Raw genomic sequence first — 61,652 nt, 5'->3', positions numbered from 1 at the left:
CGGCTTCCCATTAAATTAGGGGTGAGGAAAAAAAACCAGATCTAAGCCGGAAGCCACCCCAACCGAACCGGTTCTGATAAGCGATTTCTACGGGACAATTTATAAATTTATCTGCGAATTTATTCTGATATTTTCTTTTGGATTGATATCACGAAAAATCCTAAACCGGTACACTCATGACAAATTTACCATAAACTAATTTTTTTATCACGAAAAAATACTAAATTGGTATACTTGTGATAAATATACCCCAAACTAATTTTTTTATCATCAAAAACTCCAAACTGGTACATTTGTGACAAATTTACCATCCGTTAAATTGGACTAATACTACAAAAAATTATAAATTGGTAAATCTACAACAAACAGATGGCTAAAACCCTAAATTGGAACACTTGTCAACTGCCAAGAGTCATCCAACTCAATAATTTGGTAGTAAAATTAAACGGAAATTGATGAAGAATAACTTTGTGTACTAGTTTGAGATTTTTGATAGTCAAAGAATTAATTTGGGTAAATTTATCACGACTACACCAGTTTAGGATTTTTTGTGGTATTAACTCTTTTTCTTTTTGAAGCATCTTAATATGTGCATCGCAATGCAGTTGAAATTTCTCACACAATGCATGTGCCAATGCTAGCATAGCAAATATAGTCATGAAGACATCATAAGCAACTTTGTTTGAGGTGATATTTCACGTCATTTAATACAATGAGCCAATTTGTAGTTCCACGAACTAGGAATCGCCTCTTCTGGTCCGGTTTCAAATTCCAAGGTGGTAACCTCGGAACCGATCACCATTACATTAAATGTGAACATAGATATAGAGACCCTTTATCCTTGTCCTGGCTTTTTTTTAAAAATAATTTTTACTTCCCCCCCAAATTTTAAAAGCAAAAGGAAATTTCTTTAACAATTGCAATCTCCTAAAATTATATATATATTTAATATTTGGAATAAATGCACTGAACTTCCTAAATCTTGTCAATTGAGTGCCGAAACTTTCAAAAATGCAATTAAGTCCTAAAACTTTTCAAAAAGTACAATCAAGTCCTCAAACTTGTCAGATTGATCCAACCTAGTCCTTCCGTTGATTGCACTTTTTGAAAGTTTTAAGACTTAATTGCACTTTTTTTAAAATTTTAGAACTTGATTAAACTTTCATGATAAATTTTAAGACTCGATTGCGCTTTTTGAAAGTTTTAGGACTCAATTGCATTTTCGCGACAAGTTTAGGACTTCCAATACACTTATCTCTTAATATTTATATGTTCTAAAATGATCACAGTTCAATGGTAAATAACAATTAAATTTCAAATGCTATGAAAATAAAAGGTAAAAAAAATCACTCCCCACACTTAAACTCTCAAACATGGTTACAGGTTATTTTCAGTGAATCTGTTAATACTTTGCAATGCATAAAAAACTTGGATAATGCAGATATAGTAAGATTGAAGGAGAACTGAATGCCGAAAAATTAATTATTAAATATTAATTGATGAAGTCTTCGAGTACTGTAAATGAAATTGGAGAGTTGTTTGACGGCGGATTACAATCAATCGTTTTTCTACCAAACATGAAACAGTGAGCATTATTGGAATGTTTTGACAATATAATTAGTAAGATTTTACTTTTTTTTTGGTCGAAATTAGGATTTTACTTTATATTGTACATAACTTAACGAATCAAGGATGCCATTCTTACTTACCACATTAAGTGATTTTTTACTTTAAAAAAATCAATTGAGTTGTGTGTAATTAGTGGTTATCCAATGCACTTAATGACATAAAGTACTGAAAAGTTTGATCTTCAGCACCACTCAAAGCATAGGAGGCCGGATGACAAAGTAAAAAAAAGAATTTTATCTTGATTTGGGAATACAAAAGAAAAAATTTATGACAGAGAAAATTGGTTTCTTCTGCCAACACTTTTTATAAAACTTTTGTTTTGATCCATTGACTTTTGGTACGTGTTCAATTTAGTCTCTGAACTATATAAAAATGTTTATTGTTGTCACTAAACTTAAATTAATGGAAAAATAATAATAACTATTTTCATACGGTTCAAAGACTAAAATTGAAAAACAAAACCAAAAGTTCATGAATCACATTGAACAAATTAAAAGTTCAGAGACCGCATTACACATCGGGTTAAGGTTCATGAACCACATCGAACAAATCAAAAGTTCATGAACCACATTACGCATTGTGTTAAAATTCATGGATTATTTATGTCATTATCCCTTTTTAATTCCTTAAGAAAAATTATCAATTCTATTCTCTAATAGAAAGCATAGAAAATTATCAATTTTATTCATCAAGCAAGTTTTCAAAAATTAAATAAAGCATGGAAGAAATATTTCCACTTTCATATTTTATTGAACACGAAAACCAAATAGTTTTCTCAACTCAAGTGGCGAACTTTTGTGGTTGGGCTTTTTGGGGAGGGGACTTACTTTTGCTTTGTGCGTGTAAAATCAAGACGAGACCGCTTTATTCTGGAATAAGCGGAGTGCGTACTACGCATTCCCATGCTTTTCGCAGCGCAAGAAAGCATCGCTTTGTAAAATTTCCTTAATAATTAAGGAAATTACATAAATTATGTTGCAAAGAAGCAGTACTAAACAAGACTAATGCCACAGTCGACTTTTTTTTAAAAAAAAATTCCCTCTTTCCTTCTTGCTTAGGCTTTTTTTTTGTGTGGCTTTTTTAGCAAATTACTGCGCTTTAAGGATTGCTTCCGCAAGTTCTTCTCGATAGTATAATGGTTTTTGCTTAGCCAAAAAAAAAAAAAAAGAAATTAACATGACGGCTTTTACTTTGACTCAATACCACAAAAAACTCCCCAAATTGATATACCTGTAACAATTTTACCTTTAATTAGTTTCCGTTAAATTTTAACAGTCAAATTTATGAGTTGGATAACACGTAGCAGTTAACGAGTATACCAGTTTGGAGTTTTATCCTCCGTTTGTCACAACTGACCAGTTTTTGATTTTTCACGATATTAATCCAATTTAATGAAGGATAAATTTATCACAAATGTACCTGTTTGGAGTTTTTGTGATAAAAAAATTAGTTTGGGGTAAATTTGTGATAAGTGTACTAATTTGAGATTTTTCGTGATATTAATCATTTTACTTTTTAACATTGTACCATTGCAACTATTCCAATTTGACTTTTATTTAATGCAAAGCACGCAAAACATCTAAAACATTAAAAGATTGGCGTCAATTCACATGTGACTGCTTCGTATTTTTCTTTAAACCAAATAATAGGCTCAAAGTTTTGGCGGAAAAATAGTGACTATTTTCCTCCCAAAGGATTCGCCAAAAAAAAAAAGCAATTAGAATTTTTTTCAAAAGATTATTGATTTGGATGGACGAAAATGCCCTGCTTTGGGAGTAATTAAAAATCCGCGATCACGGGTGATTATAAGGTATTAAAAGGCGATACGATATAAGTAGTTGCGTACTTGATAATAATTGGTTATTCAAAACTCTTGATTTAACTATTTTTTTTTTCCGATTATAGCATCCACTCATTCCTAAGCATGCCAAAGTACTCACCAAAGTACCTTAGGCCACTAGATCTAACTTGTATCACTATTTTGATAGATTTTAATTATATTTTTTTCCTTTTGTTATGTTGGATAAAAGTTACTTTGTCAACCGAAGACACATCTTTTTTTGTGGTGGGGGAATAAGGATAAGATTGCTTAATGTAAAAAAAAGGGATTGCGAATATTGGAAAAAGCTTATTCTTTGGCTACGCCTTTTCGCTACCTACCTTTATCTTTTTTATCTTTATTGAGATATAAAGGAAGGTTAACCATCTATCGCTATTGCGGTGACGCGGCCGATTGTTCATTAATCCACCACCCGAGGCGGAGGCAGAGGTTGGCAGTTGAAGTACCATCCTTCGAGAAAGGAAAACAATTTTCTTTTTAGATTACAAACCGCATCGGAAGCGATTACACGATTTCTTCAAGTTTTGAAAGCTCTCGTCTCCTAATCTAGATTTAGATCTGGGAGCTATTCCCTCATGTTCTAGATTTAGATTTTGGAGTTTTTTAGAGGCCTTTTTGTGTTCGTTCAATTTCTCTCAATTTAGATATAGATTTGGGAGCCTGTTCAAATTGTTTTTGGTATCTTCGGACGGTGACGGTGTTGAGAATACTGAACTTTAAGTGTGCGCCGCCCACTAGGCAACCCATAACTATTGGAGAAGGAGATTACTGTGTGTGCTCATCATTTATGATAGCGCAATATTCGATTATTGATCGCCGTTCATTTTGTTTTGATGTTGATATAGATTTGTTCTTATGAGATGAGAATGTGCTTATCCTAACAGTTTGCGCTTTAACGTACTACTTTGCCGTTTGGGATTTGCTTTATTTTGAATCTCTGATGTATTATATCGAGATATGAATGAAATATTTATTTTTGACCACCGACCGGCCCATTTCAACTCAGGCTCCATCTCACCACCCCTCAAAAATTAAAATTATTCAATTTAATAAATAGTGTCACCCTCCGGTTGAGGGTAACAGTAATGATGAATTTCTCAAGTGGGAAGCAACTTTTATTCCTGGAAATCTTGTAGCTCGACGCCCTCTAATTGATAGCCCGGTTTACCAAAAAATTCAAAGAAGACAAGCAAAAAATTCAAAACAAAATCATTCTTTTCGGGGGAAAAATTCGACCTCTATTGTTGACTCAACAGTTGCCTAATTTTGACCAAACCTAAATTTGTAGGTGGGCTCTCTCTCCCCATTTCTCTGACTTTAATGAATTTTTTTGGGTCAAAATCTTGAAAAATCTCCTTTTCATTCCCATTATTAGTGTTTTTTTTTCTCATCAACCCTTTGTTTTACCAGCTAGAGTACGCTTTCGTTAGGTGGCGAGCGTTGGAGGGCGCATCATAATTATACGAATAGAAATTAAAGAATTTCGTTTCCTTAGCAAATAAAAATCCCCAAAAATAATGGAAGGAGAAAATTAGTTCTTTTCGAAAAAGAAATTAGAGTTATGCTATTTAAGAGTAGAAATTAAATAATTTCGTTTCCTTAGCTAATAAAATATAACCCCAAAAATAGGAGGGGGCAAACTATTTATTTTGAAAAAAGAAACTAGAGTTATGCTATCAGTTAATACCATGAAAAACCCTAAACTGGTAAACACGTGACAAATTTACCCTAAATTAATTTTTTGATCACAAAAAATCCCAAATTGGTACACATGTAATAAATTTATTAAAAACTAATTTTTTGACCACAAAAACTCAATAACTGGTACATTTGTAACAAATTTATTCTACGTTAATTTCTGTTAAATTGGATTAATACTACGAAAAATAACAAACTAGTACACCTGTAAACTCCAAATCGGTGCACCCGTCAACTGTCATGTGTCATCTAACTCGGTAATTTGATGGTAAAATTTAATGCAAACTAACGGAGGGTAAATTTGTCACATGTGTACCGGTTTTGGGTCTTGGGTGATCAAAAAATTAGTTTGGAATAAATTTGTCATGTATATATCAGTTTAGAGTTTTTCGTGATATCATCAACCCTTATGTAATTGAAGAGTCGAAACTAAAGAATTTCGTTTCCTAATCCAAAAAAAAAACAAACCCCAAAAATCGTATGATGTAAAATTGTTTATTTTGAAAAAACAAGAAGAAGAAATTAGAGTCATGCTTGTGCACGCAAAATCGATTGCGTTTCTCAACCCCCAAGCTGTGGTTGACGCGGAGGTTCAACTTCCCTCAACGCGTGTTAGCGGGTGCGGCTCATGAGAGGGTTGACGTCGTGCCAAGGAGGCCCGAAATCCCACTCATACCCCCCGCGCTCCCCACCCCCCCGCTCGGCTTAGGCGGCTTTTGGGGAGGAGGATGGAGGGGCAAAATCGTCCTTTCGAGAGAGCGTTGGATTTTCTGGTTGCGTGCGATGCTAGTTAGTTAGAGGCCCCTCCTCTCAATCATTTTTAGGTTTGATGGGGTCGGATTAGATGTCTCGATCGAGTTTGGGGGATTTGGGTGGGATCAATGGGGATGTAACATGAAAGCTTATGAGAAAAGAAGGGGTTTCCTCTTTTGCGTTTATTGTGTACAAGTGCAAGTCATCCGTTTACATTCTTACAAGTGTTATTAAAACTAACATGACACGTCTCATTGACGGGACATTGTATATGTTTGCGTCGTTTTCTAAAATCGAGTCGAATACATATATGCATTGTCCTGCATCTGTCGTGTTAATACTGACTCGGTTCCCAACTTTTCGGTCTTGTCGGTATAGTCTTGAACCTCCGCGCGGAATTGCAACCTGGTCCTTTCGGCCAGTTGTCGCCGGGAAATCGCCGACGTGGCTTCTAGTCATCGCCGGCGCTCTTACGTGACGAGTTGGCGTGGATAATCTTGCGGTTCGTCATGTCAGCGATTTCTGATGGCAATTGGACTGAAAGGACTACATTGCAATTTCGCGCAAAGATTTGAGATTACATTGGCAAAATTAAAATGTTTAGAATTGAATTGACAGCATTGGTACGATAGGTTTAGATATTCACCGGGTAATATAAGTGGGTAAGACAGATTTAAGAGCTTCAAAATTAGAGTTCCACGGGTTTATTTCTTCTTTGAGTAGAAAAGTGCAACCAACAAATTTGGACGTTATTATGTTTTTTCCTCCCTTTTATTTGGAAATTGTTAAGTGGCCACACGCTAAATAGATAATATGCATTTGCGATTTATGTCGAACTTAAGAGAGTCCTGCTCTGATATTATTTGTAATTGCCCGATCCTTTACACGTGAGCCACGATCTTAAAGGGAGTACTTTGAATAACCACACAATGTGGTGACTATGACTATTTGAGATGGGTTTTTCTTAGTAACGACAATACATCGCATTCGATGTGAGATTTGAGACGTCAAATATCTTCTTTGAATCTTTTCCTTCTTACATTAAACATATCATTCATATTTAATATGAATTTTGGCTGAACATTTTAGAACTCTCGATTAATCTTATTGGATCATAACGATCCTCCAGCCATATATAACCGAGTAATTACTCATGCAACATACATGTTACGTGAACAACGCGGAAGCTAAGAATCTTGCTATTCAATATCAAGCATGAGATAAGGATATTACTAGAGAAATCAACAGGAAATGATAAGGTCACTAAAAATTTATGTGATTTGGTTTGAGTGTTGATATCTATTCTAAAAAGAGAGCTAACCGCGAAAAATTACATTATAAAGCGCTCAAACGAGCCTTAGATTATGCCCAAAGTAAGCTCATAAGTGTCATCTCACAATTTCTCACAAAGAACTCATTTAGAAGACTTACAAAAAGAAAACCCACTTGTTTGCTCGAATGTATAACTTAAGAAACTAAGTCAAAACAAGCTTTAAATTTTGTCTTTTCAAGATCAATACGACACCCGGGCACCTGCTTGACATGCAAAATCGAGAGACAAAACCAGGCCTCTAGCCGAGCTCCTACCTCGTCGCACCACGGGCACCACCAAACACATCTCGAACTTATCTCGATTTCTAGGCTCAATTTGAAACTCCACGTTGGCAAGAACTTTGAGATGATAACGCTAACACGGGTTAAGAATGAAAATAGTTTGGTAAATGCAAATGCTTCTATTTAACAGATGATTCAAGAGTTGAAAAGATAGAAGGATTCGTAAACACACACATATATATAGAGTGGTTCGGTCAATCCCTTTGGCCGAAGTTCACTCCTTCAAACTAACGGCCGCAAATTAGGTTAGAATCCACTAGTAATCTCGAGAGATTACAATTCGTAGAAGGTGCTGCTTCTAATCAAATTATAGTGCACAATTCTACGACAAACAAACACTTATAACACTATAAGCGCTCTCTGTTCACCAACGTCCACAACCTTACATAGAGTACAAATCAGAGAACAAGCAGAATTTCACAAGTACAAGACCTAGAGTGTTCAAAGACAGAGAGAATAGCAGTTTCCGATTTCCGCCGAAGTCCTTAAAATCCTTGGACCCTAGATAGCCTTCCAATGTTTAATCCAAGATGGACACACTTCCCTGCTCAGCAGACCAATAAACTACGTCTTCCGTCCGTTGAATCAAATTAGAAGAAAATCTGGGTCTTCTTAGCCTGGAACGTAGAGGCACTCAACCATGCTTCTACTTCGTTTAATGATAGGAGCTGCTTCTGCTCATAGTCTCTCCAGTCTTTTCACGCTGATTGACTGTTCGTCTTCTACTCTCCGGTCTTCTAAGCATATTGATGTCTTCTGGTTCTATTCAGCCGTTCACCTTCCACTGGTCCAACCAAGCTTCAACGATACCCTCGTTTTATACCTTGTTCACATTCGACTTAGTTTTATCCATCTTTAGACACTTTCTACGTCCATCACCTTGTTCACCCTTAGTAAAGATAGAGCACTTCCAGCTTTTAATTAGAAGTTCCTGTTAGGACTCTATCTGCATATTGGTCCATGCATATATATTTTCCGGTTATACACAATCAATGTATGCATTAGTAGCTATTGATTATTTTGTCATCTTTAAAATAACATAGAGGTTTTTTTAAAGATCTCCCAATTTTTTTATGATGAAAGAAATTCATTATGGAGATGTGTTCACGCAATAAAAGATCTAAAGTCAAGTGCGTGTAAAGTAAAATGAGATATAGGAGTATAAAACAGCTCTCTCTTCTACACAAGTTATCTAGTACATGAGAGTCAAATACGAATGTTATATCATCATGTGCATCAGATCTTCAAGTGTAATTTTTAGATTTTGATCAGAGCTCAAACTTTATATTTAATGAATTCTTTGCAGATATAATAAGAATTACCACTTCTTGTGGATCAAATTTCAAGTTCTATCTGCTTCCTTAACTATCTATTTTCCTATCTCTTTGTTTTCTCCTTTCCTTCCTAACACAGATAAAATATAATAAGAATTTCCATTACCACTTTCTTTACATTTTATGAATTTTCTGCAAATATAATAAGAATCACCACTTCTTCAATTATCAGGTCCTATACAACGCCTCTTGCAAAGTAGCAATTATGATCCTACACACTTTGGCACCTTCTGCAAATGAATTATCCGGCATCTACTGATAAATATCTTCTTCCTTTATCTGTTTCTATCTACTTTCTTAAATATGTTCCCCCGTCTGTTTCTATTTACTTTTCTTTCTAATGCATATACATATTTGGCTTCTCGTCCTTTTTGTCATATCAAAAAAAGCAATGAGAACGATTAAGAGAGGAAAACAATGCACATCGCAACGTCCATGCATTCACATCATCTGGTCAGTCAAAAAGAAATACGTGCATGCTCCTGTGTTACTTTTTCATCCTCAAAGCGTGCTACTTTCCATCCTTTCTCTTGTATGGCATGATTAAGATAGCAACTTTGCTAAAGCTGGAACAAATACTTTTGCGATATAGGAATCTTTGAAATGATATCTTATTCAAGAAATATGCCATTTACATCATACTGCCCCAGAGACTCATAGCCGAACTCAAAGGATTCAGAGGGTTGTTGCTACTGATAATATTGCTATACTAGTAGGAATGCAGGTGTGAATAATGCCTAGGCTGTAAGCTAGATAAAGACTCTCGGGTTCGCATCATCCTCGAACGCAAAAATCAAGGTTCCTTCATTAATAAAGTTCTGCACTTGGCGGTTCAGATTCGGACAGTCTTACACTAAATGACCTACCTCATCTCCATTGTATATGCAGCTTACTCTTGGATCGTACTTAGGGAACCTCTCTGGGTTGGCACGGGCACATACAGGAGTCCACAAGCTCTTTTGAAGAGTCTTGGGAGCAATTTGTTCATTGGGATTAAAATAGCTGAAAACTATCTTTTGGAAGTCGTTAATAGTGCCCTCCTCTCATGAATTGGTCTGCCCTTAGTATCAGGCTGAACGTTCTCTTGTTGGTTTAAATTAGCTGGACTATCTTCATGCAAGGGCCGGGCTTTACATCCTCATCAATCCATCCCCATGGTTGGACAGGACCTTGCTCTTCTTGCTTGGGCTTGGTGAAGTCACGTAATAGTTGAACCTCCAAGGTGGTCCTAAAGTTCCTACTTCGGATTCTCCCCCTTCATACCTCTGCTTCAGAGATTTCTCCACCACTGGTTTTGGTTCTATGATCAAATCCATTACTGCCCCTTTGCCTTGTGGGTCGTTCTCGTCCGTGTACAAGTCCATAACCTTTTCCTTGGCTGAACAATATATTTGCCTTTTGAACTCGGAGTTTCCTTAATTTTTTCCTTGAAGGCCTCCTCTATCTTTAGGGCCTCCATCTCCTCCTTGGCCAGTTGGCTCGCCGAGCCTGGGTAATTTGAGATGATGTGGATTATCATCAGCTAAAAGTGCGAAGAATTCACTGCATAGACGAATGCACTTGCCTGTTCTTCCTCAGTTAATGGCGGGATTGACTGTTCTGGATGTTTCTTCCACCTTCACCCAGACATCGTGAAGCTTTAGTCATTCTGAGTTTCCAGCTTGTCCAAGTCCTCCTTGGTAACTGCTAATCAAGAGTCTGATCAAATTGGACATTCAACAAATTGGTATCAGAGCTTATGGTTTGTGATCATGGCCTCAACAAACAATCAGCTTCATCTTCAATTCCCTCGTTTTACCAAAGAAAATTATGGTAATTCGGCTGCTAGAATGAAAGCTCTACTCAGCGCCTATAGTGTGCAGGAAGTTGTCAACACCGGCTATGATGAGCCAGAGGACAACACCACCTTGAATCAAAATGAGAGGAATGCTTTGGAGAAAGTTCAAGCAAGAGATCAATATGCCTTGTCAATCATCTATCAAGTTTTAGATGATTTTATGCTCGAGAAGGTTTTGAACGGTACTACGTCTAAGTAGACATGTGATATTCTTCACAACACATATCAAAGAGTACAAAAAGCAAATGAGAAAGTCAAAGGGAAAATCTTGTTCAGAGAAAAGTCCAAAAATCCCGCTGAAGACAAAGGTACTAAATCGTGTCATGATTTTGATTTCCATGACAACGGATATGCAACATTGGATTGGAACTATTGTTTGCAATATGATTATCTAGAGGGCCTTTTTGAAGCTTCTTCTCTATACACAAGCTTCTCACCTGATCCTTTGTGCTCACAAACTCTTGATTTTGAGCACAACTCCGATGATGCTATTTAAGATGTTGCAGAAGATCTTGATATTCAATATGATTATGCAAATGAGACCGTGATATTCGAGGAGATGAGTGCAAATAATGAGCCCAAGAAATGTGTTTTGCCACTCCATAACAGTGACCAAGAAAATGGACACAGTGAAGTGGGTGTTGGTGACAAGAGATGCCCAAAAGACGAGTGATAGCCACGACATTAGCAAAATGATATCGGATGAGCATATATCGCAGTACTTTTACATGTCGATAACTCATGCAGCAAAGGAGGTCAACATCGAGATGACCCTCTTCAAAAAAAAGGTGTCGATAGTTAGGCATTTATATCCGGTGGCCCCACAGAAAGTTGATGAGCCTCCAAACTCGAATTAAGAATATTCAGGAAATGGGCGGAGACTCAGAGAACGAAGAGCAGCTCAGAAAGGAGGTAAATTTGCTTGAGCTAGAAAAGAAGCTAATGGAGGAATTCCTTGATATATAGCTAGAGGATAAGAGAAAGAGGTTGAGACATGATTGTTTCAAAGCAAATTATAAAAAGAGGAAAATAATTTGGTTTAAGGGGGAGTGTGAGAAATTAAACTAAATTCATACTTGATGTTGAGACTATTGATCAACTACTGAGTTGTCGATTCAATGGAAAGGTTGTCGATGACTATTCGGTGCACAAATTAAGAAGAGTTTTTATTGTAGCATTGTTTTCAAGAGTCTGTTCATATTTCTATGTCTTGACTATTCGTGTTTATAGAGCTAATCAATGTTTTATAAATTCCCAAGAATCTATCTCCTTGGAATGGTAGAATTTATTTATGAGCCAGTTAAGAGCAAGTCTAAGAGTCATGTAACAAGCCTATAAAAGGCGAGTCTTGTAATTGTTTCCGATAATGTGAAATAAGGTGAAACCGACAAGGTGAATAAAATTAACAAAGAAGTCTGTCCATCTCCTTTTCTTCCTTGAGATTGTGCGAATTGTGAGTGTTTCACCTTCAAATTTATCCCAACAAATTTGGTATTAGAGCTGCGCCTCTTACGTTCAACAGTCATGTCTTCTAGTTCCAGTTTGGCAAGCCAATCCAAAGCTGTAGCATCTAAACTTCTCGGAAAGGCTTGGATCAAAATTTCTTCATTACTCGGGTGTTTGCCCGTTTGCAAACAAAGCCTTCTAAGATGAAACTTTTAACCTGCCCCATCGTACTTTATTAGTTCTGGAAGCTTATCCAGATGGACGCTAATTCTTTTTCTCTTCAGTATCTCGTCAATGAACCTGCCCTTGTGATCTGGCGGTATGTTTGTCAAGGTCTGCTCCAGAAACTTTACCAAGCTGTCTTCTGGTCATTGTTGGGAGGACCCTTTTGTGCCGAATTAGACGTCGACTGAACTGGACTCATGATCATGGAAAGGAATGATTTAGTCTACATCTATCAAAAGGAATATGTCAACTTTTTGTATGTACAATAAGAAATGCAGAGTATTAACGGGGTGTCATCCCGAGGGACCGTTTACAAGGCTTTTCCTAAATACCCCCTCTACACGAATACCTATCTTGTTTGAATTGTTACAAGGAAATTTCCTAGATAACAATAAAAAGTTAAAGGGGAAATGGTAAAGTACATCTTTTTAAAAGGGGGGTTTACAATTTTAAGAGACGGTCCCCATGAGAGACTATGGGATGGCTAATAACATCACCTAAAGGGGGTGAATAAGTGATTTTAATAAATTTTGGCAAGATAGTGTGGAATTAATAGCGCCAAGTTTGATAGTAGAGTAATCGAGTAAAACAAAATATGAATATGAGCAGATTCTGGTGATATTCAAGTTGTGCTTTGCATTGTATCTATCAAGCAGTGATTGAGTTTGAACAGAGAGATAGAAGACAATGCATGTCACGCCCCGAACCCCAATGGACTCGCGACACCCCTTGAAGGTCGTATTGAACGTGACGTCCTAGGACGCGTCGCCGACCCAAACGAAACACGTGAAGACAAACGCAAGCGGAAGCGGAAATAAAACAACCCAGACAAAAGATAATGACAGAGGGATAGTGCAAAACAATAATTTCATTTACGCCATAACAACCTAGGCTACTAACGAATAACCCACGTTTAGCAAAAGGGGACGGTGGTTGGATAGTCTACTATACTATATAAAAGGGGGCATACAAGAAGGGAAGCAACATCGATGTCCACTACCACTTCCGATCTCCGAACCGCATATGACGACTGTTCGCCACTTCAAGCCTGAAAATGTTTAACAACGGGAATGAGATAAATCTCAATAAGCAGACAACCTAAACCCCACCTAGGCCAATACATACCCAGACAAGTCTCAACATGCAATCTAACCATCGACGTACTAGAAATCACATAAACATACTTACCTTGCTTCTAATCATGCGTCAACTCTACATATTAGTCAAATCACTATAAGCAATAATATTCCAAGAACACATCACAATCACTCGAGCGCCATACACACTTGCATTCATCCACTTCAATCAAGTATATTCCACATGCATGTCCATCCAACTAACCACGACCCGTGTAAACACGCCTCAGGTCCTTTTCCACAGCCCGCGTCAACACTCCTCAGGCTCATTCTCACAGCCCGCGTCAACACGCCTTAGGCCCATTCTCACAGCCCGCGTCAACACGCCTTAGGCTCAACTTTCTTTCCAATGGCCCGCGTAAACACGCCTCAGGCCCAACTTTCCTTCCACTGACCTGCGTAAACACGCTTCAGGCCATTCAGACAAGCACATACGCCACATTATTCAATCAATTATCACGTCTTTCACATAACCAAATATCACGCAACCATTTCCAAACGACCACAACATAATTCGCCATACTTACGCCAAAGAAGCCACAGTTCCACCAATTCACGATCCATTTCAACAAGCACCTACGATCACCGTTGAGCGATCACAACCAACCGTCAACTCAACTTGTGCAACCCATAATTTAGCATCAAAACAGCCCACTAGGGGAGATGACAACCATCCACAACTTAGCACACCATTCCGACACAAAACTTGCCCGACATCAACCCATCGGACTCGCCATTAACCCGGTTCGTAGCAGTCCCCAATTCAGCACATACGAATCACGTTCAAGCACCCAAACCACTCACAATGACAACAACAAAACAGCCCCCAACCCAACACAAACAACTCATCTTTAGTAGCAATTTCATGCAAAAGATCACAACAAATCAGCCATTACATGGCTACTAATCAACCTCATTTTGATCTACATTTCAAGCTATAAATTCATCAATGTCAGCCCATAATTCCAGCATTCTGCCCCGCCATGATTAGTCCCTAAATTAACCTCTAAACCACCACAAAGCACCCACAAATTCCAACCATGAACAGTCCATATGATCAGCCACCAAATCAGCCCTTAATCCACACTAATTAACCCATAAACGAGTCTAATAATACCCGAAGTCCTAGACGGAGTTTAGGGAGTCGCTTACCTTGGGCCTAAGCGAGAATAAGCTGAGCAAGGGCAGCGAGGGAGACCGGAACAGCAGCGGCAGAAGCCTCGGTATAGCCGCGACTCCGGCAGACTCGTGGCGGCTCACGGTGGCGACGGACGAGCGGTTGCTACATGGGAGAGGAAGCGGACAGGGGGCTGAAGCAGGGGCGGCGGCTGGGTTCACGGCCGGTGGGCGGCCAGGCAACGGCGACGACGACGGCGGCTGGGCGGCGGAGGCTCTGCCACGGCCGGGACAGTTTGGCCAAGGCCGAATGTAAGCGGCATTGGCCAGGCCTGTATGAAGTAGCACGGCGGCCGCAAGTGGTCAAGCAAGGTGGTTGCTTTGAGCTGGGTGGTGGCGGACGGAGCAGCGGCGGCGGCCGGAACGGTGGCGCGCGGCGGCTGGACGAGGCGGAGTCGGGGAGAGCTCAAACCAGGGAAGGAGTCGGGGAAGAGGAAAAACAGGGGAATGGGAGGTGGTGGCGGCCAAGGGGGGGCAGCTGGGCGGCGGAGGTGGCTGAGGGGAGAGGCCGGGTGGTGGAGGTGGTGAAGTCGGGAAGCCGAAACAGGGGAGAGGCCGGGGAAGAGAGAAACAAGGGGAGGGGAGGTCGCGCGGCGGCTGGAGGCGACATGGCGGCGTCGCCGGTGGCAGGGCAACGGAGGGCGGACCGGCGGCGGCTGGGCAGCGCCGGACCGCGTCGGACGCGACGGCGACCTGCTGCTGTGCGCGACGCGAAGGAGAAGAGGAGCCGGGTCAGGGGAAGGTGGCCGGACGGACATGTGTGGCGGCTGGGAGAGCGGTGGCGCAAGGCGGACGGCGGGCGGTGGTCGGGCTGGTCCTGTCGAGCGGCGGGTGGCATTGAACAGCAAGAATAGGGAAGCAGGAGTAGCGGCAGAAAGGAAGAAGAAGAAGAGAAGAAAAGAAGAAAGAAAAGAAAAGAGAGAGAGAGAGAGAGAGAGAGAGAGAGAGAGAGAGAGAGAGAGAGAGAGAGAGAGAGAGAAGGACAGTCTGCATGGGGCAAAAGGGGGGGGGGGGGAAGGGATGTGCGCAAGGGGGAGGTGACCGGTGTGAGAGAGAGAGAGAGAGGGGGGGACAAAAGTCAAATTTTGTCATCGAGTGCGATCCAACGGCCACAATTCGATCTCGCGAGCTTAATCCAACGGTCCACAAAGAACCGTAATTAAAAATTAGAAAAAAGGGCCAAAAGATAATAACTAAAACACACTATGAGGGAGGTCTACCAGTCCAAATCCGCACCCGATCCAAATTTCACTTTTCACTTATCTCGGGCAATATTGACGCTGGCCACAATAATATCGACACCGTCCAATTAAATTCGTCACGAAACTCCCAGAAATTCGACACCAAGGTTCGGGCTCTAAATAACGGCCAAATTCGATCGAGTGCAATTCTAGCGAAATATCTAATTTAAAAATAACCCAAGAGTGATCAGTTCCGAGCGAGATTTTATTATAAGCGCACTGACGAAATACACGTTTTATAAATCCAAAAAATGGGTCGAAATTCGGAATGTCACAATGCACATAGAGTTTATATTAGTTTGGCTTTAGTGTAAGCCTACATCCATTCTCCCATTCTAACAACCTACTGGCTAGATTTCATTAGTCAATCATCGAGAAATTACAGTCGCATGTGCCTACTTATATCCAAGCGCTTCTTTACAAAGTAGGTGCTGCTTATACTTAAGCTATCTCAACCTAAGCACACACTTAAAACAATATCAACACCTCTCAAAAGATTACAATTGTATGGTCATCATAGACAAATGAAAATATGTGAAGCTTTCTTGAAATTTGGAGTTGTGAACTCTTGATCTCGTTTCCTCTTTGACACCTTGGTCTTTCTTTAATACTCCTTGGCTTCAAAATTTCACATTGAACAATCTTCAAGAGATCAATCTCCAATCTAGCTTTTGGACAATTGTGGAGAAGATTGGGTAGTTGTTGAGGTTAATCAATCAGAATTCCTGTAAATTTGGTCGTCCGTACAATCAAACATTGGTTCCCAAAAATGGAGTGTTTCATCTAAGGAGAGAATCTTGCCTTTGAGATGATTGTCAATTAATTAAAATATCTCGTACAATTTAATATTCCGTGAAGATAATAGTTAAGATTGATAAACAATCAAGATTTTCTAAAGAGGGAATCCATATCAAATCATAATCCGTCGAGAATGAGATAAAATATCTCAAAGTATTAATCTTGAAAATTGTGACATGAACTTCGTTGCAGGTAGTATAGGTATATTGCTAATATTAAGCTATCGCAACATTTTGGTGATATCCAGCGTTTGTCGATATCCAGCATTTGCCATGCTAATAGCCAGCGTTTACCTTGCTGATATCCACACAGTTCATTGTTTCAGACTTCTTGAGTATGATTAACTGTTCTTGTTGTCGGCTATGTTCGCATACTAGAAATTAAAATCAAATGTCAAGGAAACTAACCCGAAAGCAGTGCAAACAAATAAGCAAAATGTTGATCCGAGCCCAACGAAATAACGTCGTGTCCTTAAGACGAATTTGGCCCCTCAATCAGTACCCGAGGATATTGGACAATCGTCTCCCAGGATAGAACGGATCTCGTTCCTCCGAAGCGGTACGTATTCGGAGGACTCCTTCGAACGCAATTTTTGCAGAACAATCGCACAAAAATGACAATGATGAAGTGAATATGCGTAGAGTACGTCGGGAAAAATGAATGCCACGAAGTGATGTCTATTCCGAATTAAACTGTTCGGTCTTATTCAAGTGGCGAAAAATGAAGAGTTGCGAGTTTTCGTGAACAGTAGCGAAGATTCACTTGAACCGGTTCGGTTCGTGAACAGTCGCGAAGGGCTTCGATTTTCCGTTCGGGCGAACCTCACCTCACGAACAGACATGTTTATTTGTCCGAAATAAATAAATAAATAAATAAATTCTAAACAACGTGTCTGTTCGGAAAAAATAAAAAACCGATAGAGAGTGGATCCGGAACCGAACCGAACCGAGGCGGACGGACGGCGGCGGCGCGCACACGGGGGGTGGACCGACCTAGCTTGACGTAGGTCCTCTCTCTTCCACAAAAGTGGGGTACCCCTTGGGGCCCAAACCCATTTGTGAGGCTCAACTATTTGAACCCATCTCCCATCTCTCTTCTATCCTATGTGGGACACTTTCACCCACACACTTCTCATTCAATTCTATGGGATTTTGGTGCCAAAATCCCAACAATCCCCCACATGAATGAGAAGTTCAGATATCATGACTCTTCGTGTATGCATGAGATGCAATGTGCGATTATTCCATGAGAAAACGTTGCATCAGGATAAGTAGTCTGAGACCTTGAACTTTCCTTAGTGAAACCTATCGGACTTACTCAGTCAATCAGTAGACTTGATGTCTTTGAACTGTCGACCTTTGGTGTAAGCCTAGATAATAGAAATCACACAACTGTTTCTCGAACAAAATTGGTTCTCACTGTTGTGTTCGTTTTGGCCATGAACACTTTGCTTGGTCTCATGAGTGTTTTAGAGAATTCGGCCTTTTCAATTCTCACAGAAGCGGCCCTCACTTCACACTCACATAGGTGATTTCTGAACATATAGTATATCACATACTCAATTCAGAATCATTAAAAGCTTTTTGCTTAACCTTCACATATTAGTACTGTCTTCATCCGGGAATGAGTAAAAATTTGACAGTACTCTACACTGTCTTCATAACTTAGTTGTCCCTTTGAACCTAGATCTTGGGATCTCCAGTCAACTAGGTAGGGTTTCCGCTATGATGACTTGTTTATAGGCCTTAAACCCATTCCCCTTGATGTTTTTGCAACCATCTCTCTAGTTAGGCCTTTTGTCAATGGATCCGCAATATTATCTTTTGACTTCACATAGTCAACGGTGATAATTCCACTAGAAAGAAGTTGTCTTACTGTGTCATGTCTTCGACGTATGTGTCGAGACTTACCGTTATACATGACATTCCTTGCCCTTCCTATTGCCGCTTGACTGTCACAATGTATACAAATAGCGGGCATTGATTTAGGCCAATTAGGAATATCTTCCAAGAAATTTCGAAGCCACTCTGCTTCTTCACCGGCTTTATCCAAAGCAATAAATTCTGATTCCATAGTGGATCTAGCAATACAAGTTTGTTTGGATGATTTCCAAGACATTGCCGCTCCCCAAGTGTGAATACATATCCACTTGTCGATTTTGTGTCTTTAGTGCCGGTTATCCAATTTGCATCACAGTATCCTTCAAGTACCGCTGGATATTCTGTGTAATGCAAAGCGTAATCTTGAGTATGCTTTAAGTAGGCCAATAAACGTTTCATTGCTTTCCAATGATTTTCATTTGGACTAATCAGTAAATCGACTTAGCTTGCTAACCGCACAAGCTATGTCCGGCCTAGTACAGTTCATGACATACATTAAACCGCCCAAGATACTAGCATACTCATTTTGAGCCTTACTTTCACCAGTATTCTTCGAAAGATGTAAATTAACATCTATCGGAGTCTTTACCGGTACAATATCTAGATTCTTGCACTTTCCAAGAATTGTCTCAATATAATGGGATTGTGATAGAGCTAATCCTCCATATGTTTTATGGATTTTAACTCCTAAAATAACATCTGCAACCCCCATATCTTTCGTATCAAATTTACTTGTGAGCATGCGTTTGGTCGCCTTAACAACCTCACTATCGCTGCCCATTATAAGCATGTCGTCTACATATAAGCACAAAATGGTAAAACCATTATGAGTGTTCTTAACATATACACATTTATCACACTCATTGATCTTGAAACCATTAAACAACATGACTTGGTCGAATTTAGCATGCCATTGTTTCGGTGCTTGTTTCAATCCATAGAGTGACTTGATAAGCCGACATACTTTCTTCTCTTGTCTTGGAACTATGAACCCTTCGGGTTGTTCCAAATATATTTCTTCTTCCAAATACCCATTTAAGAAGGCCGTTTTAACATCCATTTGATGGATTTCAAGCTTATACACCACTGCTATGGCAATTAGCATCCTTATAGATGTAATTCTAGTAACAGGTGAATAAGTATCAAAATAATCAAGACCTTCTCGTTGCTTGTACCCTTTTACTACAAGCCTAGCCTTATATTTATCAATAGTACCATCCGCTTTCATTTTCCTCTTGAAAATCCACTTACATTGTAGTGGTTTATTACCAGGAGGAAGGTCAACCAATTCCCATGTATGGTTTGACAAGATGGATTCAACTTTACTATTGATAGCTTCTTTCCAGAACGGGGCTTCTGGCGAAGTCACAGCTTTTTTTGAATGTCTGAGGCTCATTCTCTAACAGATACGTTAAGAAATCAGGTCCAAAAGACGTGGAAGTCCTTTGTCTTTTACTACGTCTAGGTTCATCATTTATTGGATCACTTCTAGATATAGTATCTCGAGGCCTCTTATTATTATCAATTGGCTCATATTCTATGTTATACGGAAATATATTTTCAAAGAACGAAGCGTCTATTGATTCAATTATCGTATTAACATGTATATCTGGGATCTCTGACTTGTGAACAAGAAAACGATATGCATTGCTATTCTGAGTATATCCGATAAAAACACAGTCAATAGTCTTTGGTCCTATCTTAACCTTTTTAGGCTTAGGAACCGCAACCTTAGCCAAACACCCCCACACTTTGAGATAATTCAAGTTAGGCATTCTGCCTTTCCATTTCTCATAGGGAGTTTGTTGTGTTTTTCTGTGGGGCACTCTATTTAAAATAAAATTCGCCGTCAAAACAGCTTCCCCCCACAAATTCTGTGGTAAACCGGAACTATTCAACAATGCATTCATTGTTTCCTTTAAAGACCGATTTTTCCTTTCCGCCACTCCATTAGATTGTGGTGCATAAGGAGCAGTCATTTGGTGAACGATACCAAAATCAGTACAAATTTCCTCAAAAGGAAATTCATATTCACCTCCTCTGTCACTCCTTATTATTTTAATTTTCTTATTCAACTGAGTTTCAACTTCGGACTTATAGGTTTTAAAAGCATTCACAGCTTCATCTTTGCTACTAAGCAAATAAACATAACAATACCTCGAGCAGTCATCTATAAATGTGATAAAATACTTATTACCACCTCTTGACGGTATTGATTTCATATCGCATACATCCGTGTGTATTAAATCTAAAGGTTCTGAGACTCTATTGTCTATAGAATGAAACGGAGGCTTAGAAAATTTAGATTCAACACACACTTGGCATTTCTCACTTGAACAATCGAATTTTGGCAATAAACCCATGTTCATTAACTTCTTTATCGACTTATAGTTAACGTGTCCTAATCTAGCATGCCATAAATTAGGAGACTCAAGCACATAAGCAGAAACAACTTTATTCATAACATCATTGGGTACAACAGTCATTACATTCAACTTGAAAAGACCATCACTAAGGTAACCCTTTCCTACATACATCTCATTCTTGGATAGTACAAACTTATCAGATACAAAAACCAACTTGAAGCCATTCTTGCTAAGAAGAGATCCGGACACTAAATTCTTGCGTATGTCTGGCACATGTAGCACATTATTTAGTGTCACAACTTTCCCAGATGTCATCTTTAGAGCAACCTTTCCAACACCTTCAACCTTAGAGGTCGATGAATTACCCATGTAGAGTTTTTCATCACCTTCCATAGGCATGTAAGATGAGAACATTGATTTATTGGCGCAAATATGACGAGTTGCTCCGGTATCAATCCACCACTCCTTGGGGTTTCCCACCATGTTACACTCGGATATCATAGCAGTTAGATTGATATCATCAACACCATTGAAAATTTGTTCCACCACATTCGCCTGAGTCACCTTCCTTTTCTTGGCTCTACATTCTTTGGCATGATGTCCAGACTTTCCACAATTGTAGCATTTGCCAATGAATTTTTTCAAGCCTTGGGTGGATCCTTGTCCATAGGTTTTCCTCTTCTTGTTGGGTTTTGATCCTTCTTCAACAACATTGGCTCTTGAGACCGCCAGATTGCTGCCAACTTTCTTCTCGGAATTCCTATTGTCTTCCTCTATCCTCAACCGAACAATCAAGTCTTCAAGTGACAACTCCTTTCTCTTGTGTTTGAGATAATTTTTGAAATCTCTCCAGGATGGTGGCAGTTTTTCAATGAAGGCAGCCACTTGAAATGACTCACTTAGAGTCATTCCTTCAGCATGAATATCATGCATAATCACTTGAAGCTCTTGAACCTGACTTAAGACGGTCCTTGAATCAACCATCTTGAAGTCCAGAAATTTACTGACAATGAATTTCTTCAATCCGGCATCTTCGGTTTTGTATTTCTTGTCCAGACTATCCCATAACTCCTTAGCCGTTTTCAGCGGACCATAGACGTTATAGAGAGTATTGTCCATACCGTTGAGGACATAGTTGTGACACAGGAAGTCAGAATGATTCCATGCATCCACAGCAGCCAACTTTTCTTTATTTGTCTCTCCAATGTCCAATTTAGGACCATCCTCATTGAGGAATCTTGCCAAGTTCAAGGTCGTGAGATAGAACAACATCTTTTGTTGCCATCTCTTGAAATCCGTACCATTGAACTTTTCTGGCTTTTCTCCATGATTCGGAATAGGGTTAACCGGAGTCGAAGCCGAAGCCATTTCTGAAATATAAAAACAGAACATATTCACAAGTAGAATCGGAATTATATGACTACGAATAGAATCATTTGTTCATGAACAGAAATGAAAATTATATGAACCGGAACGAAAATTTTTTAACAAGAACAGAATGTGTGACCAGAATGTACAAACAGAATCGTATTCTATACGACTATGACAAGGAACATACGAACTATACAAAAGTTCGAATAAAAGAAATGGTAATCCGAAATTTGATAGAAAAACTCAATGAACAAAGCATAAGAATATACGAACAAAACCGAAGTAAATTCGTCTTAAGATTGTTGTCGGCTATGTTCGCATACTAGAAATTAAAATCAAATGTCAAGGAAACTAACCCGAAAGCAGTGCAAACAAATAAGCAAAATGTTGATCCGAGCCCAACGAAATAACGTCGTGTCCTTAAGACGAATTTGGCCCCTCAATCAGTACCCGAGGATATTGGACAATCGTCTCCCAGGATAGAACGGATCTCGTTCCTTCGAAGCGGTACGTATTCGGAGGACTCCTTCGAACGCAATTTTTGCAGAACAATCGCACAAAAATGACAATGATGAAGTGAATATGCGTAGAGTACGTCGGGAAAATGAATGCCACGAAGTGATGTCTATTCCGAACTAAACTATTCGGTCTTATTCAAGTGGCGAAAAATGAAGAGTTGCGAGTTTTCGTGAACAGTAGCGAAGATAAATAAATAAATAAATTCTAAACAACGTGTCTGTTCGGAAAAAAATAAAAAACCGATAGAGAGTGGATCCGGAACCGAACCGACGGCGGCAGCGCGCGCGCGGGGGGTGGACCGACCTAGCTTGACATAGGTCCTCTCTCTTCCACAAAAGTGGGGTACCCCTTGGGACCCAAACCCATTTGTGAGGCTCAACTATTTGAACCCATCTTCCATCTCTCTTCTACCCTATGTGGGACACTTTCACCCACACACTTCTCATTCAATTCTATGGGATTTTGGTGCCAAAATCCCAACAGTTCTAACTAGTAAATTTTGACAACGATAGTTATGTAGATATTGTAAATATAAAACCTTGATCCTTCCGAGTCAATATGAACTCTCTGTTCTTCTAGACTTGTCTATGTTGGTTTTTCAATCATAATGAATCCTTTCAACGTGTGAATATTACCTGAAACATAAACACTCCTTACATTTATCAATATCGATATGAAACATGGATAGTTTTGTCAACCTCAAAATATATATGAAAGTTCTCTCAACAGTGGATACACAAGAATGGAACTTTGAACACAATTTCTGATTGCATGGTCAGATTTGAGGGGCAAGGATCCACACAAAAAAGTCAGTCCAGTGCACATTCCATGGTGTACTGCAACATACGGCGATGTATCTGAGGTTTGACCCTAACCTAATTGAGAAAAGGTCCCTGACTGATCATCCTGCCCAATTCTTGGTTCGTGGGATGAGCGGAGTTGAGTGGATAGTTCGCGCGTACGAATCCGGCGACGCTTGCCACAATGGTCATAGGTTAATCACCATCCTTTCTATGCTCAATGGTTCCTGGATGGTCTCCCTCCGGAGCCATAGGTTCCGTGTGCAATGCGGTGCAATGCACGTGATCGTTTTCATGCGTGTTGGTCAAACACTTCATATAAAAACAGAAAATAAATGCAGCAAATGGAATCTATTCTATTCACCCACACTTTGGAAATCAAATGATACAACAATAAAACTTAAAACCAAGTAATTTCAACGATGGCCTAAACTGTGACATCCCGATTTTTCATAATAATTTTTATGTGGCATTAGGAATTTTCGGTGTCCGAATCTAAGTATTATTTAGCTTAGAATTCGGGTGGACACGTAGAAATCTTAGTTGGATCGTAAATTTTGCGAGGTATGAGAAGCGCGGAGGATGATTTTCCATGAATGTAATCGTTCCGAGTCCGACTTGTTGAAATTCAATTAATAAAGATGACTGTACGATGATTATTAGAGTGATGCTAATTGTCGATGGAGACAGATATTTTCGAAATTATATAATTATCGAGTTTGAATTTATTAAACCGAGATTTTCTTAGCATCCGGTATTAATCATCAATAATTTTTTAGGATTCAAAATATTTCGGATGGACACTAGTTTTCTTATACACATTAATTTTCTAGACTTTTGGTGATTTAACAAAGTGTCTCGATTAGAATGGATTATATATTTAATCTAATCTAAGTCAATTAATAAGTGGGACTTACTCAATTCTTTTGGTCAAAAGAGAAGATGGATGAATTTCCACTCAAGTAACATTTTCAAACTAACCACGTTAAGCCACCTAGAGCCACTTGTTTTATCTTTACATGTCAAGACTCTTTTAATCTTGACACCTAATGCTCACATGGCCTTCTAAGGATACATGCAAGCCATGTGTCTCTCCCAAAGTGAGACTCTTGCTAACTTTGACTCCTAAAGACTAAGTGTCATCACCACAGGAATTAGTCATCAAAGTCTTCTCCCATTTGACCATCCACTACTTGAGACATGGACACATGTTCTCTTCTAATCTTGCATGAATGGGGTTGTCTTCTCAAGGTGAAGACACTTGCACACATAGGCTAGGCATAATTTCATCTACTATTAGCTAATCAACTCATATGTTCTATTTGTACAACAAATGGTAATGAAAAGATGAAAGTTTTGCGAGCTTATCACACGTAGCCTTCCTTCTAAATGCAAGCTTACACTTGTTTTCTGTCACTTAAGAGTTATAACATTAATTCTAAGGAGAGAAAGCATAATCCTTACCGTAGCATAACCCTTTTTACCGAGAAGACTTCAAAGGGAAATGCTTCGCTACTTTTGAAATTCTAAGTATGAAAGGAACAACTTCATCTTTCAAAAGAAAACTCAAGATGATTAGAGCTTTGAATTGATCAAGGTCCGTTTGAGGTAAGTGAAGACTCTAGAGTTAAGTTAGATCAATTTACTTGTCACTTATATGCTATTTCGATGTGTTACAATAGTGAGAATATGGTGATCTGTGGAATTGTTTGGTTGGTCTCAAGCATGTTAAAAATGGGTGTGATTGTTTCCTTAAAGTGTGGTATAATTGGTAAGTGCAATTGTTAAATTTGAACATGAAAATATCATCCTTGAGGTGATTGTGGAGTTCGTCTTGCTGGTATTATGCATGTTTAAAAGGTAGATAATCATTTTACTTAAAGTGGAGTACATCTAGTGAGTGGAAATGATAGATCAGAACTTGAAAAAGTCATATTTATAGGTTCAGACTTAACCGTTGTTCGTAAAATCTATTGATTTCTAAACCAAGTAGACTTTACTTTCAAAATTTGGATATATATATTTCTGAACTCGAATAGACTTTGCTTTCAAAATTTGGACATGTATTTTCTGAACCAAGTAGAATTTGTTATCAAAATCTGGATATGTGTATTTTCTGAACCGAGTAGACTTTACCTTCAAAATATGGATTTATGCATTTTTGAACTTGAGTGGATTTTACTTTCAAAATCTAGACATGTGTATTTTCTAAACCAAGTATATTTTATCTTGAAAATTTGGATTTATGTATTTTTAACTCAAGTAGATTTTACACTCAAAATCTGTGTATGTCTATTTTTGAACTCGAGTAGATTTTTACTCTCTAAATCTAGTTATACCTATTTTTAAATTTGAATCTGGATATCTATTTCTTAACCAAGTAGTTATTATTCTCAAAATTTGTATATGTTTATTTCTAAAAGAGTACAAATTTTATTTTCAAAATCTAGATATACTTTTTTCTAAACTAGAACAGATTTTACTTCAAGATCTGGATATACTTATTTCTAAATCAGAACATATATTACTTTCAAAATCTAGACAAACTTATTTTTAAACCAAAACAAATTTTACTTTCAAAATCTGGACATACTTATTTCTGAATCTGAATAGATTTTACTTTTAAACTAGAATATATTTATTTCCTAAACTTGAGTATATTTACTTTCTAAATTTGAATAGATTTACCTTAAGAACCGAGTAGATTTACTTTCTGAACTTGAGTAAATTTTTTCTTTTTGAGACTGATCACATATTGCTTCATACTTATTTGCTTGAATAATGCATTTCATTGCTTTAAGGGATATATGATGTAAAAGAAGGTGAGTATATGCATATTAATGCTTATTTGTCATGACTTGCATGAGAATAATATAATTTTTGTCACCCACAAATCAACGGTGACAATGCCCCGTGTGTAGGGATGCCCCGGAGGGTGTATTGGGATGCCTCGGGAGTCAAGATGCCCCGGAGGGTGTATCAGGATGCCTCAGGAGTTGAGATGCCCCGTAGGTCGAGATGCCCCGAGAGTGTTTGGGAGGAGAAGTAACGAACCTAACGCATGAATATGAATGCTATATATTGTATGCTTGCGTTTGAATGAAAATATTATGGAATAATGAAATGAATCAGATTATTGTGGCATATCTAAATGGAAAAGGTGTAACATTTATTCAAGTTCTTTGCAATTGGGTTGTTATGTATGTACGTTGTTTATGCTAGGTGAAGTGGTAAGATGATTTTCCCAATTTAAAACTAAAGATTTTATTTATTGGGCCTCAGCTCATTCCTTTTATTTTTCAAACATGTAGGAATAAAAAATTTGTTGCCAATGCTTGTTGGTTTTCCTAGACACTATGAGTGCCAATTTTTGACTAATATGACGATGGCGATGTTTGTGACTTGTCGTTGGGGAAGATAGACGGTCCATGATGTAAAGTCTACCTATGTATAGGTAGACTTTTGGAGTATAATGTGATTTGGAGATAGGTGACCTCAGCCTTTATCCCAAGACCTGGTGTTTTTTATTTTGCTTGGATGATATAGTAAAGCTGTAAAACTAATGTTCAACATACATAAAATTAATATCCATGTTTAACTCGTGCGATTTCTTTGTACCGGATTTTGTTGAGAAAAAAATTTAATTGAGCTTCCGCATGCTATTACTAAATAGAGAATATAATTAGAAAGGACACGTGTTGCAAGTGACGTTCTGGGGCGTCACATAAACCCTCTTGGGTGTTATTTCTAACCAGTCCCAAATCTAGTCCCCGGTCTGTAACGCCTCGCTAATCAATCCCCCTAATCTCTAGAAAAGGAGAAGACCCAAATCAATGCCTCTTTCGGACCTGAATAGGTCCTTAATAGGCTCCATCTCAATCCTTGTTTGATCATTGGAATCACTTGGATGTAAAACACCTAGAGGGTATTCTCTCTCCCTGGGGAAGACAAAGATACATGGGGAATTAGGGAGGTAAGACGTGTGGGTATTGGCACGTTAAAATAAAAAATGCATCCGTGAACCTACCGTCATTACATGTCAAATGAACAGGCCACGGAGGCCCCTATTGAAGCTTCAGCTCTTCTTCTGTGGTGAGGTTAATTCTTAAATGAACGCCAAGGATCCATAGGAGGTTAACTCTTAACCAAATCAAATGCCACTTGATTATGACTTGTCGTTCGCTTGTCACATTGAGCTTCAAAAAGCAAACCCTAGTTAAACCATTTTTGTTAACGTCTATATTTGGAACTACAAAGGTTATTTGACTTGGTCCCCTCAAATCTGCACCTCTATTACTTTCCCGCCATCATCGCAACTCTTCTGGCATCGATATTGCAAATAATTTTTGCCCTTTGTTTGGCAATAGTTTCAAAAAATTCTGCTTAATCAGTCAGAGATCTTGGGATAATTGCTGTTAAATATGTCTTGAATTTTATGTACTCGGTCCGGTTCATCACCCGACCCGACATATTTTTTGTGAGACCCAAAAGTGGAGAAAAAATTAAGATTTAGTTCGTGACGCGGAGGGTTGGGCTGATAGGCTTGGGGGGTTAGCCCCCGAGGAAATTTTTTGGGGAGCCTTATTTATACCGCGGCTAGGTTTTTTCATTGATAATGAGAGATTTTCGTTTTGAGAGAGATTGGTGAGCTGTGAGGTTTTGTTAAGTCGTTTTTTCGACTTCTGAAAACTGTACTCTCTTTGATTATAGTGGAATCTTGTTTTGCCTCGCCCGTGGACGTAGATCACCTTGTGATTGAACCACGTAAATCCTTGTGTTCTGTATTTGTTTTTCCGCGGTTGTTTCGAACAATTGCATACAATGCTCATGGAATTAACAAAAACTTTTCTGGCATCACTGTCATTAGAAATTCTCCTCAACACTTAATCTTAATTTACCAGTTAAAATTAGAGGCATTGCAAACATCAAACAGGGTGAATTATAGTTTTTGTCGATGTACTTTATTTCTTTTTACCCTTGTGCGAGGTCATATAATTGTTTTCTTGAGTTATTTAACGATTAGTCGTTATAAATTTGAATAGTATAGACGTTATGTTGTCGGTTTAGAAAATTTGATTTCAATAGAGAATAAGCCGTCATTCTCTTGAAATATTATGTGCATTTGCAGAATAACTTTGTAATATGAGTTGATCCTAGGGTTTTTTTTTTGGTCAAAAATAGATCGTAGGTTCACATGCCGAAGGAATTGAGCCAAACGGACCGAAGGGGATGAGTCCCCCGACGACCGTCAATCCACAAACCGAGACCCCATGTATGTGACGAGTTATATATATCTTTTTAAAAAATAAGAATTTGAATTTGAGTTGACAAAACCGGCTTCACCACGTCAAAATTGCATTCGTACTTTGAAATTATGCCATGAAGTAAATTTTTTTTTAATTTTGTATGATCTGCAAGGTGGATGCTTTGCACGCTTTCTGGACTGGATCTAATTTTAAATGTCGGTTGTAATTGAATGATGATAAATAAAATGCCGAAGGTTTGTGTATGCTAATGACAAAATTAGGTCATACACATGAATACATATGTAAAAATGCACAATGCGTGCTGCTTGAAATTATATGTCGATTTCGAATTGCTCTTGGTCGCGACAGAATTTGCATGAAGTAGATTACACGTCATGCATGCTGATGTGACAAAATCGCACTCTGTTATGAGATTGTATGTCGTTAAATATCGCGAGCAAATGCTGAAATTGAATTTTGGATTTGGATGTATCCCCATGAGTTAGTAGTACACCTTGTGTACATAGGGCATTGAATCCACGCCCATTTGGCTACAAGCTGCGAGGTTGGCCTCGATCCCCGATGTTGTGATATACACGAGTTATATTGTCTGTCTATTTGTTGGACAGGATTCGTCCCCTCTATACTGATATAGAATATACACGAGGGTGTATAGGGTACGCATTGTTTGGACTGGATTCGTCCTGTTTTGTTTTTAGTGTTATTCGAATGTCTGATTGATATGGATAAATTCATCCGTTAGACCTGCTTTGACTGCATTGCATATTTTTGAAATGACATCAATCTCATACGGCACAACGGAGTCAAGTTGTCGTCCGCCCCATCATGAGGCGATATCCCCTGAGGTAACGGCGGCAAGCTATTATTTTCAAAACCCATAGAAAACTATATTTATGTGTAAATTAGGAAATCCTATGATATTGCATGATAGAACTTAACAAAGTAATGTGGTAGGCGACGTGGGGCTGCTAGCCCTTCCCTCACGCGTAACTAAACTCCCGGGCTAAGATGTTTTTGTTTCCTCAAATTAGTTAACCCCTACGTGATTAGTTGACTTCTCCCTAACACTTGGGATTTTAGGTTCCCAATCGACCTAGAAATTTGATTGGTGGTGGCTCCTAGGATGATTTAAGATTTGGATCGCGGAGGCGTAGCCTAACCTAGGTAAGGAGCACCTTAGGCTGTAGATCACGGGACAGATTTTTCGAAATTGCAATTTCTTTTGTTTACTTTTTACTTTCTTTGATTAAAAACCACTAACTTACTATGAACAACATGGTCTTATTTCTTCTTCAAGGCTTTCAATCGAAATTTTGTCAAATGGAGAATGAGGGAGGATTTTTCGCTATGCTTCGAAAGAAAATAATTAAAATTTCCGGACATTTTAATAGCATAGGTTTCAAAGTCGTCATCCTTATTCTTCTTGGGACAAGAAACCTAAAAACGTTATTGAAGAGATCAACTGGATGATAATGTGGGTTGAGAAAAGAAGAAGTTATGAGTAAATAGTGCACATGGTAAAGGAACCTGTATTATAGTTTTCCAATTTCAAGTCAACACAACACTAACGAGATCCACCTGCTCTCCATCAAACATCAGCTGTCCGTGCCATATTTCCTTTAACGTAATGAAAGGATGACAATAAAAATATTAAAATATATTAGGGATCTAATTGGACCAATTGAAAGTTCAAGTATGTCACGGCACATCACTAAATGTTCGTAGACTATTAGTATCATTATCTCTTCTAGCAATGGAAACTACATGTTTGTTACATCTTGATTCAAAGAAGGTAGGAGATGTCGACCCAACGTATTTTGCAAAATCACTTCTGGATCGCTGAGCAAGAAGTTGAAGATAGTAGTGAAATGAGATCTCCCTAGAAGCGTTCCCTTATTTCTAGTCTAACGACTCCAAACCATCAAACATCGTACTGTTCCTATAACATTCATAGAAAAGTTTTTTTTTTGGGTCTGAAACATACTCATTTTATATCATTCAAAGGACGAACCACAGTAACAGAATTGACTAGAGTCCATACAGAGTAAATCCCAAAGAGTTCGGGAAGGTCTAGACATCCAACTGGGAGAGAGGGTCCCTTTCCATTCATAGAGAAGTTGACTCTGCAGTGAAAATCATAAATCACATGGTTGGGATTAGTGAGACCTAAGAAGATATTCAAAAGGAGATCGTCATTATGATTAAAAATGAAACGCAATAGCATATGAAAAAGTAACTTCAAAACTTACCATCTCCTGTGAATATTCCAAATTTCCTGACATTGAGATCGCAAAGTTGCTCTAAGCTAACTGAGGAGTGTGGCATTTCCAAGGGCACTTGAACATGAAGCTCATGCGAGACTTGTCTCATGGTTGGTCGAAGCCGTGGATCAGCTTGCAAGCACGCAAATGCTAGCTTGATGATCGAGACCACATCTTGTGCATCTTGAAGACGAAGTCTAGAAGGTGAGAGACGTTGATCTAACACATCCTTCAACAACATTGGTGACCGAATTTGGGCAGATGATGAACATTCCCAGGAGACATAATCCCTTGGATGCTTACCCATGATTGTCTCTAATGCAATGACTCCAAAGCTATACACATCGCATTTTTCGGTAGAAATTGTAGAATAAGCCAGCTCTGCAAGTAGAGAATTCACAGATTTTAATAACCTCAATCATAAATTGTATTTAAGTGGACAACATTGCTTCCTATGACGTGACAATTACATGTACAAATTTCTACTTAATCTACACTTACAACACTGATTTGAGAGGAAAATTACAAAAAAAGTCCTAACTCTTTTGCAATTGTGCCAATTCAATCCATCCGGCCACTTTTGGCCGGCCGGCGCTGATGTGGACGCCGGCCGGCCGGATGGACTGAATTGGCACAATTGCAAAAGGTTTAGGACTGAATTGGCAAAAAAAAAGGTTTAGGACTAAATTGGCACAATTACAAAAGGTTTAGGACATTTCTGGTAATTTTCCCCTGATTTGAGCATAGGAGTTTATGCTTTGGCGAAGTTCAATGGATTTTGTTTGACGCATTAAGTACGAGCAATATCCTTGAAATGGATCCATTATTATGTTTTTCCTCATTAGCCAACACTTGCTTATTGGAAATAGGAAAGCTTTGTGATCAACACTTAACTTAAATGAGTAAACTAATCTCCATAAGAAGATAAAATAACTAAACAATCACACTAAACTAGTAAAAGTTCGATTGTAGAAGGGATGTCTGACATTGAATGTCATTGAAATCGAAAAAAACGAAGTACCTGGAGCAATATACCCAATGGTGCCAGCAATAGCAGTCCAGTTTGATGAATCTGGTCTCAACAGTCTTGCAGTGCCAAAATCGGAAACATGAGCCTCATAATTGTGATCCAATAGAATGTTGTTAGTGGTCAAATCTCGATGAATCAACGGAGGTGAAATTTCGTGATGCATATAGGACAATGCATCCGCAACTCCTCGGACAACATTTACCCTCTCGCCCCATTGAAATTCTACTGCTCTTTCATCATCGTTCAAAGTAGTTCTCAAGCTTCCTCTTTCCATGTACTCATACACCAAAAGACAACGTTGGGCATGAGAACAGAATCCATAAAATTTCACGATGTTGCGATGACGTATATTTGTTAAGGCTTGAATTTCTCTCTCAAATGGTATCAAATCAACGGTGTCACTTTTTTCCTGGGATGGCAAGGTTTGCTTAACAGCAACAATTTGACCTTCTGATAGCTTGGCTTTATAAACAATTCCATATGCTCCTTCACCCACATAGTACTTGGAGTCAAATCCTTCCGTGGCCTCGACAATTCGATCATAGAAAACTCTACCATCATAACTTAAAATACGCATGAAATCCAAATCATTTGCCCGTTCATTGTTCTCTCTCTTGATAATCCTTCTTCGACGATGATTGATGATTACAAGAACGATCGAGGTGCAAGAGAGAAGGAGAAACCCTGAGAATGAGGATAAATTTGAGTTTAGCTCCAACGCGTCGATTGCGTTTCTTGCTCCCGATAGGATTGCATTTCGGTAAACCGACAACATTTCCACAGAGCCCTTTGTTATGTTGAATTGCCTCGAATGGAGCCTCATTGAAAGCCTTGACATTTGGGAGAGGACCTTCTAGGTCATTGTAGGATACATCAATGGAAATCAAGGCCAACATGTCACCAAAAGTAGGTGGGATGGAACCAGACATGCTATTGTGAGATACATTTAGAAAGTGCAAGTTTCTCAGTTCCGCAAGCTCTCCCGGGATAATTCCAGACAGAATATTATAACTCAAATCAAGAACCTCAAGGACTTGTGTGTTGCCTATCTTAGGAGGGATGCTTCTCTGGAATTTGTTTCTGCTTAAATTCAAGCTCCACAAGCGCTTGCATGAGCATAGTTGTGTCGGAATTGATCCACTCAAATTGTTGGATGCCAAGTTTAGATGTGCCAGATGGGATAAACGTCCAATCTCAATCGGGACATTTCCTATGATTGCGTTGTTGCTTAGATCGAGTTCTAACAACATCGAAAGATTTGCCAATTCTCTTGGAATCTCTCCATGTAAATTATTTGAAGAAAGGTCCAGTACACGTATACGAGCCATCCTTCCAAATATTGAGGGTATCTCACCAGAAATGTTGTTGTTTGATATCCTTAAGCTCGTCAAATTACGATAATGCTCCCATTTCCACGAAAGTTCACCTTTCAAATGATTGTGGCTCAAGTCCATAAAATTTAGATGCGGATATATTCCGAAAGCTTCTGTTATGTTTGCAGTAAGTTGGTTTCCTCGTAGCCTCAATTTGATTAATGTGCTACAGTTCTCTAAGCTTGTTGGGATGGGACCTGTGAAATGATTATTGTAGGCGATGAATTTTTGCAGTGATCTCCCAAGGCATACATCTTCTGGCAATTGCCCCTCTAGTTCATTATTAGATAGAGTCAAAGAACTCAAACGTGTCAACTTATTAAATTCAGAAGGCAAGGAACCAACGAATTTGTTGAAACCAAGGTGTAACTTAGTTAGATTGGCCAGGCTTCCAATTGATGCAGGGATTGGACCGGTCAAATTATTATCTGTTAAAAGTAATTCTCTAAGAGATATCAATCTCCCAATTTCTCGAGGGATTGAGCCTGACATTCTATTTCTCCGTAAGCTAAGAACCTTCAAGCTCCTCAAGTTGAACATTTCTTGTGGAATGGAACCATAAAGAATATTACTTGAAATGTCTAATTCGGTTAAGTTGCCCAATTTTCCAAGAGAAGTAGGAATTGAACCAATCAAATTATTTTGGAAGAGGTGAAGGATAGATAAACTTGTCAAGTTTCCGATGGAATGAGGAACTGATCCCGTGAGAGAGTTGACCGATAGGTCAAGGTCAATAAGAGAAGTGAGCCTCCCGATATCTGAAGGTATGGGTCCCGAAAGTCCATTTTGCCATAACCAAAGAGACTTCAAATTCCTCAAGTCACTTATCTCTCTTGGAATGGAACCAGAGAAGTTATTTCGAAAAATGCCTAATTCGATTAAATTGTCTAATTTTCCAAGAGAAGTAGGAATGGCCCCTGAAAGTTGATTTTTCGATAGATTGAGTTTAATCAGGCTGCTCAAGTTCCCTAGTGAAGCAGGGATTGGACCGGTGAAATTGTTTTCAGAAAAATCAAGTTCCAAAAGAGAATCCAACCGTCCAATCTCCTGAGGGATGTGTCCACTCAAGTTGTTCGCACATAGGTACAAAGAATGAAGACTCTCTAGCATACCTATACTTGGAGGAATGTCCCCGGATAGTTCATTACCACAAAGATGAAGTGAGTTGAGTTTGGAAAGGTTACCGATACTCGAGGGGATGGAGCCACTGATCAAATTGTTGCCAAGTTCAAACCCAGCCATATTGGTTAAGCTCGAGAAGTCTAGGCCGTCTAGAGTTCCTCTCAAACCAAAATGGGCAAGATTTAGATGGGTGATGGCTCCATAGTCATCGCATGCGACACCAGTAAAGCCGCAGGGATTGTTACCGAGCCATGAAGACAGGAGAGATTGGCTATGGTTTTCAAGAGTAGATTTCCAATTCAGGAGGGCCACTGCTTCATCCTTATTCTCCGTTGCCTTGATAGCGAAAAAAGAAGTGGAGGAAGCAGAAACGCCTGCACCATATAATGAAGTGGTGTCGACCAATAACAGCGAGAAGAACAAGAAGACACCTAAAGGAGACTGGTTGGACAGTTGTAAGGAAGAAACCATGATTTGAGGGATTGTTGGTTTTTGGGAGGTGAGATGGTTCAGATGTACACATTGTTAACAAGATTGATGACATTCTTATAGATGGAAGATCATTCAATGAAGCCGTAGTCGAGGTCAATGCCTTTTACAGCAGCACAGTGTTTTTTAGCAAATGGGGCTTATTGTGAAGCATTTATTTCTCATTGACGATATATTGCAAGATCAAATCTTTCCCTTTCTCAATCAGTTTAGAGTGCGCTATAGGGGATAATGAATAAAGAGTACAGAACGATGGGACTTAATCCCTAGTCATTTTGCTATTAGGATTGGCATTCTTGACTTACTTTTCCAAGTCTCCATTGAAATTGACATGTCAAGCAAATTTGTGGGGAGTGATCCACTTGAGTGCAGGAAATTCTTGAACCACTAGTTATTCACATCGATTCGCAAGTTTTCTAATCTTGCCCAGAGACAGTTAACGCGAGTCCATTGATAAAGAATCACAAATGCATTTTTGTTCCAAGTAATTCTAATTCATGGAATCGGATTATCTTTTAACTGTATAGATGATAACAGTTTTCAGATCTTTTAAAGAAAACACATCTGAGCCGTTCAACACTTGATGACTGAGTCTTCTCTCTTTGGAATGTACAATTATCTGAAGAGAACCGTTATTCCCACCCTCTCGTCAGTAGTTTTCAAAGCCGTCATCTTACTCTCGCAATCCATTCTTCGAAATAGGTCACAGGTTGCAGATCATTTCTACTCAGTTGCCACTTTTGACGGGTGGGTATTCATGAGAGTTCGTTGGATTCGGAACAGGCGTTTCCATTTTCTAAGTGTCTTTGTAATTGTTATCATGCTTAGGTGAAGTTTAGCTCAATCTTGTTGTCCAGATTCGGATATGAATCGGCAACAGGACAGTTGTTTTTTCCCCTCAAAGAGTTGATGCCGGAGAGAACAAGACAGAGATGGTACAGAAATTCCGTATATCAAGCTGGGTTTGACGTCTTGAATATTGATAGTTTGTGTAGGTGAGTTCTCGACGGTTGACGATATTAGGGTGTGTATCCAGCAAAAGTGTATGTGGAAATAGTGTCCCTTCCTTGTATCATCCCTGTTTCAGCTGCATTAGTTCAAATATGGGAGGGAACATTGACAATCAAGATGAATAGATAAGGAGATGAACAAGTAAAAGAGAAAGAGGATCTCCTTGCCTGATTCCTCTTGTTGGATAGATCTTACCTGTTCTCTTTCCATCAAGCAGCAATTCATAGGAACCTGATCTTACACAGAGCATAACCATGTCAATCCAAGTTTGATTGAATGTAAACTTTGTCATATCCAATTCTAATAAATCCCACTCAACTCTATGATAAACTCTGGTGTTGGCTTTGAGAGAACACCATCCTTTTCACCCTTTTACCTTAGTTTCACGCGATGGAACACCTCATGTGCCGCTATGATGTTATCATGGATAAGTCCACTGAATGCATCTTGATTAGGAGAAGCTAATTGTGGAAGAAATTGTTTGAGCCTATTGACAAGAACTTTGGATATGATATTGTAAAGGAAATTGCAAAGGCTAGATGGACGATATTGCGAAACATCTTCAATATTTTGGACTTTAGGGATCAAAACTATTAGGCTGCGTTTGGTCGTCCGGATTTCTAAACAGGATAGGACTGGATAGAATAGGATAAGAAATCCTGGGATTTCTTCATATCCTATTCACTGTTTGGTGGACTACGGATTTAAAGTCGGATAGGATAAATTTTATTTTATTTTTTGCTATTCACGGGTTCGGAGAAGTCAGTGAAGAAAAAAAAGCCGAGAAATTGTTTTTGTGAAAGCGCACAAGGTGTGGGGATGAAGATGACGGCGAGTGGAGCGTAGAGTTTCTGGAAAAATAGGCATTAGAAATCCTATCCGGGTCTATCCTACCCCCTCCCCCCGGATTTTTTTATCCGGGCTATATCCGGTCTATATCCGACCTTATCCTATCCTGGACCACCACCAAACACAGGATAGGATAAAACATATCCTATCCTGGCTTTTATACGGTCGACCAAACGCAGCCTTAGAGTATTATTGAGATATTGAGGAACTATATCTATTTCTCAAAAAATTCCGGACTGCCTGTAACACTGAGGGAGACATCCTCCCAATACTTTGATATTATTGTGGAGTGACTAAAAAAAAATTGATTTCTTATTTCCTAATATATAAAATTAAATTTTAGTGTGAGGTTTTGACTTACAATATAACTGAGATGACATGTGTTATTTTTTTTACCTTTAATTATAGGAAATTTGATTAAACCCGTCGAATTTTAAGATTAATAATGGTACCAAAAAATTATATTTTCACTAAAAAGTACTATATAAAAGTTCTAATTTATTCCCCGATAACGCGAGTGCCATTTCTAGTTACCTTGGAAAGATGCCACACTACTGTGGAGTATTTGTAGGTTTCTTATCCAATTATTCAAGGTGGAGAAAAGGGGAAGCCAGTGATCACCCATTCCCTAACTCAATTGACGCATCTTGGTCTTACGAATCTAATGCCTACTTTTTTTTTTCTTTTTTTTTTTTATGGTAAAGTCAAGTGATAATGGTTCCGAGGTATATATAACGAAGAGGTCGCCCGTAGGAATGGAAATTAATCAAGCTACTCATGAGATACTTGAGATTGATTCATAAAATCTTGCCGAGTTCAAGTAAAAAGTTCTTAATTGGGCCGAGTTCAAGCTTGAAAATGCTTGACTTGAGTATCATGCTTTGGAGCCTAGCTAATCGAGCTGTTGAATTATATTTAAGCGCATGCATATAATCAAACTATAAATATAACATCTAGAAAAAGGATATTATTTTCATTATTCTTACTTGAGTTTGATTCGAGCTCAAAATAAATTTACTTTCTAATGCAAGTCGAATACTTGGGCTTGAATTCACTAAAAACTAAATTAAGTTCGAGCTGGATATTGATCTTTGCACAAATCGAGTTACCTTTAGCTCGATAATGGAATTGTGTCTCGACTTATGCCACTAAACCTCAGCAAACGACGGATCTCATTATAGAAATATTCATTATGCTCTCGATTTCGTCCATTGGAATTTAATAATTGAATAAGATATAATACCCAAAGGGCATTTGTGATGTTATTGCTCTAATTAAGCTGTCGTGTCATTGACTTACATTTTGGTGGAAAATTATCAAAAAAGTTCTAAACCTATTGCAAATGTGCCAATTCAGTCCTAAACCTTTTGCAATTATACCAATTCAGTCCATCCGGCCACTTTCGGCCGGCCGGCGCTGACGTGGACGCCGACCGGCGCCGGCCCGCTGACGTGACATTATTTTAATAATTTTTTTTCGAATTGTTTTTATTTTTTTCCTTTCTCTCTTTTTTTTCTTTCCGGCCAGGGGGAGGCTCATCGGCAAGGGCGAGCCTCGCCCAGCTCCGGTGAGGGCGAAGCTCACCATGGCTAGGCGAGCTCAACCTCGCCAGATCTGGGTGAGGTCGAGCTCGCCCAGATCTGGCGAGGTCGAGCCTTGCCATGGCTGTGCGACGGTGAGGCTCGCCCTCACCGGCACTGGCGAGGGCCTGCAAGGGCAGAGCTCGCCATGGTTGGGCGAGCTCCGCCTTCGCTGCCGCTGGGCGAGCTCAACCTCACCGAGATCTGGCGAGGGCTGTCGATGGCGGAACTCGAAATTTTTTTTATTTTTTCCTTTCTCTATTTTATTTTTTGCCTTTCCTTCTTCCCCCAGTGGCTGGACCGGCCAGGGGCTAGGGCCGACTCGCCGGCCACTAGGGAGGCTTGTCCTCGCCGGCACTAGTGAGGGCGAGCCTCGCTGTCGTTGGGCGAGGCGAGGGCGGAGCTCGACCTCGGTTGGGCGAGCTCGACCTCATCCACAGCCATGGCAAAGCTTGACCTCGCCAGATCTGGGCGAGGTTGAGCTCGCCCAGTGGCGGCGAGGGCAGAGCTCGCCTAGCCATGGTGAGCTCCGCCCTCGTCGGCTCTCGCTGGAGCTGGGCAAGGCTCGCGCAGCAAGGGCGAGCCTCCCCAGTGGCCAGCGAGGTTATCTCGCTGGCGAACCTCCCCCTGGCCGGTCCGGCCAGGGGAAGAAGGAAAGAAAAAAAAAAAGAGAAAGGAAAAAAAATTTCGAAAACAAATATTAAAATAATGCCACGTCAGCCGCCCGGCGTCCCCGTCAGCGATGGTCAGCCAAAAGTGGTCGAATGGACTGAATTGGCACAATTGCAAAAGGTTTAGGACTGAATTGACAAAAAAAAAGGTTTAGGACTGAATTGGCACAATTACAATAGGTTTAGGACTTTTTTTGTAATTTTCCCTACATTTTGGTCCTATTGGCCCATTCAAATAAAGTCATCGTCAAATTTAATTTTCGATGCAAGTCCCAAGTTTCAACATGATGTGAGTTAGCCTCTCAGATCATAAGTAGTCCGGTCCATACGTTTGATTTAATCAGATTTTGAGGGTGCTGTCAATTTTACATATTTGAAATTTTCAAAAAGTTTTAACTTGAAAGCTTTTGCATGATTTTGTTTTCAATGAGATCAAAACCTTTTCATTTTTTTTTCAATAAACCTTCTTTATGATATAATATCAGTAAACTAAACATTAGCTCGTTATGAAACTACCTTTAGATTTTCTGTCGAATGTTAATCCACTTGCACGTTTTTTTTAATCAATCTTTAGTATACGGGTGTTCTTAGCAATTTCTTTGGGACACTAATTAAGATTACTCACAGTAATAAAAACACATATTAGAGTATTTTCAAACTTGAAAAAGACATGTTTGACGAAAGTGAAGTACTTCAAAGAAAAATGTTTACATGTCCAAAACATCATTAATGATCCTAGTTCCTCGTTGGTGGTGTCCAAGTTATTTCTTGCGAAATGACTTGCGATCTATTAACCACTGGTCCTCTCGAGTATATCAGCTTACCAAGGCTTTATTAGATGATCACTTGATTACGGTACCTCCATGTCCTTAAGAACACTTCGTTCTATTAGACTTGTTCTCCTCTTTTCAAGGTCCTTATCTTTGTAAACATCCTTCCATTGTAGTTGAGGGGACCATTGATACTATCACAATCTTTTTGATATTATCATTCCTTCATCAGGGAAAATATCTACATTTGTCAAGTAAATATTAAAACAAAGATAGTGTTGGCATCATCAAAATATCATAGGAGGTTTTCCCAGCATGTTTTGTCTCTGGTCTCGATTTACTCTCAATTCATGTTGCAGAAAACCAAGAGATATAATAATAAAATAAATTAAAAAGGTAGATAAATCAAACATCAGATTTACGTGGATCAATCGGTGAGACCTACTTCACGGGTAAAGCAACACATGATTCCATTATAGATCAAGTGATAAAATAGATATTACAATCACAATCGAGTAATTCAAATACTTATAATGTTTCCTAGTCTCTAATTACACCCAATTATTCACATAATGCTTACCCCTCACTATCTCATGAAATAATCTTTCAATCTCACAAAAAAATTCTTCTTGGATTGCTTGACGGTGTAATTCACGAAGAAACAACCTCTTAGATACTCTTTACAAAGAAGACTCACTTCTTACATATAAGATTTAGACCCAAAATAGGAGACCTACTCAAATTAGGAAACATATTCAAACGACAAAACCTACTTAGACCAGGTGTTCTTTTCTGGATTCTTTTCTGGCTCAAACTCGAGATATATTTTCAACGATTCCTGTCATCGTTGGAGCATAAAAAATGAGGATAATGATACTCTTGACAAAAGACTTTTTCTATGCATTTTTACTAGCTGACAAATTATTCCTGTAATAAAGGATGTTATCATCGTGGGGACCAAGAAATAAATAAGTGGTTGATGCAGCATAATAATCTGCGACCAAGTACAAATCTGCGACCAAGTACGGGTCCTGTTCTCTAGTTTTTAACGAATTTGGCTTAGAAGACCGGCATCATCTCCGCAAGACTTTGGAGAGTCAACATTAAACACAGCGACAAATTAGGACCGTAAATCGTCACATAAAAGTCGAACATTCATTGAATATGTATGCTTAATGCATCCGCTTTGATTCCTTGCAAACAGTTGAGGACCAAGTAAGGTATGTGGTTGATCTTGGATCCTAGAAACGAAGTCTAGGATGAGTCGCTCACTCAATCTCCAGGCTCTTGAAGTTGATGGCAAGAAAATCGAGCGAGCTAGTGGATTTAAAATACATGAATCTAGATTGACAAGAAACATAAATTGCCGATGGCCGAAGAGCGAAAAAAATAAATACAATTGTAACGTCCCAGCTCATTTTAATATTGTTTATTTGCCGAATATTGGTTAAATATGAGATTGATTTTGTAATGTTATTTTCTCCATAATGCGATGTTGGCATTACTTGTTTGTCAAATATGATCCTAATATGAGATTGATCTTTTTAATAGATTATTATCAAATAGGAGTCAATTATGTGATAGATAGCTCTGTGATGATGGATTTTTTCATTGATCTTTCAATGTATTTATTTGTAAAATATGAGTTCAATTTGAGAATGATCATTTGATATAATTATTTCTCAGATATAATTTCCAATATGAGATTGATCTTTTAATACATTATTCATTAAATATGGGACATATAAAAGTATATGAATACGAATCAAATATATTTGCACAAGAATTATGAAAGTTTATTAATTATAAATCTTTTACTAAAATACGTGTAAGATTAGAGATGTAGAGTTAGAGATTGCTAAAGTGATCATTAAAAATAAATTACTGAGATTTTGCACGTGAGCATGCTATATGGCTCAACCTCATGTGAGTTTAACCCACTTTTATACTAGGTTGATGCCCCTTGCTTGCACGAGAATAAATTTTATGCGAACTCTATTTAAAAAGTGTCCATGGGGCACTTGTATAGTAAAAACATAGCAAAAAATTGTGTATTATAATGCACTAATTATCTCTGTGATATGCACAATTAATCTTTTCAAAATCGAATGTTTTCCGCTTTAAACATGTTTAACAAGTGTCTCGAGGTCACTCATAAGGAAGATCCACTTTATTTTCACATTTTCATTCAGGTGGGGGTACAATAAGATTGTCTTTATCCTGTCACATCCCAACTCCTACAAAAATAATTGAATGACACGACCGTCCTCCTACTCGAAAGATGGAATATCAAACTCAAACTAACATAACCTGTTATAAAACAGTGAGCTAGCTACACAATCAAAGTTTTTAAAATCCATATAATATATAATTTCCCAAACTAACAAACAAAACCTCAACAAATACCTCTTCATACATATATCCAACTATCTCAACTCATACCCAAAAATTAAACTACCAAGAATTCCCTATCAATATCGCTCTTATCCCACTTGGTGCTAGCTGAAGAACCTGAAAATATTTGAGATGAATGGAGTAAGAATTTATAACTTAGTTAATAGTACAAATTTATTCTACGCAAATCGAGCATCCACTATGCATATTTGTAAAACAATACCATAAACTCAATAATCCTAAATCTATCATATAACATAGGTAACATTTCATAAATGAATTATATCATTTCAACAAAGCTTTATACGTATCATCAATTACCATTCCATTGATCAATCTATATCAAATCACGCATCAGTGGTTCGTTTCATTGATCAATTTAGTGCTAAATATCCAACTATGGTCACAATTTATGCCTCGTGACAAAGGTAACCAAGATTTTCTCATTGGCTAGGTTTCTACCTATATCAACCAGTGGCTTGACCTAAAAGGATATCCTAAAATAGTATGCATACCAACAGACCTCTCAATGGGTTCACAGCGATAATGAATATCAATCTGCTAACATCATCCCTAAAATCTACAAAATCACTCCAATATCCATATCATAAATCGATTTCACAAACCAAAACATATAACCTTTCACAACAGAATACATGTTATAACTAGGTTGAGAATCAGTACATATAATCTTTTTCAATACCTTTCATAAAGTATTTCTCAAAACATTTCACAGTTAATCAATTCACTACTATTTTCAATAAATGCTTTGATATTCCATTTCAAATCATCCCAAGGGTAGTAAATGCCTTATCTGAATTTTACACAACAAGCATACTCTAAACATCAATTTTCCCTTTTTTATTTATTATAATATCATGTTGTGCTATGCCTTTCATAACTCATAATATATATAATATTGTCACTATTATGACATGAGGTTACAATTTCAAAATAAAGATAAGCACCACTCACAATTGACCCAAAGCCTAAATTAGAAGTTACGCTGCCTAGAAAGCTTCAAAATCCTATCAAAGAAGCATTAACTGGATGTCAAATTTAAGTGCCAACTAACTTCGACTAAGACTCTACTAGGCGATGCTATTTTTGGGGTTGAATCATTATGGGTCGACAAAGACCTTAAGAAAATGCCCTTCCTTTGGAGTTGGGGCTCAAACTAGCGCAACGAATAACCACTCGTGCGACAAGCAGTCTTTCGCATTTGGGCTACGAATTTCATCGTGCCATATCTCTCTACCGAACTCCGATTCAAACGAGTTTTTTGTCAAAAGAAAGCTCTTTCAAAGTATTGAAAGATCCTAAATTTCTCTAACCCAAACTATGGTTGGCCAGAGATGAAATTCGAATAGGAAAGCTGCTGTTCGAATTGCTGTTTCAATTAAAATTTTAGTGTGTGGTTGTGACTTACAATATAACTGAGACGACATGTGTTATTTTTTGTTTTACCTTTGATTATAGGAAATTTGATTGAACACAATGAATTTTAAGATTAATAGTGGTACCAAAAAAATATTTTCACTAAAAAAGTACTATACAAAAGTTCTAATTTATTCCCCGACAAGACGAGTGCCATTTCTAGTTACCTTGAAAAGACACCACAATAGTTTGGAGTATTTATAGGTTTCTTCTCCTATTATTCATGGTGGAGAAAAGGGGAACCCAGTGGTCACCCATTCCCTAGCTCAATGTATGCATCTTGTTCATACGAATTTAATACCTACTTTTTGATAGTAAAAGTCCAGCGATAATGGTTCCGAGGTATGTAAAAAGAAGAGGTCACACATAGGAACGGAAATTAATCAAGCTACTCATGAGATAACTGAGATTGATTAATAAAATCTTGCTGAGTTCAAGTAAAAAGTTCTTAATTGGGCCGAGTTCAAGCTTGAAAATTCTTGACTTGAGTATCTTGCTCTGGAGCCTAGCTAATCGAGCAGTTGAATTATATTTGAGCGCATGCATATAATCAAACTATAAATAGAATACCCAGACAAAGGATATGATTTTCATAATTCTTACTCGAGTTTGATTTGAGCTCAAAATAAATTTACTTTCTAATGTAGAGTCAAATACTCGGGCTTGAATTCACTGAAAACTAAATCAACTTCGAGCCAATTTCAAGCTTTACACAAATCAAGTTACCTTGAGCTCGATAACGGAAGTGTGTCTCAACTTATGCCACTAAACCTCGGCAACAATGCATCTCGTAATAGAAGTACTCATTATGCTCTCGATTTCATCCATTAAAATTGAATAATTGAATAAGATATAATACCCAAAGGGCATTTATGATGTTATTACTCTAATTAAGATGTCATGTCATTGAATTACATTTTGGTCTTGTTGGCCCATTCAAATAAGTCACCGTCAAATTTAATTTCGATGTAAGTCCCTAGTTTGACCATGATGCGAGTTAGCCTCTCAGTTTGTAAGTAGTCCGGTCCATACGTTTGATTTGATCAGATTTTGAGGGTGCTGTCAATTCTACATATTCGAAATTTTCATAAAGTTCCAACTTGAAAGCTTTTGCATGATCTTGATCAGTTTATTAAAACCTTTTCATTTTTTTCAATAAACCTTCTTTATGGTATGAATTATTGTATTTCGTAATTGTTTATGTAGTTTTTGTTCTTGCTAAGGGTAGATATCAGTAAACTAAACATTAGTTCGTTATGAAACTACCTTTAGTTTTTCCGTCGAAGGCTAATCCACTTGCACGGTGTTTTTTTTCAATCTTTATTATCAGGTTGTTATTAGCAATTTCTTTGGGACACTAGTTAAGATTACTAACAGTAAGAAAAACACGTATTAGAGAATTTTCAAACTTGAAAAGGACATGTTTTAAGAAAGCGATGTACTTCAAATAGAAATGTTTACATTTCCAAACATAATTAATGACCCTAGTAGCCCATTGGTGGTGTCCAAGTTATTGCTTGTGATATGACTTGCGATTTGTAATCATGTTGTAGAAAACCAAGAGATAGAATAATAAAATAAATAGAAAAAGTCATGAATCGAACATCAGATTTACATGATTCAGTCGGTGGGATATACTTCGCGGGGAGAGCAACACATATTTTCATTATAGATCAAATGATAAAACAGAAATATTAACCACAATCGCGTAATTAAAACACTTACAATGTTTCCTAGTCCTCAATTACACCCAACTACTCACAAAATGTTTAGCCCTCACAATTTCTCATGAAATAATATTTCAATCTCTCAAAGGAATTCTCAAATCTTACCACAAGATTTATTGGCTTCAATAGTCTCGGATTGCTTGAGGGTGTAATTCACGAAGAAACGGCCTCATGGATACTTTTCACAAAGATGACTCACTACTTATATATATGATTTAGACCCAAAATGGAAGACCTACTTAAACTAGGAAACATATTCAAACGAAGAAATTGACTTAGATCAGATTTTCTTTTCGAACTTAAATTTGAGATATATTTTTAACAAATGTCATTACCATAATATCCTTGGGGTATGAAAAATGATGATACTCTTGACAACAGACTTTTTCTATGCATTTTTACTAGCTGACAAATTATTCCTGTAATAAAGGATGCTATCATCGTGGGGACCAAGAGATAAATGGGTGGTTGATGCAGCACAATAATCTCTGACCAAGTACCGGTCCCATTCTCTAGGTTTTAGTGAATTCTTCTTAGAAGACCGGCATTATCTCCGCAAGACTTTGGAGAGTCAACACTAAACACAGCGACGGGTTAGGACCCGTAAATCGTCACATAAAAGTGGGAAAATTCCATTTTGGTACCCCAAGTGGAAGTATTTTCTCAATTTGGTACCCAAAGTGGACACGGTATCAAATAAGAGCATGAAATGCCCAATTAGTCTCAAATAAGGATCCGAAGTGCCCAAAAAGTCTCAAATAAAGGCCTAGGTCGCCGGCCGGCCAAAATTGCCTGCCGGCCGGCAAGAATGTACTGTTCCGACACCGGAATAGTACTTTTTAATTATTTTTTCCTTTTCCTTTTCTTTTTTTTTTCCTTCTCTTCCTCCGCCGGCTATAGCCGGGGCCGGCGGAGGTCACCCGCCTTAGGCGGAGGCGGCCCCCGCCGGCGTCGGGCGAGGACCGCCCTCGCCTGTGCTGGGCGAGGTCGAGCCTCGCCAAATCTGGTAAGGGCTCGGCCCCACCAGTCTCTGGTGAGGCTCGACCTCGCCAGCGTCGGGCGAGGCCGGCCTCGCCGTTGCAGGCGAGACCGACCTCGCCCGACGCCGGCGAGGTCGAACCTCGCCAGCGGCTAGCGAGGTCGAACCTCGCCAGCGGCCAGCGAGGTCGAGCCCTCACGCTTGCTGGGCGAGGTCGAGCCCTCGCCGGCAACTGGCGAGGCTGACCTCGCCCAGCAACGGCGAGGTTGGTCTCACCTGCAATGGCGAGGCCAAGCCTCGCCAGTGACAGGTAGGGTCGAGCCCTCTCCAGATCTGGCAAGGCTCGACCTCGCCGTTGCTGGGCGAGGTCGGTCTCGCCTGCAACGGCGAGGCTGAGCCTCGCCAGCGACCGGTGAGGCCGAGCCCTCACCAGATCTTGCGAGGCTGACCTCGCCCAGCCCAGGCGATGGCGGCCCTTGCCTGACGCCAGCGAAGGCCGCCTCCGCCTGAGGCGGGTGACCTCCGCCGGCCCCGGCTATGGCCGGCGGAGGAAGAGAAGAAAAAAAAAGAAAAGGAAAAGGAAAAAAAATAGAAAAGGAAAAAATAATTAAAAAGTACTGTTCTGGTGCCGGAACAGTACATTCTTGCCGGCCGGCAGGCAATTTTGGCTGGCCGGCGACCTAAGCCCTTATTTAAGACTTTTTGGGCACTTCAGGTCCTTATTTGAGACTAATTGGGTACTTCAGGCCCTTATTTGACACCGTATCCACTTTGGGTACCAAATTGAAAAAACGCTTCCACTTTAGGTACCAAAATGAAATTTTCTCCATAAAAGTCGAACATTCATTGAATATGAATGCTTAATGCATCCACTTTGATTCTTGGCAGAACAGTTGAGGACCGAGTAAGGTACGTGGTTGATCTCGGATCCTAGAAACAAAGTCTAGAATGAGTCGCTCACTCAATCTCGAGGTTCTTGAAGTTGATGGCTAGAAAATCGAGCAAGCAATTGGATTTAAGTACATGAATCTAGATCGACAAGAAACATAAAATGCTGATGGCCGAAGAGCAAAAAAATAAATACAATGTAACGTCCCAGTTCATTTCAATATTGTTTATTTGCCGAATATTGGTTAAATATGAGATTGATTTTGTAATGTTATCTTCTCTATAATGCGATGTTGGCATTATTTGTTTGTCAAATATGATCCTAAGTTGAGATTGATCTTTTTAATAGATTATTATCAAATATGAGTCTATTATATGATAGATAGCTCTGTGATGATGGATTTTTTCATTGATCTTTCAATATATTTATTTGTCAAATATGAGTTCAATTTGAGATTGATCATTCAGATATATTTTTTTTGTCAAATATGAGTTCAATATGAGATTGATCTTTTAATACTATTCGTTAAATATGGGACATATGAATGTATATGAATATGAGTCAAATATATTTGCATAAGAATTATGAAAGTTTATTGATTATAAATCTTTTACCAAAATATGTGTAAGAATAGAGATGTGGAGTTAGAGATTGCTAAAGTGATTATTAAAAATAAATTACTGAGATTTCGCATATGAGCATGCTATATGGCTCAACCTCGCGTGAGTTTAATCCACTTTTATACTAGGTTGATGCCCTTTGCTTGTACTAGAATAAATCTTATGTGAACTTTATTTAAAAAGTGTCCACGGGGCACTTGTAAAGTAACAACATAACAAAAAATTGCATATTCTAATGCACTGACTATCTCTGTGATATGCACAGTTAATATTCTCAAAATCGAATGTTTCCGCTTTAAACATGTTTAATAAGTGTCTCGAGGTCACTCATAAGGAAGATCCATTTTATTTTCATATTTTCTTTTAGAAGGGGGTACAATCAGCTTTTCTTTATTCTGTAACACCCCAACTCCTACTCAAAGGATGCAACTACAAATAAAAACTAACATAAACCTGTTATTTATATATAAAACAATGAGTTAGCTACGCAATCAAAGTTTCTAAAATCCATCAAGAATATAGGATTTCCCAAACTAACAAACAAAACCTCAACAAATACCTCTCCATACATATATCCAACTATCTCAACTCATACCAAAAAAATTAAATTATCAAGAATTCGCCATCGATATTGCTCTCTTTTTACTTGGCACTAGCTAAAGAACCTGAAAAATATTTTAGATGAATGGAGTAAGCAACCATAACTTAGTTAATAGTAATAAGTTATTCTCCACAAATCGAGCATCCACTATGCATATTTATAAAGCAATACCAGAAACTCAATAATCTTAAATCAATCATATAACAAATGTCACGCCCCGAACCCCATGGCGCACGACAACCCAACCGAGGTCGATTCGATTGCAACGTCCCAGGATGCGTCGCCAACCCAACGCCTAAACAGAGCACAAGGCACATGCGGAAGCAATACAACACCCGAACAATTTAAAACCACGTAACCAAGGATAGCCACACAATAAACAACATGAACAAATATACACTTGCATTGATATTGGGGACCAGATACAACATTCATATACAGCTTGAGCATCAAAAGTCAAAAGCGGGTCAATGGCCACTACTGACAAAAAGGGGTAAGTAGCCCGGGGGTCAGTCTACTACTTAAGGTGGGGCTCCGGTCAAAAAGGTACTGGCCCTACCAGTCTGAGACTAAAGCTAAACCCTACGGTGCCCAGTCCGGGTCGGAATCAGAAGACTCAGAAGATGAAGAGCTATCACGCATCTCCTCCTCAGAATCTGATGAGTCCGGCTCTGACTCAGCCTCTGCGGCCTCCTCCTCCGAGTGCGTATCCTCAGGCTCGGCCTCTGGTACGGGGTCCTCCTTGATCGGCTCCGGCTCCTCATCATCCGGCTCCATCGGCTCCGGAACAGCGTCCCAGTCAGCTGGCTCCAAGTCCATCGGATCGGGCTCATCCACCTCGTACTCTACGGGTACACCATCAAAGCTCGTACTCTTCTCAGCTGAAGAACCAGGATCAACCACCTCTCCATCGGGGCACTGGGGGTACCTCGTGCCCAGCCCGGTAAACGGAACATCAAAAGTTCGGAGAGGACCATACTCTCCGAGACTATCCCTGAAGCACCAAGCTACATATTCGTGGGTCAGATAATACGTTTCCCCCACATCCACCAATACTAAAGTATAATGCCTAATATACGACTCCCCGTTCTCTACGGGGTGTACCGTCCTCGTCCGCTCTATTTGATACGGAATCCCAAAACGTACCGGAACTTCAGGCATCCTTAAGATCGGGGGTCTGAAAGGTGGGGTTTAAATAACAGCGAGAATAAATTTCAGCGAGTAGGTTCCCTAAACCTAAACTAGGCTAACATGCACCTCCTGACGAGCACTAAACAACACCCAATCCAAAACATAAATGACTCAAGCCCTCGGGCCCAAATTCAATACTTACTTGACCCTGCAGGTTAGACAATTACAAATCATAGGAATAACACAGAACCCACTCATGGCACATACATGACATCACTTGGTCACAACGCATATCATGCATATGCTATACTCATGCTCATACTCGTGCTCATGCTCACAATGCACTTCCGCACACTTGCACTCTTGCACACTTGCCATTTATCCATTTCTCCACCGACCCGCGTAAAACGCATCAGGTCCATTACTTTGAGATCGATCTCCGGCCCGCGTAAAACGCATCAGGCTCATGACACACAACCCGCGTGAAACGCCTCAGGTTGGTCATCTTCCGGTAATCCGAGCATCGTCCCGCGTAACACGCCTCAAGACGGGTTCAATACCCCGCGTAAAACGCATCAGGGCTTTATGTGATCACACACTCACATACACCAGTTATTATCTGAACCCCGCGTAAAACGCATCAGGGCGATTAGGTGATCACATGCTCATGTCATTCGTGCACACTCGTATATGCACATGTGATGCCAATTTTCGAAATGCACACTCATGGCCATAACGTTCACACTTGGGCATTCACGAATTTCGTAATGAGCATTCAGTTGCACAACAACACTTGATCAATTCACCGCGCAACAAGCTCAATTCAATGTATCACAAGCCCAACTAATAAAATCACCCAATCCAGCCATGGCACAAACTTGGCACACAAAAATCACGAAACCAAATCAACATGAATTTGCGCACTCGAGGCCGGCCATGCTACTCTATTCTTGGTCACACTAGGCATATGACATGGCATCACAAAATTGATCACAACCAAGGACAATTCAGCCACTCAATCAAGCAATCCAAACATTCCCGGTAATTACACAATTAAACCCCAAATTGATCGCGTCTTGTCCAATTAAATCCCGGTATGGACAGCCACCAAACGGGTCACTCTAGGTCAATAAATATCCTCAAAATTCTCCATTAGGTTCCCCAAAACATCACCCAAATCGGCCACCATGAGGGCCATACTAGGCGCGCACAATATTGCACAATTGAACCCGAACTTAACCCAAATTTGGGCCGATTCAATCCAACCTTTCCAGTCACCACCCGGCACATTCTAAGCCGCTAAACCTCAATTAAATCATCACTCTCGGTCACCAAATGCGCCACAAAATCAGCCCCTAACAACCTCCACAAGCTAACCCCCAAATTACCCTAATTAACCCCTAAAACTCATCTAGAAACACACATTGGCCTAATTAGGGTTTAGGGTTGTACTCACTTGGATTTCCTAAGCTCCCAACAAGGCTGGACAGAAGGCGAGGGCAGCTGAGCAGTGGCGGTGAGCGGCGGTTCCCGGCGGCGCTAACGGCGACGGCGCACGGCTCCCCGACGGACGGCGATCCAATGCGGCGAAGGGGAGGGGGATGCTAGTCGCGGCAGACGGGAGAGAGAGAGAGGGGAGTGGGATGGCTGGATGGTGCTAGGCGAGGTGGTGGTGGTGGCGGCGAATCGGCTCTGGCGGCGGCGGAGCTCCTCCGGCGAGCTTGGCCTTTCACGGCCAAACGAAGAGGAAAAATGGAAGAGAGGAGTTGGCGTGGGAGGAGGGGCTGGCCGGCTGATGATGGGAGGGAATGGGAAGAGAGAGTGTCAAAGGGGAGTGTATAGGCTTGAGTGAGAAAGTGGGATGGTTGACCAACCATGCAACAATGACAATCTTACCCCTAATCCAAGGGCTAGGATCAATTCTAATAAAAATATCTAGGGGCATTATGGACTACAAATTTCAGCATTATTGGGCTGAAATACAACAATATAAAACCCCAAAATAATCTCTAAATAACCCCAAAATTCGGAATCCAAGCTTAGGGTACAAGGGCAAAACGGTAATTTTCCGGTCCCGGGTTAATTTTCCAATTTTCGACTCTATTGATCCCAAATATGAGTGGCCACATAAAAATGACGTCGTCCTCGCAAAAATAGTCGCACACGCCCGTGAAATTCGACACCGAAGTCCGGACTCAATTCCACGATCGATTCAGCTCTATTTGTAGTTTTAGCGTCTCTTACTAACGAGCGACTGTTTAGAGGTTACGCGTATCGACCTAGGGTTACTCGAGTCGTGATGTTGTCGATTTCCCAGAGCACACGAGGATTTATCGCTAGTCCCAGGGGTCGCGGTCGTTCGGGACAAGTTCAGGATCATCCGCCGCGCGTACCCTTGGTCATGCGGAATCACCCGCTATCCGATCGTACGTCATCGGTCGAACCAATCCGTCACTCTCCTTGGACCGGCCCACATCGGCACAAAATATTCTCTCGTCGTATCTCGGAATCGGACTCAATTCACAGTCGAGTTCTTGGGTCCACGTACCGTTTTCCTAGATAGCCTTTCCCTACTGGTCAGTATCCCGAGAATGATCAGTTCCGGGCGAGACTCACTAAAACGAAATGAGGAATAATCATCTATTTTATTAATCCCGGAAGTGGGCGAATTCAGGACGTTACAACTCTTCCCCCCTTACAAAAATTTTGTCCTCGAAATTTACAATCCAAACCCGACTACTCAAATAAATGGGGGTGTTGACGTCGCATTACTTCCTCGCTTTCCCAGGTGGCGCCTTCTGTCCCGTGGTGTTCACAAATAACCTTAACCAACGGGATCGTCTTGTTCCTCAAAACCTGCTCCTTCCTGTTCTTGATTCGCACTGGCTTCTCCACGTACGACATCCTGTCGTCCACGTCTATTACCTCATGATTCAGCACGTGGGTCGACTCCGGTTCATACTTCCTCAACATTGACACGTGGAAGATGTTATGAACCTGCGACAAATTTGGCGGCAAGGAGAGTCGGTAGGCCAACGTCCTAATCCTTTCCAAAATCTCGAACGGGCCTATATACCTTGGACTCAACTTTCCTTTCTTGGCAAACCGAGACAGTCCTCTCATCGGTGAGACCTTAGGAAATACATGGTTGCCAACTTAGAACTCCAATGGCCTACGGCTTCGGTCCGCGTAACTTTTTAGATGGCTCTGAGCTGTTCTCAACCTTTCCCGGATAATCTTTACTGTTTCCACCGACTACTGTACCAACTCTGGACTCGTTATACTTCTTTCCCCCACTTCATCCCAACACAATGGCGTTCTACATGCTCTGCCATAAAGTGCTTCAAACGGTGCCATCCCGATACTCTGCTGAAAGCTGTTATTGTAGGCGAATTCCACCAAATGCAACTGCTCTTCCCACTTGCCCTGAAAATCTAATACACAAGCCCTCAGCATATCCTCTAAAGTCTGAATGGTCCTCTTAGATTGGCCATCCGTCTGCGGATGATAGGCCGTACTGAATTGCCACTTAGTTCCCATGGCCGATTGCAGGCTTTTCCAAAAATTCACAGTAAACCGGGGATCACGGTCCGAAATAATTGATACCGGTACTCCATGAAGACGAACTATCTGTCGCACATATAATTCTGCCAACCTTTCTAGCTCGAAGTCCTTTCGCACTGCCAGGAAGTGCGCTGACTTGGTCAGCCTGTCTACTATTACTCAAATGGAGTCGTGTCCCCTCTGGCTTCTTGACAATCCCGTTACAAAATCCATGGTAATATGCTCCCATTTCCATTCTGGGATTTCCAACGGCTGCAACATATCACCAGGCTTACAATGCTGTGCCTTCACTTGTTGGCACGTCAGACACTTGGTCACATGCTTGGCCATGTCCCCTTTCATTCCGTTCCACCAGTAGTGCTGTTGAAGGTTCTGGTACATCTTCGTGCTGCCCGGATGAATGCTATAATTGCTCCTATGAGCTTCCGACAAAATCTCTTCCTTGAGTTCCAAGTCATCGGGCACACACAAACGTCCTCGAAATTTAAGAATTCCGTCCTCGGACACTTGGAAGTCCGGTTTCCTCTTAGTACCATCCATCTCCAGAATCTTCTGAATCTCAGGGTCCGTAAACTATAACGCCTTAATGTTGGCTTGCACTTCCGGTTCAATCCTTAATGTCGCCATCAGATTGGAGAGGTATCCTACCTCGAACTTAAACTCTGAGTCTCGCGCTCCTTCCAATAAAATCCATTCTTTGACTATTAATTGCGCGATGCTCGATTTCCTGCTCAAGGCATCCGCTACCCGGTTGGCCTTTCCGGGATGATACAATATGTCACAGTCATAGTCCTTCAACAGCTCCATCCAACGTCTCTGCCTCATATTCAATTCCTTCTGCGAAAACAGATACTTGAGGCTCTGATGGTCCGTGTAGATCTGGAACCTTTCCCCACATAAGTAGTGCCTCCAAATCTTAAGCGCGAAAATAATTGCTGCCAGTTCTAAGTCGTGGGTCGGGTAGTTCATCTCATGAGGCCTTAGCTGTCTCGATGCATAAGCAACCACTCTTCCATGTTGCATTAGTACGCATCCCAATCCCTTGAGCGAAGCATCACTATAAATCTCATACTCGCCCGGTCCTGAAGGAAACGTCAACACTGGCGCCGTCGTCAATCTCTGCTTCAACTCCTGAAAACTTTCTTCGCACTTTTCGGTCCACTTAAACTTAGTCTCCTTCTTAAGCAACCTTGTCAATGGGGTGGCTATTGCTGAGAATCTCTCTACAAATCGCCGATAATAACCTGCCAGTCCTAAGAAACTCCGAACCTCAGTAACTGTCGTCGGCCTCGGCCAATCCATCACTGCTTCAATCTTTGCCGGATCCACGGAGATTCCTTCTCCGGAAATTATATGCCCAAGAAACGCTACACGGTTCAGCCAAAACTCACACTTGCTAAACTTAGCATACAGCGCGTGCTCTCTTAACGTCCGTAGAACTCTTTCGAAATGTACCTCATGTTCCTCGGGACTCTTTGAATACACTAGAATATCATTGATGAAAACAATGACGAACTGGTCTAAGAATTCCTTGAATACCCGGTTCATTAAGTCCATGAAAGCAGCAGGGGCATTCGTTAGTCCAAACGGCATCACTGTGAACTCATAGTGCCCATATCTCATCCTGAACGCCGTCTTTGGGATATCCTCCTTTTGGATCCTTAACTGATGATACCCCGTCCTTAGGTTAATCTTGGAAAATACCGAGGCTCCTTGCAACTGATCAAACAAGTCGTCAATCCTTGGGAGGGGATACTTATTCTTAATCGTCACTTGGTTCAGTTGACGGTAATCAATACACAGCCTCAACGACCCATCCTTCTTCCTGACGAATAATACCGGCGCTCCCCATGGAGACACACTCGGTCGGATAAAACCTTTATCTAGCAATTCCTGCATCTGAACCTTTAATTCTTTCAATTCTGACAACGACATCCTATAAGGCGGCTTCGAGATTGGCTCAGTCCCAAGGGCCAACTCGATAACGAACTCTACTTCTCTTTCTAATGGCAATCCCGGCAATTCCCGGGGAAAGACATCGGGAAATTTGCACACCACTGCTATATCCTCTAGCCGCACTTCTTCTGCTGTCGAATCAACTACACTTGCCAGATAACCCTGACAGCCCTCATTCAACAACTTAGTCGCCTCTACTGATGAAACCCAAGGGATCGAGGTTCCTCCTCGACTCCCTACAAACTCAAATTTAGGATGTCCAGCCGGACTAAACTGGATCACCCTGCTACTACAATCCATTACAGCATTCTGTTCGACTAACCAATCCATGCCCACAATCAAATCAAAATCATACATTGGCAACACAGCTAGATCTATCTTACTTTCTACGCCACCAATCACTATCTCACAATTCGGGCATCCTAACGATATGCATATCTTATCCATTAATGGCGTAGTCACACACAATTGCACTTCTAACAAGACAGGTCTTAATCCAGCCAATTCAACAAATTGAGCAGATACGAAGGAGTGCGACGCCCCCGGATCAAACAAAGTATAGGCTACATGATGGCACAAAGAAACCATACCTGGCGCATTCTCAATCTCCCTTCGCGCCATGGCGTACACCCGTTCTTGTGCCGGCGGTCTGTTCATAATAGCCGGCGGGGGATTCCCAGCTGATTCCCTATCCGGGGTTGTTGCGGTTGCATCGGGGGTCCTGCGGGGCGTTGCTGGGGGCAATTCCTGATCTGATGGTCCATACTCCCGCATTTGAAGCAAGTCCCAAATCTGTTCTGCTGGTGGCTCGGCTTTCCGATATTCTTCTTGATCGGTGGGATGAATCGCCTGTTTCCCGCCATCGGTTTCTTCCCGAGACGACGGTTGTCCCTAGCTGGGGTGAACCGCGATCCAGATGCGGCTGCCCTCTCTGACTGGTCTCGCTCTATAGCTTGGGCCCGCTCATACATCTCCCCATATTCCCAGATATTGAGCGATATCATCTGGATCCTAAGATTCGGTTTCAGCCCATCTCGGAATCTCCGAACCTTGTCTTGCGGGTTCTCCACCATTCTCGGTGCAAATCTTGATAACTTGGCGAACTCCGCTTCGTATTGATCCACAGTCATCTGTCCTTGGCTGAGTCGCATAAATTTAGCCAGTTTTCTCTCCTGGGCACTTTCTGAGAAGTACTTTTCATAGAAATTTTCTGTAAATACGGCCCAAGTCTGGGCGATACCCTCTAGAAACACCCTACCTTTGGCGGTTTTTCACCAGTCACTTGCATTGTCCTGAAGCTGATACACTGCCAGTGTCACTCTTTCAGCCTCGGTACACCCCAGAACATCAAAGGCCTTTTCCAATTCTTCCACCCAGTGCGGAGCAGCCTCGTGGTCACCCTTCTCAGTGAACTTCGGCGGGTTCAACTTTAAGAACTACTCCACCAACTTAGACATCGGCCTGACCACATTTGCCGGTCCCAGAATTAGATTCTCATTGATCCACTGATTTCCATTATTCCCGTTGTTCCCATTGGCAGCAGCAACGGCGGCCTCAACAGCAGCGGCGATAGTGGCATCTCTTTCTTGGGCTAGTCTACCTCCCAAAATTCCAGCTTCCTCAAGAGCTCTTAAAATTCCATCTACCCTAGGGTCCTCAGCAACCCTCACTTGCGGTTCCACACGGTCTTGCTCATGACCTCGACCTCTACCTCTACCACGGCCTCGACCTCTACCTCTTCCTTGGTTACTCATCTCTCCAAGCTCGCACGCTCACCTACCTGCTATAATTCCATTTAGGAATTAGAGACCTAACCAAGCTAAACCGATCTAAGGTCCTAAGCAGGTATACACAGCAGCAATCAAGCAACTAGCATGCGGTCTTACACAACAGCACAACATTTCAACCAAGGAGATTCGCGTACGTACCTCGGCTCCTGCCGCACCTGCACTTTACGGGTCCATTTACACTACCAATCAATCAAGACAGAGACAGTCAGGAGGTTCACTTAGCACACGAGGTCACCCTACTAGCTACCCAAGGTCATCGCTCCTTATTACTCCAGGCTTCGACCTAATTGGATCGAGCTGACCTTGCTTTGATACCAAATCAAACAGGGATGTCACGCCCTGAACCCCACTGTGCGCGACAACCCAACCGAGGTCGATTCAATTGCGACGTCCCAGGACGCGTCGCCGACCCAACGCTTAAACAGAGCACAAGGCACATGCGGAAGCAATACAACACCCGAACAATTTAAAACCACGTAACCAAGGATAGCCACACAACAAACAACATGAACAAATATACACTTGCATTGATTTGGGGACTAGATACAACATTCATATACAGCTTGAGCATCAAAAGTCAAAAGCGGGTCAATGGCCACTACTGACAAAAAGGGGTAAGTGGCCCGGGGGTCAGTCTACTACTTAAGGTGGCGCTCCGGTCAAAAAGGTACTGGCCCTACCAGTCTGAGACTAAAGCTAAACCCTACGGTGCCCAGTCCGGGTCGAAATCAGAAGACTCAGAAGATGAAGAGCTATCACGCATCTCCTCCTCAGAATCTGATGAGTCCTGCTCTGACTCAACCTCTGCGGCCTCCTCCTCCGAGTGCGTATCCTCAGGCTCAGCCTCTGGTACGGGGTCCTCCTCGATCGGCTCCGGCTCCTCATCATCCGGCTCCATTGGCTCCGGAACAACGTCCCAGTCAGCTGGCTCCAAGTCCATCGGATCGGGCTCATCCACCTCGTACTCTACGGGTACACCATCAAAGCTCGCACTCTTCTCAGCTGAAGAACCAGGATCAACCACCTCTCCATCGGGGCACTGGGGGTACCTCGTGCCCAGCCCGGTAAACGGAACATCAAAAGTTCGGAGAGGACCATACTCTTTGAGACTATCCCTGAAGCACCAAGCTACATATTCGCGGGTCTGATAATACGTTTCCCCCACATCCACCCATACTAAAGTATAATGCCTAATATACGACTCTCCGTTCCCTACGGGGTGTACCGTCCTCGTCCGCTCTATCTAATGCGGAATCCCAAAACGTACCGGAACTTCAGGCATCCTCAAGATCGGGGGTCTGAAAGGTGGGGTTTAAATAACAGTGAGAATAAATCTCAGCGAGTAAGTTCCCTAAACCTAAACTAGGCTAACATGCACCTCCTGACGAGCACTAAACAACACCCAATCCAAAGCATAAATGACTCAAGCCCTCGGGCCCAAATTCAATACTTACTTGACCCTGCAAGTTAGACAATTACAAATCATAGGAATAACACAGAACCCACTCATGGCACATACATGACATCACTTGGTCACAACGCATATCATGCATATGCTATACTCATGCTCACACTCGTGCTCATGCTCACAATGCACTTCCGCACACTTGCACTCTTGCACACTTGATATTTATCCATTTCTCCACCGACCCGCGTAAAACGCATCAGGTCCATTACTCTGAGATCGATCTCCGGCCCGCGTAAAACGCATCAGGCTCATGACACACAACCCGCATAAAACGCCTCAGGTTGGTCATCTTCCGGTAATCTGGGCATCGTCCCGCATAACACGCCTCAAGACGGGTTCAATACCCCGCGTAAAACGCATCAGGGCTTTATGTGATCACATACTCACATACACCAGTTATTATCTGAACCCCACGTAAAACGCATTAGGGCGATTAGGTGATCACATGCTCATGTCATTCGTACACACTCGTATATGCACATGTGATGCCAATGTTCGAAATGCACACTCATGGCCATAACGTTCACACTTGGGCATTCACGAATTTCGTAATGAGCATTCAGTTGCACAACAACACTTGATCAATTCACCGCGCAACAAGCTCAATTCAATGTATCACAAGCCCAACTAATAAAATCACCCAATCCAGCCATGGCACAAACTTGGCACACAAAAATCACGAAACCAAATCAACATGAATTTGCGCACTCGAGGCCGGCCATGCTACTCCATTCTTGGTCACACTAGGCATATGACATGGCATCACAAAATTGATCACAACCAAGGACAATTCAGCCACTCAATCAAGCAATCCAAACATTCCCGGTAATTACACAATTAAACCCCAAATTGATCGCGCCTTGTCCAATTAAATTCCGGTATGGACAGCCACCAAACGGGTCACTCTAGGCCAATAAATATCCTCAAAATTCTCCATTAGGTTCCCCAAAACATCACCCAAATCGGCCACCATGAGGGCCATACTAGGCGCGCACAATATTGCACAATTGAACCCGAACTTAACCCAAATTTGGGCCGATTCAATCCAACCTTTCCAGTCACCACCCGGCACATTCTAAGCCGTTAAACCTCAATTAAATCATCACTCTCGGTCACCAAATGCGCCACAAAATCAGCCCCTAACAGCCTCCACAAGCTAACCCCCAAATTACCCTAATTAACCCCTAAAACTCATCTAGAAACACACATTGGCCTAATTAGGGTTTAGGGTTGTACTCACTTGGATTTTCTAAGCTCCCAACAAGGCTGGACAGAAGGCGAGGGCAACTGAGCAGTGGCGGCGAGCGGCGGTTCCCGGCGGCGCTAACGACGGCGGCGCACGGCTCCCCGACGGACGGCGATCCAATGCGGCGAAGGGGAGGGGGACGTTGGTTGCGGTGGACGGGAGAGAGAGAGGGGAGTGGGATGGCTGGATGGTGCTAGGCGAGGTGGTGGTGGTGGCGGCGAATCGGCTCCGGCGGCGGCAGAGCTCCTCCGGCGAGCTTGGCCTTTCACGGCCAAATGAAGAGGAAAAATGGAAGAGAGGAGTTGGCGTGGGAGGAGGGGCTGGCCGGCTGATGATGGAAGGGAATGGGAAGAGAGAGAGTCAAAGGGGAGTGTATAGGCTTGAGTGAAAAAGTGGGATGGTTGACCAACCATGCAACAATGACAATCTTACCCCTAATCCAAGGGCTAGGATCAATTCTAATAAAAATATTTAGGGGCATTATGGACTACAAATTTCAGCATTATTGGGCTGAAATACAACAATATAAAACCCCAAAATAATCTCTAAATAACCCCAAAATTCGGAATCCAAGCTTAGGGTACAAGGGCAAAACGGTAATTTTTCGGTCCCGGGTTAATTTTTCAATTTTCGACTCTATTGATCCCAAATATGAGTGGCCACATAAAAATGACGTCGTCCTCGCAAAAATAGTCGCGCACGCCCGCGAAATTCGACACCGAAGTCCGGACTCAATTCCACAATCGATTCAGTTCAATTTGCAGTTTTAGCGTCTCTCACTAACGGGCGGCTGTTTAGAGGTTACGCGTATCGACCTAGGGTTACTCGAGTCGCGATGTTGTCGATTTCCCAGAGCACACGAGGATTTATCGCTAGTCCCAGGGATCGCAGTCGTTCGGGACAAGTTCGGGATCATCCGCCGCGCGTACCCTTGGTCATGCGGAATCACCCGCTATCCGATCGTACGTCGTTGGTCGAACCAATCCGTCACTCTCCTTGGACCGGCCCACATCGGCACAAAATATTCTCTCGTCGTATCTCGGAATCGGACTCAATTCACAGTCGAGTTCTTGGGTCCACGTACCATTTTCCTAGATAGCCTTTCCCTACTGGTCAGTATCCCGAGAATGATCAGTTCCGGGCGAGACTCACTAAAATGAAATGAGGAATAATCATCTATTTTATTAATCCCGGAAGTGGGCGAATTCAGGACGTTACAACAAAGGTACTATATCATAAATGAATTATATCATTTCAACAAAGCTTTATATGTAGCATCGATGACCATTCCATTGATCAACCTATATGAAATCACACATCAATGGTTTGTTCCATTGATCAATTTAGTGCTCAACATCTAACTATGGTCACGCTTTATGCCCCTTGTCAAAGGTAATAAAAATTCTCCTCTTGACTAGGTCTCTACCAATATCAACCGGTGGTTCGACCTAGATGGATATCCTAAAATAGTATGCATACCCACAAACCCCTCAATGGGTTCACAGCAATAATAAGCATCAATATGCTAACATCATCCCTAAGATCCACAAAATCATTCCCATATCCGTATCATAAATCGATTTCACAAACCAAAATATATAACATTTCGCAACATAATACATGTTATATCCAGGTTCACAATCAGTACTTATTACCTTTTTCAATACCTTTCATAAAGTATTTCTCAAAACATTTCACAACTAATCAATTCACCACTATTTCCAATAAATGCTTTGCTATTCCATTTCAAATCATCACAAGGGT

At 40.6% G+C, this 61,652-nt stretch overlaps 1 protein-coding gene and 1 pseudogene across 1 annotated transcript; both read right to left on the bottom strand.

The window, feature by feature from the left end:
- Positions 1-31,168: 31,168 nt before the first annotated feature.
- Positions 31,169-33,117, bottom strand: LOC115688551 (MDIS1-interacting receptor like kinase 2-like; annotated as a pseudogene).
- An 893-nt stretch (positions 33,118-34,010) lies between these two features.
- Positions 34,011-35,187, bottom strand: LOC115689091 (probable leucine-rich repeat receptor-like protein kinase At1g35710). Its single transcript, XM_030615060.1, has 2 exons — positions 34,111-35,187; positions 34,011-34,022 (listed from the first exon to the last, which is right to left on the bottom strand). Exons 1-2 carry the CDS (start codon positions 35,185-35,187, stop codon positions 34,011-34,013), a joined length of 1,089 nt encoding a protein of 362 aa, XP_030470920.1.
- Between the last annotated feature and the right edge of the window lie 26,465 nt (positions 35,188-61,652).

Source organism: Syzygium oleosum, unplaced genomic scaffold (genome assembly GCF_021117445.2).
Source record: "Syzygium oleosum isolate NSW1041296 unplaced genomic scaffold, Sole_v2.1 Sole_v2.02, whole genome shotgun sequence".
Lineage (NCBI taxonomy): Eukaryota > Viridiplantae > Streptophyta > Magnoliopsida > Myrtales > Myrtaceae > Syzygium > Syzygium oleosum.
The sequence above is the reverse complement of the archived record's forward strand: the minus strand, read 5'-3'. Positions and strand labels throughout refer to the sequence as shown.

Bases quoted from the DNA above. Each gene is read 5' to 3' on its own strand.
- LOC115689091 (XM_030615060.1), bottom strand. From the start codon at position 35,187: ATGGTTTCTTCCTTACAACTGTCCAACCAGTCTCCTTTAGGTGTCTTC.